The sequence below is a fragment of the Amblyraja radiata genome, chromosome 18 (assembly GCF_010909765.2).
Source record: "Amblyraja radiata isolate CabotCenter1 chromosome 18, sAmbRad1.1.pri, whole genome shotgun sequence".
Taxonomy (NCBI): Eukaryota; Metazoa; Chordata; class Chondrichthyes; order Rajiformes; family Rajidae; genus Amblyraja; species Amblyraja radiata.
The window spans coordinates 6,734,063-6,806,151 of NC_045973.1; the positions used below are offsets into that span (position 1 = coordinate 6,734,063).

General features: G+C 46.0%; 1 long non-coding RNA gene across 1 annotated transcript; it reads left to right on the forward strand.

Annotated features, from left to right (window-relative positions):
• Positions 1-34,691: 34,691 nt before the first annotated feature.
• LOC116983534 lies at positions 34,692-56,959 on the forward strand. The gene is made up of 3 exons (XR_004414725.1): positions 34,692-34,722; positions 39,577-39,587; positions 56,833-56,959. It is a non-coding gene; the product is annotated as an uncharacterized LOC116983534 (long non-coding RNA).
• Positions 56,960-72,089: the final 15,130 nt, after the last annotated feature.

Here is a 72,089-nt window from a genome sequence, read left to right on the forward strand (position 1 = left end):
ACCGCCAATGATGATGAGTATGGTAACTCAAATTTCACTGTACTTTCGGCCTGAAACGTTGCCTATTTCCTTCGCTCCATAGATGCTGCTGCACCCGCTGAGTTTCTCCAGCTTTTTTGTGTACCTTTCACTGTACTTTAGTTGGTTAAGTGACAATACCCGCAAACTTGAACTTGAACATGAACGGGAATATCATGAGAGGAATAAATCCGGCAAACCTACAGACTTTTTTTTTTTGCCCACGGTTAGATCAATCGAGAACCAGAGGACATTATGATAGCACCCGTCTCAACTACCTCCTTTAAATTAGTTACTAGATACAGCGCAGAAACAGAACCGAGTCCGCACCGACCAGCGATCCCACACACTACGGACAATTTACACTTATACCAAGCCAATGAACCTACAAACCTGTACATCTTTGGGGCTTCTCCAGCAGCTCATTCCATATACCCACCACCCTTTGTGTTTAAAATATATATTTTTTTTTAATACAGGAACTTCAGGTTCCTATAAAATCTTCCCCCCTCCCCCCTTCCATCTCCGTGGATTCCTTGAGGCACTGGAGAATGATGGGTGATCTTATAGAGGTAGTTGTACAACCTTCTCTTGCCTTCCATCGCATTTTAAAGGGTCTCTGATTTTTTTAAGTGAATCGCTAATGAAACCATTAATGTTTGCTGTTATTGCATCTTGAAGTCGACAGCAACATCTCAAACATATGTGTAGTTAGGTCTGACCATCCACATTGATTCCCTGTATCTCCACAAGGCACCCTGACCGATTGAAATATACAGCACGGAAACAGGCCCTTCAGCCCACCAAATCCATGCTGACCATCCATCACCCGTTTACACTAAAGATATTAATGGAGAGGGCAAGGATTGGTGGTGTTCGTGACTGTCCAAACTCTGGGCAACTTACAAATATCAGTTTAGTTTATTGTCACGTGTACCGAGGTATAGTGCAAAGCTTTTGTTGCGTGCTAACCAGTCAGCGGAAAGACAATACATGATCACAATCGAGCCATTTAGTGTATAAATACATGATAAGGGAATGACGTTTAGTGCAAGGTAAAGCTAGCAAAGTCCGATCAAGGATAGTCCGAGGGTCACCAATAGCAGTTCAGGGAGATAGTTCAGGATTATAGACATAAAATGCTGGAGTAACTCAGCGGGTCAGGCAGCATCTCTGGAGAGAAGGAATGGGTGACGTTTCAGGTCGAGCCCCTCCCTCCCGTTTACACTATTCCCGTGTTATTCCATTTACACATCCACCCCCAACACATTGGAGGATACAAACCCACATGGCGACAGGGACAACGCAGGCAGCACCCGAGGTCAGGATCGAACCTGGGTCTCAGTTTTTCCACAAATCAATTAATGGCTCCACTTTGTAAGTTTTTTATTTTTTGAAAAAAATGTTGAACATTTTTAATCCAAATATTGAAATATTTATCTGTTTTTCCAACACTTAGACACACAATGGTTGGTTTGTTTAAAATGTGTAAATGATTGCGTCTTAGTTGCAAAAAGCAGGTGAAGAATAAAAGTCATGAAAATGCCTGATGCTAATCGTTTTCTTTCCACATTACAGTCCAGAGTCATTGTGTTGGGTCAGTGTGAAAGGCTGGGGGGTAAGAAATGAAACCACATGTATAGTTAGTCACGTTGCTTTTTGAGTTCTGTGGGGAACAGTAAATTTCAGCGGCAATTACCTCAGTTTCCTCTTCCCTGGCTGCGAGTCACAAACATTCACATACGATCAGGAAGAAAGTCATTCAAACCGTTTGCAGAGAAATATCATGGAACACCGCGCCCTACGCAGAGCTGCCAGATAAGATTGCGCTGTTGATTTCCCATTTATTACACGTCTTGAATAAAATTCCCAAGTGCAATCAAGAAAGGGGCGTGATTGTGATCCAGCAGTCACTGCGTTTAGTTGAGATAAGTTTACAGTCACGAGGTGCGGTGAAAAGCTTTTGTTGCAGGAAGGAGCTGCACCTCACGAAATGCAACCACGCCGTGTCGCAGAGACAAAGCGACAGCACCGTAAGGAGAGAGAGAAGGGGGCTCAATGACTACCAACCACCGCCAGTCTCCACTGCCCACGTCGCACCAAGGTGTGTGGATCACGGATCGGCCTCTACAGACATCTGCAGACCCACAAGTAGACGACCCTATGGAGAGGAGAGGACAGTCATACTGGTTTCGAGTGACCGCTGATGAATGAATGAATGAACGATATAGTGGATCACCACTACTGTCCGCTCTCTAGTGGTGGTAGGATAATTCAGTTGCCTGATAACAGCTGGGAAGAAACTGTCTCCGAATCTGTTGTTGTGAGACAGCAACTCTACCATTGCACCAGAGGTGACACATTTGACCACCTAGCCAGTCATGCTTGTTGAAACATTGCAGAACACCAACTATATGATAGAGGCTTTGGTTTTCAATCATACTTCAAAGGTATTATGGACAGCATGTGAAGTATGGTCCATGGTTCAGCCTGGATTATTGCACTGACTGGCAGGAGGTCTGATCTGCCATGAGTCAAGAGTGCTTTATTGTCATATGTCCCAAAACGGAACATTGAGATCCGTGCTTGCAGCAGCACAACAGATATGTGAAGTACTTTGTAAAACCCATCGTAAACAAAAATAAGTTCAATATATCAAAAATAGACTGTAGGAGTGCAAAGTCAAAAAATAATGTCCGTGTAGTTTGCAGCCTATTTGGAGGTTGTACAAGTTTCACTCCAGTTTAGTTTATTGTCACGTGTACCGAGGTACAGTGAAAAGCTTTTGTTGCGTGCTGACCAGTCAGCAGAAAGACTATTCATGTAGTGTTTAATAGCCAGATGGCTCACGTTCAAGTTCAAATTTATTTGATACATGCAGGGAAGAAGCTGTTTCTGAACCAGGACGTTACAGTTTTCAGGCTCATGTAACCCCCCTCCCCTACCCATGGCAGGAGTGAAGTGAGAGCGTGGCCCGGGATGGTGTGGGTCTCTGATGATGCTGGCTGCCCTTTTGAGGCAGCGACCCCTGTAAACATAGAAAATAGGTGCAGGAGTAGGCCATTCGGCCTTTCGAGCCTGCACCGCCATGGCTGATCATCCAACTCAGTATCCTGTACCTGCCTTCTCCCCACACCCCCTGATCCCTTTAACCACAAGGGGCACATCTAACTCCCTCTTAAATATAACCAATGAACTGGCCTCAACTACCTTCTGTGGCAGAGAATTCCCTTCGCTGATGGGGAGGTCAATACCCGCGATGGACCGGGCAGGGTTCGACATGGGCACATTGCCCAGGATTAGTCTCGTCGCACCCATGTCCTTCAAGGATCATGATACCCAGAGAACATGGCAATTGGGTCTTAAATCAATTCCTGGTCTCGGGCAGCACTACTGATCCAGGCTCTATTCCATCTGTGTCTTTCTATAAAGCCGATGCCTTGTACAGATAAGAGCCAAAGACGGATGGAGACAGAATTTTAATGATAAGGGCTATAGCTTGGATCGCCCATCGTAAATTCTCTGGGCAGCCAAGTCGAAAACCTTTTAAAATTGCTTATAGCTTGGCATGTTCGACATTTGTAATCTTCACTAAATTAGCTTATCACGGAACCAGAGCTGCTTTTAACTAGTGGAAACAAATCTAAAAAGAATAAAATGCTCTTTCCAAACATGTAATAAACTTAGGCAGGACAGACGGAACGGGTCGTAAAGGATCATCTAGAATTCACGAGCCATTCGGCCCATCCAGTCTATACTAGTGATGATGATTAAAAATGGTGGATCAGGTTCAGATGGTGATGCAAACTGGTTTCCAGTTTATTAAAGACCTGCTTAGTCTGGTGTAGGATTTATCATCGGTCACGTGGTTTAACATGGAACAAGACTGAAGAACAGGCCCTTCAGCCCAGAATGTCTGTGCTGAACATGATGCCAAGACAAACTCTGCATGCACATAATCCATATTCCTCCATGTGCTGCATATCTCTATGCCTTTCCAAAAGTCTCTGAAACATCGCTACCTCCATCAGCAGGTTCCAGGCACCCATCACCCTCTGTGTAAATAAACTTGCTTTGTGCATCTCCTTTAGACTTTGGCCCTCTCACCTAAAAGCAGAGGTTCACAGTCTTTTTTCGTCCCATTTACCCCAGGCAATTTTAATAGCACATAACAATGTTATTTCACTTATTTATGAACAACTAATGATGAACAGATACCGGTGGATACCAGAACCAAACACAGTCAGTCAATGAGAAAAAATATGTACAAATCCAGAATCAACAACTTTACTCCCTGGGTAGGCGAAATGTACCCCAGGTTGGGTACCCTTGCCTTAAAGCTATGTCCACTAGTCTTTGCCTTTCCCACCTTTGGGAATAAGGTCCTGGCAGTCTACACTATCCATGCCTCGTATCATTTTATATACCCAATTCTATAATGGGTTTCAGCAATTGCTCTCAGTGTGAAGGGAGTGGAAGCGAAATTGGGAATAATATGGAACTAGTGTGAATGGGTGATCAATGGTTAGTGTGGACTCGGTGGGCCGAAGGGACTGTTTCTGAGCTGTATCTTATGACTAAACTAAAAAGACACTGAAAAGTTATTAATTTTGTGACCAAAACCATGTGATTATGCTGGAAGATCGACACTAAGTGTTGGAGTAAAGGGTCTGTCCCACATGGGTGTAATTTGCACGTCACACAGATGGCACGCAAAGATTTTGTACATCCCAAAATCCTGGGGCACCGCGCGCAACCACGCACGTCACCATGCACCGTGTGCTTGTAATGCGCACCATGCACGCATGATGTGCGCGTCACGACACGTGCGTCTTGCGTTGCATAAATGATGTCGCGTAAATAACGCCTAAATGATGCCCAAGTGGGATAGGCCCTTAACTCAGTGGGACAAGCAGCATCTCTGGAGAAAAAGGATGGGTGAACTTTTGGGTTGGGACCCTTCTTCAGACTTCATAGTATGATTACGCTAGCAGTTTTGACAGGTTGGTTAATATTCCTCGCTATCGTTGTATCTGAATATTTTGAAAAAACTGAAAAACAAAATAAATGCAGGATATTCTTAATTATTTTATCGAGTTTGCCTTTTAAACAAAACACCTTTGTGTAGATTGCATAAGATATTATAGCTTGCGGTGGAGTTACTGCCGCACAGCACAAGAGACGCGGGTTTGATCCAGACTACGGGTGCTGTATGGAGTTTGAACGTTCTCCACTGGATTGCGTGGGTTTTCTCCGGGTGCTCTGGTTTCCTCCCACACTCCAAAGACGGACAGGTTTGTAGGTTAATTGGCTTGATATAAATGTAAATTGCCCCCAATGTGTGCAGGATAGCGCAAGTGTGTTCGGGATTTGCTGGCCTGCGCAGACACTGTGGGCTGAAGGGCCTGTTTCCATGCTGTATCGCTAAAACTGCACTTGTGTCATAAACCAGTGAATGGATCTTTTTGTTGATGCTTCACCTAAAAGAAATGTCACGGCTACAGCATCGTTGGACCACAAATAAATCTGGAATCCATAGATAGCTGGAGTAACTCAGCGGGACAGGCCGCATCCCTGGAGAGGAGGAATGGGTGATGTTTTTCGGGTCGAGACCCTTCTTGAGGCTGTACACCCATGTGCACACATTAGTCCATCAAATGAAAGTAAATTCAAGGCTGTGTGTTTCTATACATTGGTATCTCACTCCAAGTGAGTAATTTAATCACTTGCTGTAAGGTGTCATCAGTTCATAAGCGATAGTAGAAGTAGGCCATTCAGCCCATCAAGTCTACTCCGCCATTCAATCATGGCTGATCTATCTCTCCCTTCTATCCCCATTCTCCTGCCTTCTCCTCATAACCTCTGACAGGTATAGAGGTATAAAAAAAAAATACAGCCTGTGATTAGAGTCGTGTAAAGAAAACCTCTTGGACAAAGCAATTAATTCTTAAAATAGCACCATTCATCTTGAACCAAATGCATGGATGTAAATAGAAGGAAATCCATTATTCCTACATCACAACAAATGAATAATTTTAAAGATCCAATAAAACCAAGATTTCATGTTTTCCCCGTCTCCGCTGGTTTTAATATCGAACCCAAGTTAATTAAAGTTGTAAATCTGAAACTTCTAAACTGCTGCGTCATTCCACATTTTATTTAAAAATAAGTAGAGCGGCGTTGGTTTACTCTTGGCCAATTTCTGCGAGGTTTTTCGCGTTTCAATATCCTGGTTTGGATAAGTCTCAAAATGACCGCCTCCGTTAACGGTAAGATTCCCCGTTATCAAAGCTCGTGCTCAAATTCCCCAAAGCCTTTTAAGCGGCCTCCTGTTACTTTGAAGTGAAGATCCCGATAAGTCCAAGCAATGTAATGGATGTGGTCATCTGGCCCAGAACAAGGAGAACTCAGTCACACTGTGAATACCAAAAACCACACATGTGGGGAAGTGGACACAATCCAAATGCTCTTCACAGAGGCTAAGAATAGTATAAAACGTTATCCTTTGTTTAAGAAGGAACTGCAGAACTGCTGGAAAAAAATCGAAGGCGGACAAAAATGCTGGAGAAACTCAGCGGGTGAGGCAGCGTCTATGGAGCGAAGGAATAGGTGACGTTTCGGGTCGAGACCCTTCTTCAGTCTTGATCCGAAACGTCACATAAAATGTTATCCAGTCGCTTACGGTCGAGGAAAAAGCAAAATGCCCCTGTCCCACTTAAGAAACCTGAACGGAAACCTCTGGAGACTTTGCGCCCCACCCAAGGTTTCCGTGCGGTTCCCGGAGGTTTTTGGTCAGTCTCCCCACCTGCTTCCACTACCTGCAACCTCCGGCAACCACCTGCAACCTCCGGGAACCGCACGGAAACCTTGGGTGGGGCGCAAAGTCTCCAGAGGTTTCCGTTCAGGTTTCCTAAGTGGGACGGGGGGGCATAAGTTTCGTCGGAAAATCGATACTCAAGGAAACTATTGAAAATTCCAACTGGGATCTGTACAAATGCTTACAGCATTGTGGGGGTACAGCACGGAAATGGAAAAATTCCAGAGCCGTAAAGAAAGGCGCCAGGCGCCACGGTGGCGCAGGGGCAGAGTTGCTGCCTTGCAGAAAAGGGGAGATGCAGCGAGACCTGGGTGTCATGATACACCAGTAATTGAAAGTAGGCATGCAGGTGCAGCAGGCAGTGAAGAAAGCGAATGGTATGTTAGCTTTCATAGCAAAAGGATTTGAGTATAGGAGCAGGGAGGTTCTACTGCAGTTGTACAGGGTCTTGGTGAGACCACACCTGGAGTATTGCGTACAGTTTTGGTCTCCAAATCTGAGGAAGGACATTCTTGCCATAGAGGGAGTACAGAGAAGGTTCACCAGACTGATTCCTGGGATGTCAGGACTGTCTTATGAAGAAAGACTGGATAGACTTGGTTTATACTCTCTAGAATTTAGGAGATTGAGAGGGGATCTTATAGAAACTTACAAAATTCTTAAGGGGTTGGACAGGCTAGATGCAGGAAGATTGCTCCCGATGTTGGGGAAGTCCAGGACAAGGGGTCACAGCTTAAGGATAAGGGGGAAATCCTTTAAAACCGAGATGAGAAGAACTTTTTTCACACAGAGAGTGGTGAAACTCTGGAACTCTCTGCCACAGAGGGTAGTCGAGGCCAGTTCATTGGCTATATTTAAGAGGGAGTTAGATGTGGCCCTTGTGGCTAAGGGGATCAGAGGGTATGGAGAGAAGGCAGGTACGGGATACCGAGTTGGATGATCAGCCATGATCATATTGAATGGCGGTGCAGGCTCGAAGGGCCGAATGGCCTACTCCTGCACCTATTTTCTATGTTTCTATGAGACCCCGGTTCGATCCTGGCTACCGTTGCTGTTTGTGTGGAGTTTGTCCGTTCTCTTTGTTACCATGTGGCTTTTCTACAGGTGCTCCAGTTTCCACCCACGTAGGAGGTTAAATGGCTTCCGGAAGTTGTCCCGAGTGTGTAGGGACGCTGTGGGCCGAAGGACCCATTTCCATACTGTATCTCTAAACTATACCAGGAGGAGAAATAATATACATAATGCTGGAGTAATTCAGCGGGTCAGGCAGCATCCGTGGAGAGCACGGATAGGTGATGTTTCGGGACATTACCCTTCTTCAGAACGGAGAGGAGTTCTTTTAAGGGCGGCACAGTGGCACAGCTGCTGCCTCATAGCACAAGAGACTCTGGTTCAGTCCTGACTGTGGGTGCTGTCTGTGTGGAGTTTGCACGTTTTCTCTGTGACCATGTGGGTTTCCTCTGGGTGCTCCAGTTTCCACCCAAATTCCAAACGCATACAGGTTTTTTGGTTAATTGACCTCTGTAAAATTGCCCCTCGTGGATAGGGTGGGCCAGTCTCCAGTTGCAAAACTACACTAAAGCAATGGATTAGAAGAAAATAAAATGTTATACAGTCACTTATGATTAAGCAAGAGTATAATATTAAGACCATATTGTAATAATGGTACAGGTTTCATTGGAAAATACATGTTTGAAGAAAATGCATCGTAATACGAATTGGATGAATCGTTAGCGTCACCAAGTCATTAAGCATGGAAATGGAAATACACATGGACCTGTCCCACTTACGTGACTTTTTCGGTGGCTGCCAGCACCCGTCATAGGTTGTTGCAGGTCGCCGATATTTTTCAACATGTTGAAAATCCAGCGGCGACCAGAACAAGGTACGATTCTTTGGGTGTCGTCTGTATGGTTGTGAGTAGTTTCCTCAGTCGCCCAAAGAGTCGTAGCGTCTTTCTGGTCACCGCTGAATTTTCAGCCCAACTTGCCCACACCTGCCAACATGTCCCAGCTACACTTGTCCCGCCTGCCTGCATTTGGTCCATATCCCTCCAAACCTGTCCTATCCATGTACCTGTCTTAACTGTTTCTTGAACATTGGGATAGTCCCAGCCTCAACTATCTCATCTGGCAGCTTGTTCCATGCACCCACCACCCTTTATGTGAAAACGTATCCCCCCAGATTCCTTTTAAATCTTCTCCCCTTTGGCTGCTGTAAAATTGTAAGGGAGAGCGAGTGCGGGTGTGTGGGGTGATCACCAGTCGGTGCCGACTCGGTGGGCCGACGGGGCCTTTTCCACGTCGTCGCGCCAATGTCTGAAGAAACACAACGTGAAAATAATTCTAGGATAAAATAAAAAATCAACGCCGGCAATATGTTTTGGAAGGTAGAACACAGGAGGAGATGGTATTCAGTAAAACTGAAATTACTTCTTCAAAGAAATCCATGAGGTTTCACGAGAGTTGATGCAGCCCCCCCTCCCCTTTGTAATCTATTTTACTGCTTTCAACTCTCTTCATTTATCGAGACCCATGGTAATTTCACCTTTAATTAACTACTACAAAATTCACTCTTACCAGGAATGTTAAAGCAACCAGGTTGGAATCAGTTGCTCTGCCTCCCCTGTTAAATATGGCCACTGTCCTGACCATGCTAATACACAAGGAACATATTGCTGGTTAATGGGCCTGTCCCACTTTCACGACATTTTTTACTCGTGGACATTTTTCGTCATGCTAGAGAAAACGCCCCGACCTACTTGATGCCACGAGTATCTACCACTAGCATCACGACCTCCTACGACCTACCTACGACCTGGTGACGACCATGCTGCGAGTACGAGTCAAGGGCAAACTCGGCAGAGGTCGTGAATTAGGTCGTGAAAGTGGGACAGGCCCTTAATGGAGCCGTAAAACATCCAGAAGTTCCTTGGTCTCTTCCCTCCTCTCCCCAGGGGACTTTGGAAGACTTCAAAGGAACTAAACGTTAGGAGGGGTAAACAGCAGCTGTTACTAAACTGTTCCTTTAGCATTAGCAATTGAAAATGAAAATGAATTTCCACCGTGATCTTTATAAAACTAAGGGGCCGTGGACTGAATGAAAGGCAAAGTGCATTTCTGCACGTCACCATTTGATCTGAATGCAGAAGATTCTGGAATATAGAATGCTCTCTGGGATGGTTTGAGTAATATTAAGGATGAGAGGATATCTGAAAGACACATATAACATTCTTAAGTGATTGGACAGGGTAGATGCAGGAAACATGTTCCCCGATGTTGGGGGAGTCCAGAACCAGGAGGTCACAGTTTAAGAATCAGGGGTAGGGCATTTAGGAGTGAGATGGCGAAAAACCATTTTCACCCAGAGAGTTGTGAATCTGTGGAATTCTCTGCCACAGAAGGCAGGGGAGGACAATCCACTGGATGTTTTCAAGAGAGAGTTAAAGCCCTGTCCCACGGTACGAGTTCATTCCAAGAGCTCTCCCGAGTTTGCCCTGATTCGAACTCGGAGATTTACGGTAATGGCCGCTCGTCGGTACTCGGGGCTCACGTGGACATTTTTCAACATGTTGAAAAATCTTCACGAGTCTTCCCGTGCTTACCTGCCATTAGCGAGTCTTCCCGAGTACCTGCCGTTAGCGTTACGAGCCGCTAAGAGGCGTCCCCGAGCTCCGACGTACCCGCTACGTTCATTCTCCGTGCTTACCACGAGTTTGATTTTTTTTTTTAAACTTGGGAGAGCTCTTGGAATGAACTCGAACCGTGGGACAGGGCTAGTAGATTAAGCTCTTAGGGCTAAAGGAAACATGGGGTGAGGATCGAACCGGGGTCTCTGGCGCTGTGATGCAGCAGCACCACCAGCTGCGCCACCGTGCCTCCTTAGCCTTGAACCTGTTCTAACACCCCTAGTGAAAAAGCAGAGTAGGATTGGGGAGAAAGCAGGAACCAGGATTAAGAAGGAACTGCAGATGCTGGAAAATCGAAGGTACAAAAAAATGCTGGAGAAACTCAGCGGGTGCAGCAGCATCCAGAAGGGTTTCGGCCCGAAACGTTGCCTATTTCCTTCGCTCCATAGATGCTGCTGCACCCGCTGAGTTTCTCCAGCATTTATGTGTACCTACTGATTTTGGATGATCAGCCAAGATCATATTGAATGGCGGTGCTGACTCGAATGGCCGCATGGCCTACTCCTGGGCCTATTTTCTATGTTTCTATGTATGATGAGCGTTTAAAGGCTCCGGGCTTACTGAAGAATCACTCTTAACCATATTTGCCAAAGAACTGATAATATGATCTTATTTCTCATGAAGGTCACTCATAGTCTTGGGCAGAAAAATGAGCTTGTACGCAAGTACTTTGAGCTGTAACTCATCAGTTTCCAAGGCACTCTTATCTGGCCATTGATTACGAAGCCTCCCGGTATTTATGGGCCCCCCATTTCCTTGCCACCTTGCCGCATTCTCACTGCACTGGAGTTGCATTCCGTTGCCGCCTTGCACCCTGCCCTTATCTTGGGAATGTGGACTCATTGTTGTGTTCTTTTTTTCCAGTTTTAGTTTAGAGATACATCGCGAAAACAGACCCTTCGGCCCGCGCTGACCAGCGACCCCCGCACATTAGCACTCTCCTACAGTGGGGACATAGAAACATAGAAATTAGGTGCAGGAGTAGGCCATTCGGCCCTTCGAGCCTGCACCGCCATTCAATATGATCATGGCTGATCATCCAACTCAGTATCCTGTACCTGCCTTCTCTCCATACCCTCTGATCCCCTTAGCCACAAGGGCCACATCTAACTCCCTCTTAAATATAGCCAATGAACTGGCCTCGACTACCCTCTGTGGCAGGGAGTTCCAGAGATTCACCACTCTCTGTGTGAAAAAAGTTCTTCTCATCTCGGTTTTAAAGGATTTCTTCCTTATCCTTAAGCTGTGATTAAAAAAATTCATACCAGGCCAATTAACCTACAAGCCTGCATGTCTTTTGTCTCAGAACCTACATATTATCTCTGCTTAGTTTAGAGATACGTTGCGGAAACAGGCCCCTCGATTCAAACAGGCCCCTCGATTCAAACAGGCCCCTCGATTCAAACAGGCCCCTCGATTCCGCGCCGACCAGCGATCCCTACACACCAACACTATCCTACCCACACTAGGGAAATTTATAATTTTGCCAAGGGGGGAGGGGGGAGTCGAGGGGGGAGAGAGAGGGGGGGGGGGGGGGGAAGAGGGAGTGGGGGGGGGGGGGGGAAAGAAAGAGGTGGAAAGCAGAGGAGAAGGCTGCAGGACCATGAGATTGTAGAAATGTCGAGCAAGAAAATCCTATATAAAAGGCTATGAAACCAGAAGGGAAATGAAACACTCCATGATTAATAAAACATGGCATGACAAAAAGAGAAAAGGCAACAGGAAAAAGGCGAGCAACAGTCCTGCGACTCAGGGCTGCTCAGAAAAAAAAGACCACCCATTTTGTGACTGCTGAATCTTGTTGGAAGGTTGGAGATGGACGTCAATGCCTTGTCCAAACATAGACAATAGGTGCAGGAGTAGGCCATTCAGCCCTTCAAGCCAGCACCGCCATTCAATATGATCTTGGCTGATCATCCCAAATCAGTACCCCGTTCCTGCTTTTTCCCCAGCTCCAGAGGCACCGGTTTGATCCTGTTCTCGGGTACATTCTGTGTGGAGTTTGCACGTTCACCCCATGACCGCTTCTTCGGTTGTCCATCTTATCTCTCATCTGCTGAACATGGAACAGTGTCCCTCTTTGAAAGATAGCGCGGCGTTAGAGCTGCCACCTTGGGCACCAGAGACCCCGGTTCAATCCTGATCTCGAGTACTGTCTGTGTGGAGTTAGCACGTTCCCCCTATGAGCATATGGGTTTCCCCCACATCCTAAAGAAGTGCAGGTTTGTAGGTTAATTGGCTTCTGCAAATAGCCCCTAGGATAGGATATAACTATCGTTGGTCAGCGTGGAATTGGTGGGCTGAAGGGCCTGTTTCCACTGTATATCTAAACTAAACCAGTGGAAACATCCTCTCCACATCCACTCTATCTGGGCCTTTCACCATTCGGTAAGTTTCAATGAGGTTCCCCCCCCCCCCCCTCATCCTTCTAAACTTCAGCGAGCACAGGCCCAGTGCCGTCAAACGCTCATCATACATTAACCCGCTCATCCCCGGGATCATTCTCGTAAATATCCTCTGGACCTTTGAATGCAGATAAACACATGACAGAATCTTTGCTTCCCCGGACTCAGACACAGTGACTTGCACAACTCATTATGCATGAGTAATTCCAGCTGATTGTGTAAATGTGGATGTAAACAACCACGTGGGCACAGCAACCAAGGGAGAAAGATATCCAAAGTGCCCTTGCAGAGAATTATTGGCCTAAAATAAGACTGGCACGGAGGCGCAGCGGTACAGTTGCTGCTTTACAGTGCCAGAGACCCTGGTTCGATCCCGACTACGGGTCCCGTATGTACGTTCTCCCCCGCGCCCTGCGTGGGTTTTCTCAGAGATTTTCAGCTTCCTCCCACACTCCAAAGACGTGCGAGTTTGTCGGTTAAATGGCTTGGTGTAAATGTATAATTCTGCCTAGCGCGTGTAGGGTAGCATTAGTGTGCGGGGATCGCTGGTCGGTGCGGGCTTGGTGGGCCGAAGGGCCTATTTCCGTGCTGTATCGCTAAACTAAGCTTAACGATAGAAAGAAAAAGGGGGGAGGAAGGATAAAATAGTCGCAGCATTGAAACAGGACAGATAAGAGACGAATAACCTACTGAGCAAAGTGGTTACAAAGCATATATACAAACAAAAAAAAACATGATAATACTGTATAGAATTAGCCAACCACAAAACATTTCTGGTTAGAAAGCTAATTCCCCCATGTATTTAACTGTCTAATTCTACAAAATGATACAGCTGCCTTGGGATTTTGTATTGTCTTATATACGGGTGGTAAATAATATTTATGAAGATTTTAAATTTTGTAGCATATACTGTTTATGGAAGGCAGATGGGAATGATTATACACCATCTAAATGATATCAACACCACACGATATTGAGAGAGGGGTTTGTGGTGAAAATCTTATAGTCTAGTCAAGCAGTACACATTTTGTATGTCATCTTTTGCATTGGACATCTGCTGCGATTAACAAACATTTTGATAACGTGTTTCGATTTTGTAAATGCCGACAGGCATGCCAGATTCAGTTTATTGTCACGTGTACCGAGGTAGAGCGAAAAGCTTTTTGTTGCGTGCTAGCCTGTCAGCAGAACGGCCACGATGCTACAACGAAAGCAGCGCCGGAGACCGGGGTTCGATCCCGACTACGGGCACCGTCCATACGGATTTTGTACGTTCCCCACCGCGATCTGCGTGGGTTTTGTCCGAGATCTTCGGTTTCCTCCCACGCGCCAAAGACGTACAGGTTTTGTAGGTTAATTGGCTTGGTAAAACGTTACAAAAATTGTGGGTGTAGGATAGTGTTAATGTGCGGGGATCGCTGGTCGGCAGGGACCCCGTGGGCCGAAGGGCCTGTTCCCGCACTGTATCTAGAAATTAAACATGATTACAATCGAGCCGTTTACATTGCAATAGAGAGTTTACGCTCAAAGGATAGTGGGTGTAAGGAATGAGTTGCCGGATTAAGTAATTGAGGCAGATACTGCTGCAACATTTAAGAAACATTTAGATAGGCACATGGATAGGACAGGTTTAGAGGGAAGACAGACACAAAAAGCTGGAGTAACTCAGCGGGTCGGGCAGCATCTCTGGAGAACATGGGTCGGTGATGTTTCGGCTCGAGACACGAACCATGTTCTTCAGGGATGCAGCTCAGCTGACCCACTGAGTTGCTCCAGCACTTTGTTTTTTTTTGTTTGTTTTTTAAGTAAACCAGCATAATAATAATAATAATAATAATAATAATATATCTTTTATTGTCATTGCACGTCAGTGCAACGAGATTTAGTGTGCAGCTCCACTGATGTACAAGAAAGGTAAATAAATACAATACATAAATAAACAAGCTGAATTGATTGACGTGACCATCTGAGGGAGACTGTCCAAAGGGGGTGGGTGGGGGGGCACTCATTAGGGCCGGTTCAGAGCCGCTATAGCTCTTGGGATAAAACTGTTCCTGAGTCTAGAGGTTCGGGCGTAGAAGGCCTTGTAACGTCTGCCGGAGGGAAGTAGTTGAAACAGACCGTGGCAGGGGTGTGATGAGTCCTTATGGATGCTGAGGGCCTTCCTGAGGCACCGCGTGTGGTAGATGCCCTCCAAGGCTGGTAGCTCTGTCCCGATGATCCTCTGCGCTCTGTTGACGACGCGCTGAAGAGCTCTCCTCTCCGCCTCCGTGCAGCTGAGATACCACACAGAGATGCCATACGTTAGTATGCTCTCTGTGGTGCAGCGGTAGAACGTTGTCAGCAGCTGTTGGGGCAGACCAGTCTTTTTTAATGTCCTCAGGAAGAACAGTCGTTGCTGTGCCTTCTTGACCAGCGCGGCGGTGTTTGTGGACCATGTGAGGTCTTCTGAAATGTGAGTGCCCAGAAACTTAAAGCTGGACACTCTCTCCACACTTTCCCCATAAATGGAGATTGGGGCGTATTCTCCAGAATGGGACCTCCTGAAGTCAATAATCAGCTCCTTGGTCTTGGAGGTGTTTAGTGCCAAGTTGTTATTGGCGCACCAGTCCGCCAGGTTCTGCACCTCCGCTCTGTATTTTGTTTCATCACCGTTGGTGATCAGCCCAATCACTGTTGTGTCGTCTGCAAACTTCACGATGGTGTTGGTGTCGAATGCAGGGACACAGTCGTGAGTGAAGAGGGAATAGAGCATGGGGCTTAGTACACAACCCTGTGGTGTGCCGGTGCTCAGGGTGATGGTGGAGGACAGGTGCGGGCCCAGTCTCACTGCCTGCGGTCGCTCCGTGAGAAAGTTCAGGATCCAAGCGCATATCGGTGAGCTGAGGCCTAGCTGGTGGAGTTTGGTGGTGAGCTTGGTGGGGATGACCGTATTGAATGCAGAGCTATAGTCAATGAAGAGCATCCTCACATACGTGCCCTGTCTGTCCAGGTGAGTCAGGACAGTGTGAAGGGCCAGAGAGATGGCATCCTCTGTCGATCTATTTGCCCTGTATGCAAATTGATGGGAGTCCAGTGAGGCAGGGATGCTGGATTTAATATGGGAGAGGACCAGCCTTTCGAAGCACTTCATGGGGATTGGAGTCAGGGCAACCGGCCGGTAGTCGTTGAGGTTGGTGATTTTGGACTTTTTCGGCACCGGCACTATGGTGGCTGTTTTCAGGCACTTGGGGACCGTTGCCAGAGATAGAGAGAGATTGAAGATTCTCGTGAATACCTCCGCCAGCTGTCCAGCACAGTCCTTTAATACTCTTCCCTGTACACCATCCGGGCCTGCAGCCTTGCGTGGATTGATCCTACGCAGAGCGCACTGTACCTCCTGAGTGCTCAGTGTTAGGGCCTGTCCCTCCGCTATGGCCGGGGTTATTCCACACCTGGTGGTGTTGCCAGTATCGAACCGGGCAAAGAAGGTGTTTAGTTCGTTGGCCAGTGTGATATCACCGTGGGGGCAGGCGGGGCTGCTCTTGTAGTCAGTGATGTCCCTGACACCCTGCCACATGCTTCTGGTGTCCGCGGTATTGAAGTGGTCTTCTACCCTTTGCCTGTGGATGACTTTGGCCTTTTTTATGCCTCTGTTCAGGTTCGACCTGGCCGCACTGTAAGCAGAAGTGTCCCTGGATTTAAAGGCATTGTTGCGTGCCCTTAGTAGATCCTGAACCTCCTTGTTCATCCAGGGTTTCCGGTTTGGGAACATCTTTATTTGCTTGGTGCATCTGCAGTTCTTTGCATCTACAGGTCATAAGTTGTTGAGTCAAAGTTTCTGAGAATGAGTGCAAGCCCGACTCTGACCTTCAGATGATAAAGCAGCAGTTAACAAAGGCCAAAGGTACACAAAAATGCTGGAGAAACTCAGCGGGTGCAGCAGCATCTATGGAGCAAAGGAAATAGGCAACGTTTCGGGCCAAAACCCTTCTTCAGACAAAGGCTGATGTAGCATACCATGGTGAAGACAGAATCCTGTGGTAACGGTTCTGAGAGGGAAGGCGAGTTTAGAAGAATGAGAAATGATCTCCTTTGAAGTTTACAAAATTGCTTAAAGGCAACAAGAGGGTGGATGCAGAGGTGATGTTCCTCTTGGATGTAAAGTCACAAACCAGGTTCACAAAAAATGGAACTGAGACGAGAATTGCCTCCATTTTGAGGGCGGTGAACCTTCGACACTCTCCATTTTGGTGACCTGTGAAGACACGGTCTCTTAACTGATTTAAAGCCAAGTTAATCATTTTCTAGATTCATAGCTTTAAGGTAAGGGGGGCAAAGTTCAAAACAGGTTAGGTTTTTTCTTTTTTTTTTTTTAAACAGAGAGTGGTGAATGCCTGGAATGAGCTGCCAGGGGTGGTGGTTGTCAGGCAAAATGGTGACATTCACGGTCACGGTGGCTCAGCGCTAGAGTTGCTGCCTTGAAGCGAAAGCAGCGCCGGAGTCCTGGGTCCGATCCCGACTTCGGGTGCTTATCTGTACGGAGTTTGTACGTTCTCCCCGTGACCTGTGTGGGTTACGCCAGGATTCTGTGTCTATCTCCCCCTTCCCCACCCTCGCTCCACCTCCCCATCATCTCCCAGCTCACCTGGTTCCATCCATCACCACCACCAGTCCCTATCCCACCTCCCCCTCTTTACACGGGCCAACTTCCCATCTGCACTCTAGGTTGTACAGATACAGAGTCACAACCCGAATCATCGGCCATCCCTTTACCTCCACAGGTGTTGCTTTACCTGCCGAGCCCCTCCAGCTGATTGGAGACAAAAGGAACTGCAGATTCAGATTCAGAAAACTTTATTGTCTGTCGTAACAGAAAATCTTCTTTGACGTGGCTCCACATACAACCAGGACAATGTACTGATAAGCAGTCATACAACACAGATTTCTGCGAGCACACACAGTGTGTATAGATCTTAAAAGCAAGTATAAAGATTAGAAACTATAAAAATAGACAAGATAAAAGTTGTGGATACGTGTAAAGTGACAGTGCGTCAGGGTTAATTTGTCCCTTGTTCATTTTTTATTTAAGCTGTTTATGGCAATGGGTATGAGTGAGTTTTTGTGGATGTTTTTCTTGGATAGGGGGACTTTATATCGGCGGCCTGATGGCAGAAGTTGGATCCTGGTTAACAACAAAAAAAGACAGAAAGTGTTGGAGTAACTCAGTGGGTCAGGTTCTGGAGGACATCAATAGGTGATGCTTTGGCCCCGGACTCTACCTCAGACTGAATGCCATGCGCTTAAGGGCCTGTCCCACTTGGCGCGTAATTTATGCGCCATCATTTACGCGCCACGACGCGCGCGTTGTGACATGCACATGACGCATGCATGGCGCGCATTACGCGAGCATGGTGCGTGGTGACATAGGCAGTGACGTGCGGCGTCGCAGGATTTTGTGATGTACAAAATCTTCGCGCGCTCTCTGCGTGACGTGCAAGTGACGGCCAAGTGGGACAGGCCCTTTAACCTTTCAATGAGCAATAAGAATAACGGACTTCCTAAACAGAATATATAGATCCTCCAGCAGTTTGTTTTTTGCTTCAGATTAGGCGGCGCAGCTGCAGAGTTGCTGCCTTACAGCGTCAGAGACCCGGGCTCCATCCTGACAACGGGAGCTGTCTGTGCGGAGTCTGCACGTTCATCCCCGAGACCGCATGGGTTTCCTCCCGCACTCCAAAGACGTGCAGGTTAGTAGGTTATTCGGCTCCTGCAACTTGCCCCCAGTGTAGAGGATAGAACTAGTTGGCGGGCGATCGCTGGGCGGCACAGACCCGATGTATCACTTTCCACGCTGTAATCCCCAGACCAAACTAAACCAAAACACCGGCATCTGCAGTCTCTCGTGGCCCCACTCTTATTTAGAAATCCTTCGCGGTCTTGGTGCTATTAATTTTGCTATTCTTAACTTGAAGAGTCATATCTTCCCTCAGGTCTCAGTTACTCAGTCTTCCCTCAAAGCCATGCTGCTCATTCACATTTGTAGCAACTTATGAAATCCTAGACCATATAATGAACACCTGATGACATTAAATGCCTTTGCTAGAACAATCTCTGGTTCATGCATTCCTTCCCATTATTGAAATTCACCCGACAGTATTATCAAAATCATCCAGAATCTTTCTAGACACATTATTTTTTACTCAACAATGATACGAGATATGATGTGCATTGTTTCCCCCAGTGAACTCAGCAGCAGTGTGGCGCAGCGGTAGAGTTGCTGCCTTACAGCTCCAGTCACGTGGGTTCGATCCTGACTACAGGTGATGTCTGTACAGTGTTTGTACCAACTCCCTGTGACCTGTGTGAATTTTCTCCAGGTGCTCCGGTTTCCTCCCACACTTCGAAAACGTATAGGTTTGTAGAGGCTATTTGGCTTCCGAGAGAGAGAGAGCGAGAGAGAGCGAGAGAGAGCGAGCGAGAGCGAGAGAGAGCGAGAGAGAGCGAGCGAGAGCGAGAGAGAGCGAGAGAGAGAGCGAGAGAGAGCGCGAGAGAGAGCGCGAGAGAGAGCGCGAGAGAGAGCGCGAGAGAGAGCGCGAGAGAGAGCGCGAGAGAGAGCGCGAGAGAGAGCGCGAGAGAGAGCGCGAGAGAGAGCGCGAGAGAGAGAGAGAGAGAGAGCGAGAGAGCATGGATCGCTGGTCGGCGCGGACTCGGTGGGCCAAAGGGCCTGTATCTTCACTGCGTCTCTGAACTAAACATCCAGTTAGAACCCGCAACTTAATCCCTTTTGGTCACAAGGTGAAATTTGGGGCTAAAAAAGATATGGATGAGGTTCCACTTTAACTTTTTGAGAGCAGGTTCCATACTAAATTTCAAGAGGAAATTAGATGCCTACTTGAAAATGAAATATCTGCAGTGCTTTAGGGGAAAAAAAGCAGGATTAATGAACTGTGGGGATAGGACGAGGGGGTGGGGAACCTCATTGAAACTTATCGAATAGTGAAAGGTCTGGATCCAGTGGATGTGGAGAGGATGTTTCGTCTAGTGGGAGAGTCTAGGACCAGAGGGCACAGCCACAGAATAAAAGGATGTACCTTATAGGTAAGAAGGAACTGCAGATGCTGGTTAACACTGAAGATAGACACAAAATGCTGGAGTAACTCAGCGGGACAGGCAGCATCTCTGGGTAGAAGGAATGGGTGACTTTTTGGGTCACCCGAAAAGTCACCCATTCCTTCTACCCAGAGATACTGCCTGCCCCGCTGAGTTACTCCAGCATTTTGTGTCTATTTCAGGAATAATAGACTAATTGGAGAGCTATTTAAAGGGCTTGCACAAGCATGATGAGCTAAATGGCCTCCATCTGCATAATATCATAAAATATTACTCAATCACAATGAGAATAAACTCATTCAAGTTGCTATTTAAAAGGGTAATACATGTATATTATATTTCCCATTGAAAATTATTGATAAATTCCAACAAGCGCATTAAAAGCTCAAACTAAAGCAATCTCCATATATTTTGTACGCAGCAGATCATATTTCAGTTCATAACAATGACAGAAATTTTCATTTAAGTCGATTCTTCCTGCAACAAAATGATTGAATTATTCAAATACGTTTTTTCAAAGATGTCTATTATTCACCAGAATTCAATTTTGAAAAGACAACAAGTTACTTATTCAATATGTTCAAGACAGCCGAATTAAATCATGATTTTAACCTCAAAACAGCTGCTAATTGTCCTCCGGCGGTGATATAAACTAATTGCTTCAGATATTATAAGAAATTAAAAACATCACAACTAGTTTAGTTTAGAGATACAGCGTGGAAACAGGATTGGTGGGCTGTTGCACTGCGAGGGCATCATGGCCAATGCCTTGGCTACAGTATGCGAGCAATCCCACGTGTGAATGGATTTACAAGTACAGAACCGAACTGAGCTCGATAAAATGGTGTCACACATGGCAGCTCCGCCATTATTTCGTGCAAAATTAATTTCACTGTGTAATGTTTCATTGCATATGTGAACGTAAATATCCATTGAATCATTCTCATAGAAACATAGAAAATAAGTGCAGGAGTAGGCCATTCGTCCCTTCGAGCCTGCACCGCCATTCAATATGATCGTGGCTGATCATCCAACTCATCCTTCCCTCCATACCCCCTGCTCCCTTTAGCCACAAGGCCCACATCTAACTCCCTCTTAAATATAGCCAATGAACTGGCCTCAACTACCTTCTGTGGCAGAGAATTCCACATTTTCACTGCTATCTGTGTGAAAAATGTTTTTCTCATCTCCGCCCTAGAAAACGTCCCCCTTATCCTTAAACTGTGACCCCTTGTTCTGGACTTCCCCAACATCAGGAACAATTTTCCTGCATCTAGCCTGTCCAACCCCTTAGAATTTTGTAAGTTTCTATAAGATCCCCCCCTCAATCTTCTAAATTCTAGCGAGTACAAGCCGAGTCTATCCAGTCTTTCTTCATATGAAAGTCCTGCCATCCCAGGATGTGTTAGATGTCAGATACACTAGAACAGAACCCAATGATTTTATTTCCCTCATCTCCAAACTGAGCAAGTTCTAAAGGGCGGCACGGATTCTACACAGGAGGGGCTGTTTACAGCGGCAAATCAACCTGTACGTCTTTGGAGTGTGGGAGGTAACTGGAGCACCCGGAGAAAACCCACGCGGCCACGGGGAGAACGTACAATCTCCACACAGACAGCACCCAGAGTCAGGATCGAACCCGGGTCTCTGGCGCTGTGAGGCAGCAACTCTACCGCTGCGCCACCGTGCCACCCCCTCCCCTCATACAACTTATTCAAATTCCCTAAAGCGATGGATGTAGTGGGTATGGACATAATGTACAAGGAACTGCAGAGGCTGGTTTGTACCGAAAATACACAAAATACTGGAGTAACTCAGCGGGACCCAGGGTTACAGTTTAAGAATAAGGAGTAAGCCATTTAGAACGGAGACGAGGAAACACTTTTTCTCACAAAGAATGGCGAATCTGTGGAATTCTCTGCCTCAGAGGGCAGTGGAGGCAGGTTCTATGGATGCTTTCAAGAGAGAGCTAGATAGGGCTCTTAAAAATAGTGGAGTCAGGGGATATGGGAAGAAGGCAGGAACGGGGTACTGATTGGGGATGATCAGCCATGATCACATTGAATGGCGGTGCTGGCTTGAAGGGCCAAATGGCCAAATGGCCCAATTGTCTATTAGGACAGGCAGCATCTCCGGGGAAAAGGAATAGGTGACGTTTCAAGTCGAGACCTTTCTTTAGGCTGAAGAAGGGTCTCGATTTGAAACGTCACCTATTCCTTTTCTCCAGAGATGCTGCCTGACCCGCTGAGTTACTCCAGCATTTTGTGTCTATCTTAGATCAGAGATGATCTTGGCATCATGTTCGGCATGGACATTGCGGGGCCGAAGGGCCTGTTCTGGTGCTGTACTGTCCTACAAGAGAACCTTACAAAGGGGCGCGTGCAACCCCACTTCTGCCATTTGGAGGGGGCGCAGAGCTAGAATGATAGAACTCAAGACAGCTTTGAGTGGAGTTTCAGAAGTAGAATCCACAAGATTCGCAATCCAGGAAAATTAGTGCCCCTGACATCATTCCCTCAGAAACACAAGATGTCGAGCCTTTTGTCCACATTCCAACAGATATGTTTGTTTGAAATAGAATAAACTGCTAAAACACTTTGAAGTTAGATACACAGATGTTGTGGCTGGTGTCTCTCATGGTAAAGTTCTAAATAGGATGCACAGAAATGGCAGGAAGTTCAATAGACTGCAGAAAAACCCTCTGCACCATGGGGATTGCCTAAAGCTACATTGTGGTAAAATAAAACCAAATGACCAGTCTCATTTTAAACTTTTACAGCTGTTGTACAGAATTCTTAAACTATGCAGTCAGGCTATAGAGCTCAGCATAATTTGTGGATGCTTTACATAAGAGTGGATAGTCGTATCAGAGAGATGTAGCGAAGTTTAGAGATACAGCGCGGAAACGTGCCCCTCGGCCCCCCCCCCCCCCCCCCCCCCCCGAGTCCGCGCCGACCAGCGATCCCCCACACACTTGCACCACCCTACAAACACACACTAGGGACAATTTTACATTTTCACACCAAGCCAATTAGCCTACAAACCGGCACGTCTTTGGAGTGTGGGAGGAAACCGGGGAAAACTGACGCAGGTCACGGGGAGGACGTACAAACTCCGTATGGACAGCACCCGTGGTCAGGATTGAACCCGGATCTCTGGCGCTGTGAGCAAGTTGCTCAAACAAAACGCCATCGGGCTGCCTATTGTAAATGCTACGATACAATTTCATCTTCCAGTCAATTCACTGATACATTGTGGCGGGAGATTGCAACCTTCACGTGGTCCGCCCTGTTTCGACGAATGCAATCAACCTGGCGTGCACAAACAGAAGATCAAACACAACAAGTTGTCTTACAACTTTAGGCTGTGCACGCCATATGCATGAAGAAGAAGAGACTGATACATTTGTGTCGACAAATTGTACCACAAAATAACCGTGCCAATATTAGGCATTACAAAATAGATCAGAGGAATTTCTTCCTTTTTTCCCCCAATATTGAGTTGGTCCTTGATGTGTAGAGAAGGTGACAATGTGGCTTAGTGAAAACCCACCCAGGCTAGTCAGAGCATCAGATAAATTTACATTCAACGTGTGAATTCACAATTCACTATTGCCCAGTTGGCCTCGATTATCCGACGTACTGGGCGATAAGGAAGCAAGATTAGGAAATCAGGGAGTTGAGAAATTCTAACCATCAGAAGAGGAGCCGTTATCAAATGTTTTATCTCAGAAGAAACCAGGATTCCCTTGAATAGCGTAACAAATACCCACCAATACCATCAAGAATAGGGCAGCAGGGTGGCACAGCGGTAGAGTTGATGCCTTACAGCGCCAGAGACCCGGGTTCGATCCTGACCGCAGGTGCTGTCTGTATGGACAGTCCCTTGCCGTGTTCCGCTGGTACTTGGTCTGAAGAAGGGTCTCAACCCGAAATGTCACCCATCCTTTTTCTCCAGAGTCGCTGCCTGACCCAATGCGTTACTCCAGCACTTTGTGTCCACCACTGGCACTTAATTGGAACTGCAAAATATCTATTCAACAGGAATGTGACTGTGAAAGGTACATGCTTGCCCCAACATTTAGTTCTTCTAAATTTGAATTTTTAATAATAGACAGAGGGCACAATTGCCTTTCTTACTATTCCTATCGCAAACTAGAGGTTGTGAAGAGTAAAGATTCTGGACACCAGGAGATAGGAGACACAGGAGCAGCACGGTGGCGCAGCGGTAGAATTGCTGCCTTACAGTGTCAGAGACCCGGGTTCGATCCTGTCCTCGGGTGCTGTCTGTACGGACTATACCAACCGCACTCTCACAACTGATTTGAGGAAGGACATCCTTGCTATTGAGGCAGTGCAGTGTAGGTTCACAAGGTTAATCCCCGGGATGGCGGGACTGTCATGCGAGGAAAGATTGGAAAGACTGGGCTTGTATTCACTGGAATTTAGAAGGATGAGAGGAGATCTTATAAAAACGTATAAAATTATAAAAGGACTGGACAAGCTAGATGCAGGAAAAATGTTCCCAATGTTGGGGGAGTCCAGAACCAGGGGCCACAGTCCAAGAATAAAGGGGAGGCCATTTAAAACTGAGTAGAGAAAAAAAACTTTTTCACCCAGAGAGTTGTGAATTTGTGGAATTTTCTGCCACAGAAAGCAGTAGAGGAATTTAAAAGAGAGTTATATAGAACTCTATGGGCTAGCGGAATCAAGGGGTATGGGGAGAAAGCAGGCACGGGTTACTGATTGTGGATGATCAGCCATTAACACAATGGATGGCGGTGCTGGCTCGAAGGGCCAAATGGCCTCCTCCTGCACCTATATTCTATGTTTCTATCTTAACTTTTTTTGCATCTAGATCCCTCATGGAAGGGTCTCGACCTGAAACGTCACCCATTCCTTCTCTCCCAGAGATGCTGCCTGTCCCACAGACTTACTCCAGCTTTTTGTGTTTATCCTCCCTACGGAAGGGATGAGTTCAGGATCAAACTTGTCTGGAGGTCCTTTCTCCACCCCGCCCCTTGATGCTCGGACTCTGAATTTTCGGATTCGGGCCTAGTGGCAAGATACCTGGTCACCAAAATGCTGCAATTGTCCTCAGAACTACGCCCCATTGCTAATTAACCATCCATAGGCACATTAAATAAGTGACAAACACTCTGCTTGCATCAGCAATTTTACCTCCTTCCTGCAAATTAATTACAAGGATAATAAAAACCAGGCTTACAGAAAAGTAAGATTCAACCGTAAGCCACAGAGGATCGAACAAGACTGAGCTCCCCAGCATAGCCCAGGTATTCTTGTGGTTTAACCAGCCCCCATTAGCTCAATCGAGGACATACTTGCTTTTTATTAGATTTTGGAAACCCGAGTTCCTTGAATATCTCATCTGCGGCTGATTCGTGATCCAAGCAAATGTCATAAATTAATAGGCCGGGAACACTCAAGTTGCACAAATATGCGAGTGTAAATGCAATTAAGGAAAATAACAAAATAGCCTGAAGTTGTAGACAATCTGGGTAACAACAGCAAAAGGTTATCTACAGCTTAGGTGCAGAGGCATTAAGCAACTAATGTATACAAATCATGAGAGGAATAGATCGGGTAGATGCACAGAGTCTCTTGCCCAGAGTAGGTGAATCGAGGACCAGAGGACGTTGGTTTAAGGTGAAAGGGATAAAGATTTTTGAGGAATCTGATAGGTCATTGTTTTCCACACTAAGGGCGGTGGGTGTGTGGAACAAGCTGCCAGAGAAGGTAGTTGAGGCTGGGACTATCCCACTTTAAGAAACACTTATGGGGCTGTCCCACTGTACGAGCTAATTCAACAGTTCTCCCGAGTTTCCTCCGATTCGAACTCAGAGAATTACGGTAATAGCCGCTCGTAGGTACTCTGGGCTCTCGTGGACATTTTTCAACTTATTGAAAAATCTTCACGAGTCTTCACGAGCTTACCTCGTTTCCCGAGTACCTGCCGTTAGCGTTACGAGCCGTCCCGGGCTCCGACATAGCCGCTACGTACATTTTACGTGCTTACCACGAGTTTGATTTTTTTTTTTAATACTCGGGAGAGCTCTTGAATTAGCTCGTACAGTGGGACAGCCCCTTTAGACAGGTACATGGATAGGACAGGTTTGGAGGGGTATGGACTGAATGCAGTGAGGTGGGATTAGTGCAACTAGGACATGTTGGCCGGTGTGGGCATGTTGGGCCGGGGGGCCCGTTTCCGTGTTGTATGAATCTCCAAGTCATTGAAGCATTTGTGGCATTTCGGTGACTATATAAGCTGCCAAATGGCCCAAATCCAGAATTAGGAGACCAGTTGGCAGTTCAATTATATGTGATTTTAGAAATAGAACGTACAGCTACACATCCACCTGTGTGGAACATTGTTCTATTGAGCACCAGGGACATAATCCTTGAATGTAACAGAACCTGAATTTCAGACAGAAGACAATGCACTGATATATTGTGCATTTTAGTATCCGGAGTTTGCACGTTCTCCCTGTGTGTTCTGGTTTCCTCCGACACTCGAAAGAAGTGCAGGTTTGTAGGTTGACAAAAATGCTGGAGAAACTCAGCGGGTGAGGCAGCATCTATGGAGCGAAGGAAATAGGCGACGTTTCGGGCTGAAACCCTTCTTCAAACTGATGGGTCCGATTGTAGATTAATTGGCTTCTATAAATTGTCACTAGCTGTAGGATCGAACGGCTGTATGGGCGATCGCTGGTCGGTTAGGCCTCGATGGGCCTGTTTCCACGCTGTATCTCTCAACTAAACTGAAAATGTCTTTCCAAGCAAGTCAATAAATGTTGGGTTTATGTAATGGTGTGTGTTTGAGACGGTGCCAGACTTGAACATGAATCTTCATGGTTAATAAGTCAGGAACCACCTGCTGAAAAACCAACAGATTGATTCCAAGATAAATTATTTGACAATGGTAAATATCAAAATAATGGAACCACACTCCCAATGAGGTCACCCTCAGTGTTTCTTTGAACATAGAACATAGTGAATCTATGCAATTCATTGCCACGGATATTTTCAAGGCATAGATGGATAGATTCTTGATTAGTACGGGTGTCGGAGGCTATGGGGAGAAGGCAGGAGAATGGGGTTTTGAGGGAAAGATAGATCAGCCTTGAATCCCTCCCCATGGATATTTGAGCATTGGGACGGGCTGGTAACAGGAGCTCAAGCTGATCTCCTTGGTCAAGCTTTGCGAATCCAGCTGTGAAACAAGTATTACTGGCTGTGTCGCTTGGCATGCTTCGAAAGCACCGATATAATGTCATTATACGCTGTTCATTTCCAGACACATTAACCTGCCTCCTCCGCACAACATGCCCCATAGCCATGCAGTTATCCTGGTAAAGAACAGCGGGCGCATGTCGCTGGTCGTTCTCCTCCGCTGCGATCAGAGTCTCCGCTTTATATTGGGCAACATCAGCGACATCTCCAACGCTGGGCTGGGTCTCCGACCCTGGGCTGCTGCTTGGAGATGAGGTGATGAGGAGAAATTTCTTTAGTCAGAGGGCGGTGAATCTGTGGAATTCTTTGTCACAGACGGCTGTGGTGGCCAAGTCAGTGGCTATTTTTAACATAGAAAATAGGTGCAGGAGTAGGCCATTCGGCCCTTCGAGCCTGCACCACCATTCAATATGATCATGGCTGATCATCCAACTCAGTATCCCATCCCTGCCTTCTCTCCATATCCCCTGATCCCTTTATCCACAAGGGCCACATCTAACTCACTCTTAAATATAGCCAATTAACTGGCCTTAACTACCTTCTGTGGCAGATAATTCCACAGATTCACCACTCTCTGTTTAAAAAATGATTTTCTCATCTCAGTCCTAAAAGATTTCTTATCCTTAAACTGTGGCCCCTAGTTCTGGACTTCCCCAACATCGGGAATAATCTTCCTGCATCTAACCCTTAAGAATTTTGTAAGTTTCTATAAGATCCCCCCCTCAATCTTCTAAGTCAGAGATAGATAGATTCTTGATTAGCTCGGGTGTCAGAGGTTATGGGGAGAAGGCAGGAGAATGGGGTTAGCAGGGAGAGATAGATCAGCCATTATTGAATGGCGGAGTAGACTTGAGGGGCCGAATGGCCTAATTCCACTTCTATTATTTATGACCTTATGATACCGAAGATAAGACACAAAAGGTTGGAGTAACTCAGCAGCATCTCTGGAGAAAAACAATAGGTGACGTTTCGGGTGTGAAGAAGGGTTCCGACCTGAAAAACATCACCTATTCTTTTGCAGCAGAGGTGCTGCCTCATCCGGGGCTAGGAGGGCGAGATAGATTAGCCATGATTGAATGGCGGAGTAGACTGGATGGGCTGAATGGCCTAATTCTGCTCCTATCACTTAAGAAATGCAAAATAAAAAGCAATTAATCTGATAGAACTGAGAAAAACAGAATGGCCTTGTTCTGTGGCTACAGCTTATAAACGTTGTACATTCACCCTGAACTGAAGCACATGAAAATATATGTGACTGTCTAGTGACACAAGCTAGTGACACAAGGAACTGCAGGTGGTGGAATCTTGCATTGAACACAAAGTGCAGGAGGTACTCAGCTGGTCAGGCAGCATCTCTGGAGGACATGTACAGTTGATGTTTCAGGTCAGGATTAAAGAACGTTCCCGACCCATATTGTCACCCATCCATGTCTTCCAGAGATGCTTGGAGCCCCGAGTTACTCCAGCACTTTCTGTTCTGCATTCATCTGCTTACTATGTGTAGAAGGAACTGCAAATGCTGGTCATGCACCGAAGATGGACACAAAATGCTGGAGTAACTCTGCGGGACAGGCAGCGTCTCTGGATGGAAGGAATGGGTGATGTTTCGGGTCGTGACCCTTCTTCAGACTGAGAGTCAGGGGGGGGAGGGAGACAGAGATATGGAAGGGCAAGGAGTGAAAATGAGAGATCAAAGGGGAGACGGGAAGAAGATCAAGGAAAATGGATCATTGTCGGCTGAGGGGAAGGTGACAACGAGGAATACAATCAGGAAAACCTCATCAGGAGGACAGTGAAACTAGTCGGAGAACTGGGATGGAGAGGGATGGAGAGAGAGAGGGAAAGCAAGATATGAAGACACAGATATGAACTGCAGTGTTTGAACTTTTCTGGAGATCCCATGGACTGAGTCAGCATAAAATGCCCGAGTGGGTTCAGTTCACTCACAACGTGTCTGAATCATGGTTAGCTTTGACCACAGCATGTTTGGGGATCGCCACAAACAGCACATTGAACAGAGTGTGTGCATTCTAGCAGCATACACTGGAGGTTGCATAATGCTAAAGCATCTGGTAGACGTGTCAAGATCCAGATTCCCCCCCCCCCCCCAAAAAAAAACCCCATATGAAAAACACATGCTGCCTTCAAAATGCAAATATGAATTAATTTAGTGTTACATACAGCCAGAGGAAACACAGATATCAGAACAGAGAACAGTACAGCACCCGAACAGGCCATTCGGCCCACAATGTCTGTGCTGAGCATGATGGCAAGTTCAGCTCTTATCTGCTTGCACATAATCCATACCCTTCCACTGCCTGTCCAAAATTCTCTCAAATGCAGTTATCGTACCTGCCTCAAGGGCGGCAGTGTGGTGGAGTTACTGCCTCACAGCGCCAGAGACCCAGGTTCGATCCCGACTACGGGTGCTGTCTGTACAGAGTTTGCACGTTCTCCCAGTGACCTGCATGGGTTTTCGCTGGTTTCCTCCCGCACTCCGAAGACGTACAGGTTTGTAGGTTAATTGGCTTGGTGTAAATGTAAATTGTCTCCAATTTAAAAATTGTGTCAAGCAGTGTATGCAGGATAGTGTCAGTGTGCGGGGAACTCTGGTCTCAGCTGACACAGGGGCCTGTTTCCGCGCTGTAACTCTAAAATAAAACCCACCATGCCTGGCAACGCGTTCATGGCTCTCACCAACCTCTGGTAAAAAAAATAATACTTCTCTCCCACATCGGGCAACCAGCATTGCAAGTGATGCCCCAAGTGCGGCCTAACCGAAGTCCGCTAATGCTGCAGCCTGACATCCTGACCCTTGTACTAAATGCCTCAACCTTTGAAAGCAAACAAACCACATGTCTTCTTTACCATAATATATTTTTCAATGCAGTAAACTTCTTTATCACAGTACAACATCGGGCCACAGTGGTGCAGCAGTTGCTGCCTTACAGCGCTTGCCATTCCATCTCTCCAGAGAATTATTGATGGAAATTCATTTATTTCTATTTCATTTCCATTCTAAGATTAGGATTTTTTTGACTGTTTATCTGACAAGAACCAAAGGTTTAATCAAGAACCAGAGGACATAGGTTTAAGGTGAGGGGGGTGGGGGGGGGGGGGGAAGATTTAATAGGAACCCGAGGGGGATTTTGGCCCGGACAGAGTGAATTTGGAAAGGATGTTTCCGCTAGTGGGAGAGTCTAGGATCGGAGGCCGTAGCCTCAGAATAAGAAGCTGTACCTTTAGTGTGGAGATGAGGAGGAATTTCTTTGGTCAGAGGGTGGTGAATCTGTGGAATTCATTGACACAGATGGCTGTGGAGGCCAAGTCAATGGATATTTTTTTTTTTTTTTTTTTTTAAATGAGGTGGAGATTGACAGAATCTTGATTCGTACGGGTGCCTGGGGTTATGGGGAGAAGGTGGGATTGTGAAGGAAAGATAGATTCAGCCATGATTGTACAGCAGAGTAGACTAGATGGGCCAAATGGCCTAATTCTGTGCTTATAACCTCTGAACTTTGAAAAACAAAAGGGTGGTAAGTATATGGTGGTAGTTGAGGCGGGGACTATCACAATGTTATAAACACATGTGGGAAGGTACATGGATAGGATAGGTTTAGAAAGTTACAGGCCGAACGCAGGCAGGCGTGACGACTGTAGATGGGGCATGTTGATCGGCGTGGGCAAGTTGGGCTGTCTCCACTGTGCACGATTCTTATCCCCGCATCCAGAGAGCATTTTGCAGTGGTACGACACTTTAGGATTAATATATTTACATCTCAACCCAAAGCAGCATCATCAGTGGACACGATAATGCTCACTCATTTGTGACCCATCACTTATTGAAACAAACAACTCCTTGATTCAATATTTTCCTCGAGAGTCTTATAATAGTTGGCAAAGTGCTTCCAAATACTTGATACCCAATCCAAAGAAATGTATTTTTCCCCCCCAAGAGCACAGAGTAAAGTTATTATCCACTAAGACTGCCGCAGACAGGTGTTCACGAGCATAATAGAACAGGTGACGGGGATCTTGACTTGCCTCTTATGCATTTGGCACGAAACGTCTCCTAAAAATAGTGGAAGCGAGATTTTTTTCCCCCCAATGAAATTTCTTCCCAGTACTTGCTAATCAAGAACAGTACAGTGAAGTTATTTATCAACACAATCACCAGAGGTCATAAGATAACATGACAAAGTTCAACCTCCAAAATAGAAAACTTTTTCTAACAGGAGTCTTTTCTTTTGGAAGGAGTCATCGAATACTTTGTTGTCCACTTAGCCAGAGTTCAAGTAGAAAGAATGCAGCGATCAGGAGTCTCTATTTGCAAATGATCTTCTTGTGGATTCTACGCAACTGAATCCAATTCATGGATGGAAAAATACCAGCATTTACTTTTCCTCAATCTGCTTTCTTTTGCCAGAGTGATTTGACCATAATTGTACCAAGCCTCATGCAAAAAGCAAATGCTTACACGGGGACCCGTTTGTCACCACAATTTCAATAAATATAACTTACTAAATATCAATCAATACTGATATTGCGTACAAAAATGGTGAACTTGCATTTCTGCTCACAATTTCCACTGGATAAGATGATCAACCTCTCTGAAGTATTGTTCCATTTTGCTCAGTTCTACCAGATTTGTTGCTTTTTTATTTTGCATTTCTTAAGCGATAGGTGCAGAATGAGGCCATTCGGCCCATCAAGTCTACTCCGCCATTCAATCATGGCTAATCTACCTTTCCCTCCCAAGGAGTGGCGCAGCAGTAGAGTAGCTGCCTTACAGCACTTGAAGCGCCGGAGACCCGGGTTCGATCCCGACTACGGGTGTTGTCTGTACGGAGTTTGTACGTCCTCCCCGTGACCGCGTGGATTTTCTCCGAGATCATCGGTTTCCTCCCACACTCCAAAGACGTGCAGGTTTGCAGGTTAATTGGCTTGGTGTATGTGTAAATTGTCCCTAGTGTGTGTGTGGGATAGTTAATTTGCGGCGATGGCTGGTCGGTGCGAAATTGGTGGGCCGAAGGGCCTGTTTCCGCACTGTATCTCTAAACTAAAAACAAAACTAAACCCCATTCTTCTGCCTTCTCCCCATAGCCCCAGGTACTCAAACTAATCAAGAATCTATCGGTCTCTGCCTAAAAAAATATCCAATAATTATACATTTGTAGTAAAGTTGTTGATTTCTTAATTCTGAATTTATTTCCCACCGAGGGACGCAGCAAGACAGTCAGCATCTGTGGAGGGAAACGGAGACGCAACATTTTGTGGTCGAGGTCCTTCTTCAGACCGACTTCCAATTTCAATTCGTCTGTAGACAGACACAAAATGTTGGTGTAATTCAGCGGGACAGGCGGCATGTCTGGAGAGAAGGAATGGGTGACGGTTTGTGTCGAGACCCTTCTTCAGAATGAATTCCTCAGTAACGGAACAACAGCTCCGGTATTGAACCAGAAAAAGGGTCCCAACCCAAAACGTCAGCTGTCCATTACCTCCACAGATGTTGCCTGACCCACTGAGTTCCTCCAATACTTTGTGCATTGCTCAAACTAATGTGTGGTTTTGAAATGGCCGATCTGACGAAGTGAGCGCAGTTGTCTCAAACTTTGTTTACTGAAGAAGGGTCTCGACCCGAAACATCACCTATTCCTTCGCTCCATAGATGCTGCCTCACCCGTTGAGTTTCTCCAGCATTTTTGTCTCCCTTCAAACTTTGTTTAGTTCAGTTTAGAGATACAGCGCGGAAACAGACCCTTCAGATCAGAGTCCGCACCGACCAGTGATCCCCGTACACTAGCACTATCCTACACACTAGGGATGAGTTACAATCATTACCCAAGTCAATTAACCTACTAACCTGCTCGTCTTTGGAGTGCAGATGGAAACCGGAGCACCCGGGGAAAACCCACATGGTTATGGGGAGAACGTACAAACTCCGTACCCGTAGTGGGGATCGAAGCCGGGTCTCTGGCACTGTAGGGCAGCAGCTCAACCGCTGCGCCACCATGCCGCCATTTTATCCATACACCATTTTATCAGGAGTAAATCCTGCCATTTCTGTTTGAAGCAGCAGGCATGGAGAAGCAAGGTCTGAGCCAAAAGGAACTATTTCCAGTGCCAAGGTGACAACATGCAGTCTTGTCGATACTTCTGCCTGTATAAATAAATGATTTGCCTTTCACCATGCCACCAGATCACCAGGAGCAATAATCCTAACACCATAGAACAGGGGTGGGGAACCTTTTCATGTTGCTAGGCCGCATTAAGTTAGCTGTAATCTAATAAGGCCGTATCCAAGAAACTTCAATTAGATATAAGATTATTTTGTTGAATCTTCTTTTACTCTTTGGTATTTTAAATGCATTCATTTTAAGATTAAAATAAAACTAGTAAAAGGCAAAGAGAAACATATTAATAAAAATAAAAGGATTTGTTCTACAAAATTTGGATTCATTCAAAGGGCCGCATTCAATGGCCTAGAAGGCCGCAGGTTCCCCACCCCTGGCATAGAAGATAGACCCAAAATGCTGGAGTAACTCAGCAGGACAGGCAGAGTGACGATACGGGTCGAGAGCCTCCTGACAGCAATTCCAATGATATGCATATCACATCTATGTTCAGATAACTTCAGCGCCATAATCAAAACCACATCAATATTGTTGTAAATGGAAAAATTAAATAGAAATTACACCGACTTATTTTTCTGTCAACATGCTAAAATTATACTTTCCCCAAAGCACTTCAAGCGATAGTAATGTATACTTTTGACTGGGTGGAGTTTTAATTTCAATTGTAAGCTGCAAAGATTAACACAGTAAAATAAATATTAGGGTAATTGATACGATACAAGGCATTTTGTCAAGCTGGGAACTTGATCCTTTCTGAATGGAGGCTGCCCATGTCATCTTTACCACAAGCTGACATTCCTTATCAAAAGGTGTTGATTGAAATTTCGAGTAAACTTCTCTGCGAGAGTGAAAATATGCAACAATATTTTTTTACATATACATTCAGGTCAGCGTGCGGTAAATGTTCAAAAAATCATCGGTGTAAACCAGCACCTGCAGTTCCTTCCTACCGAGAACCCGGGTCTCTGGTGCCGAAAGTCAGTATCTCTACCGCTGCACCACCGTGCCATCCTAAACTGTCAATTTTGTTTCTCAATTATGCAAATTGCTATATTGCAGTCGATGGGATAAATGTTATGCTTAATTTAATAATAATGCAATCAAATATATTAATTGAAGCTTATTCTTGGGTGGAAGATTGCAACCTTCGACGAATGCAATCAACCCGGCGTGCACAATCAAATAGAACGAGTTGTCCTGCAACTTTAGGCTGTGCACGCCACATGCAGGAAGAAGAAGAAACTTATTCTTGTTCACCATCATCTAATCTTAGTGGGAGAGTCTAGGACTAGAGGTCACAGCCTCAGAATTAAAGGACGTTCTTTTAGGAAGGAGATGAGGAATTTCTTTAGTCGGAGGGTGGTGAATCTGTGGAATTCTTTGCCATAGAAGGGCTGTGGAGGCCAAGTCAGTGGATACTTTGAAGGCAGAGATAGATAGATTCTTGATTAGTACGGGTGTCAGAGGCTATGGGGAGAAGACAGGAGAATGGGGTTAGGAGGGAAGGATAGATCAGCCATGATAGAATGGCGGAGTGGACTTCATGGCCTAATTCTCTACACCTGCCACGTATGACCTTATTAATGGTGACCATCTCCTGCCTTCAACTGTTTCATCTTTGGGTTTCATTCAATCATCGACCTTCTTGCCTTTGTTTCTATCTACAAGTTCCCCAGCATCAACAGTTTGTTTCACAGTTGCAAAATACCGCAGACACTGGAAATCTGAAATAAAAACCAGAAAGTGTTAGAAATACTCAGCAAACCAGGTAGCTTCTATGAAGAAGAGTTACCATTTTCAATTGATAATCCTTTGTCAAAACTGAAACACCAGTATTGCTTTAAATTGCCGCCAAATTATTTTTCCCCTTTGAGCGATAATTTTAAAAGCACAACATTTTATACGCTTAGAGAGTCATGGTGCAGTGGGGGGGGGGGGGGGGGGGGGGGTGGTAAGACGAGGGCGGTAAGACGAGGGCATGTTGGAGATTTAATGGGGGGGGACAACGAAGGAACAGTTACTCAACATCTTTTGGTCATCTCAATAAAAAGGGTGGCAAAACAGCGCAACAGACAAAACCTAGGCGGTCATCGGGAGAACGAGCAAACTCCGTACAGACAGCACCCGTAGTCAGGATCAAACCCAGGTCCCTGGTGCTGTAAGGCAGCAACTCTACCATTGCACCACTGTGCCACCCTACAATTTTTTACTCCAATCATATATCTGTCCTTTCCCCTGCCCTTTCACAAGTCTCCCTTTTGTTTTAAGGTGCGTTGAATGTGCCTTGAAATTCTCCACAAACCAATTTGCCAGACATTTCCTAACATTCTTTTGACCCTTCATATTACCTCCTTGAGTTCTTTCCTACTTTCTTAATATTCCTCACTGGCCCTGAATCTGTTTAATTTTTTGCCACAGAAGGCTGTGGAGGCCAAGTCAAAATGGATATATTTTTTTCCAAGGCATAGATAGATAGTTAGATTCTTGATTAACACAGGTATCAGGAGATATGGGGAGAAGGCAGGAGAATGGGGCTAGGAGGGAGAGATAGATCAGACTTGATTGATGGCAGGACTGTCATATGCTGAGAGAATGGAGCTGCTGGGCTTGTACACTCTGGAGTTTAGAAGGATGAGAGGGTATCTTATTGAAACATATAAGATTATTACGAGTTTGGACACGCTAGAGGCAGGAAACATGTTCCCGAAGTTGGAGGAGTCCAGAACCAGGGGCCACAGTTTCAGAATAAGGGGTAAGCCATTTAGAACGGAGACAAGGAAACACTTTTTCTCACAGAGAGTTGTAAGTCTGTGGAATTCTCTGCCTCAGAGGGCAGTGGAGGCCGGTTCTCTGGATACTTTCAAGAGAGAGCTAGACAGGGCTCTTAAAGATAGCAGAGTCAGGGGATATGGGGAGAAGGCAGGAACGGGGTACTGATTGGGGATGATCAGCCATGATCACATTGAATGGTGGTGCTGGCTCGAAGGTCCAAATGGCCTACTCCTGCACCTATTGTCTATTGAATGGCCTAATTCTGCTCCCATCACTTAAGACTGATTTTCATCTTTCTAAACCTTAAATATGCTTCCTGGATCTTTTTCACCAAATTTACAGCCACTCTCATTATCCAAAGATCCCTTACCTTGCCATCCTTGTTCAATCTAGTCCTGAACACTAATCAGCTGGTATTTAAACAACTCTCACATGTTAAATGTGGACTTGCCCAATAACAGTTGCTCCCTATTTACCCTCGTTAGTATCTGCCTGATATGATTGTAATTAACCCTTCCCCAACTTAGTGCTTCCCACCAAACACCAGACTAATCCTTGTTCTTAACTATCATAAAATGTAAGTAATTATAATCACCAATCGCAAAATCCTCTCCCACTGCAATACCAGTCTCCTGACAAGAAATAGACACAAAATGCTGGAGTAACTTAGCGGGACAGACAGCATCTCTGGAGAAAAGGAATAGGTGACGTTTCGGGTCGAGACCCTTCGTCAGCCTGAGAGTCAGGGGACAGGGAAACGAGAGATATAGACAGGGATGCAGAGAGATGTGGAACAAATGAATGAAAGATATGCGTAGAAGGAACGATGTTGAAGGAAATAGTCCATTGTTGGCTGTGTGCCGGTGAAAACGAGTTATACAGGCTCGTTTGCCAAGACAAGGTCCAGTATGATTCCTTCACTTATTGGACTGTGCAAATACTGCCTGTCCTTCCCCTTGGACGTACTGGTCATAACTTTTTACCTTCCCATCGTTCCTCCCTCTTACTGACCTGCTGCTCTGGTTTATTTTAGTTTGGAGATACAACATGGAAACAGGCCCTTGGGCCCACACTGACCATCGATCACCATGATAGTTATGAACAAGGATCAGTCTGGTGCTTGGTGGAAAGTAATCAGTTGGGGAAGGGATAATTACGGTTCTATTCGGCAAGTAAGTAAAGTAAATTGGGAGCAAGTCCATATCTAACATTTGTGAGACTTGTTTAAACACCAGCTGAGTTCAGGACTAGCTGGGACAAGGATGGCAAGGTAAGGGATCCTTGGATAATGAGAGTGGTTGTAAATTTGGAGAAAAAGATACAGGAAGCATATTTAAGGTTTAGAAAGATGAAAATTAGTCTTAAGTGATGGGAGCAGAATTAGGCCATTCGGCCCATCAAGTCTACTCCGCCATTCAATCATGGCTTATCTTTCTTTCCCTCCTAACCTAATTCTCCTGCCTTCTCCCCATAACCTCTGACACCCATTCATAGAAAATAGGTGCAGGAGGAGGCCATTCGGCCCTTCGAGCCAGCACCGCCATTCATTGTGATCATGGCTGATCGTCCCCTATCAATAACCCGTGCCTGCCTTCTCCCCATATCTCTTGACTCCATTAGCCCCTAGAGCTCTATCTAACTCTCTTAAATCCATCCAGTGATTTGGCCTCCACTGCCCTCTGCGGCAGGGAATTCCATAAATTCACAACCCTCTGGGTGAAAACGTTTTTTCTCACCTCAGTCTTAAATGACCTCCCCTTTATTCTAAGACTGTGGCCCCTGGTTCTGGACTCGCCCAACATTGGGAATGAAGAATCTATCTATCTTTGCTTCCACAGCCTTGTGCGGCAACGAATTCCACAGATTCACTACCCACTGACTAAGGAAATTCCTCCTCATCTCCTTCCTAAAAGAACGTCCTTTAATTCTGAGGCTGTGACCCCTAGTCCTAGACTCTCCCACTGTTGAAAGTATTAACTCATAACCTGTTCTCTTCCTCGATCAGACTTTGGGTTTCATCCCAGCCTTTGAAAAACACCCCAAGCTGAAGGAACATTGTCAAACACAGATAACAAACTGCTCCAGAAAGCCTCTGGTACATCAATGGGCAGTGTTATCAGTCCAATGGAAACATTAAATCCGACAGGAATTCGCAAAAGCTGTGCGGAGAATTCACTGGGGCAAAAGGCTAATTCCTTTTCCCAGAAACCGATTGTAAGGTAAGCTCTTCAGAAAAAAAAAAAAAGTGAAATGGATAACTAGCTTTGAATGTTTTGACGACATGTCTGCAGAGTAGGTCAAACTCATTTGCAGAAATCCTTGTGTTATCCGCACAGTAAAATAAGAGTGGTTGCTATCTGTAGTCATTGAGGATCTTAAGTCAATTGTACTGTTACCCATTACATCTCCTCCTGTCTGAGCAGAACATCGCGAGGTAGCAGACTGAAGCCATTTTAATGCAACATGGTGCACCTCTTAAATCAAAGAGAGATCGTAGAAGATTTACAGCAACAGAGAAAAATAGGTACACAAAAATGCTGGAGAAACTCAGCGGGTGCAGCAGCATCTATGGAGCGAAGGAGATAGGCAACATTTCTGGGCCGAAACCCTTCTTCAGAGAAAAATAGGTACAGGAGTAGGCCATTTGGTCCTTTGAGCCAGCACCGCCATTCAATCTGATCATCCAAAATCAGTATTCCGTTCCAGTTTTCTCCCCCAATATCCCTTGATTCCTTTAGCCCTAAGTGCTAAATCTGACTCTCTCTTGAAAACATCCAGTGTTGTCCAGACTGCCTCCACTGCCTTCTGTGGCAGAGAATTCCACAGACTCACAACTCTCTGGGTGAAAAGGTATTTCCTCATCTCAGTCCTCATTTAGTCTAAGAATAATGGCAACAGTTGTCTCCATGTAATATATAAAGTGAAAAACATGACCCTTAATATAAAATATTGACTCTCTGTCTCTAATATAAAATGGAAATTGAACAAAATTGTGCCGTCGTTTTGTATACATGATAAGGTTTACCTTGAAAAGAAAAATGAACATACATTTAACTTTGAAGGACATTCTCATGGTTACTTTGGTATATTTTTGCTACGTTAAATTGAATTTTCTGTAATTCGCAAAATTTGCAATGAAAATGATCGCAGATATTGACCAGGTTTCTCCCTACGAGAATCTGTGTTTAAAATAAAAAAACCTGGCTGTGTAATTGAATCTCCAGGCATGTTTTAACAATTGTGAACCTGTTAATATAATTTTGCAACAACCCTCCCAAGCCTGGCTGGCTGGCTTGCAGTTTCCAATATGGGCAGCATTACGTTGAACTGATTGTTAAAGAAAATAACTTTCTAGCTTCCACTAGTCTGCGAGTGAGCGGTAAACTTTATAAGTACAGAGAGAATGTTAAGGTATAAAATAATAATTACATTGGTAGAGTGAAATTGTGGGGATATATGAGGAAAGCACATTGCGATTCCTATGGGAAATGTGTGGAAAACATTGCGGTGGTTACACTTGTACCTGGCGTGCCGGGGCGATGGCTGGGATTACCAGACTACATGAGCTGGTGTAGCTGCATTGCATCCGTCCTTTTAGAAAGGCCAGTTGGCTTTTAGCAATACATATGCTGTACGACACAGTGGGGCGCAGCTGGTAGAACTGCTGCCTCACAGAGCCAGTGACCCAGGTTGGATGCTGACCTCGGCAACTTCTCCCTGCAATGACCAGGTGGGGTTTCCTCCAGGTGGTCCACATTCCTCCTTACGTCCTAAAGACGTGCGGGTTTTGTATGTTAATTGGCCCTCTGTAAATTGGCCCCCGAGTGTCGATAGAGGAAATGAGTGAGAAGGTGGGATAACGTAGAACTGGTGTGAAGGGGTGACCGATGGTCGGTGTGGACTCAGTGGGCCGAAGGGCCTGTTTCTCTGTTGTGTCGCTAACCTAAAAGAAACTGCTGGAGGGACTGAGCGGGTCAGGCAGCATCTGTGGAGGGAATGTGCTGATACAGTTTAGGTTTAGGATGAATGTTGTCACGTGTACTGAGGTACAATGGAAAGCTTTGTTTTGCTATCAGATCAGATTGCTAACCAGGGCCGGCGTGGTGGCGCAGCAGTAGAGTTGCTACCTCACAGACCCTGACTATGGGTGCTGTCTGTACGGAGTTTGCACGTTCTGCCCATGACTGTGTGGGCTTTCTCCGGGTGCTCCGGTTTCCTCCCACATTCCGAAGACGTAGGTGTCTGTAGGTTAATTGGTTTTGGTAAATTGTCCCTAGTGTGCGTAGGATAGTGCCAGTGTATGGAGATCGCTGGTTGGTGTGGCCTCGGTGGGCCAAAGGGCCTGTTTCTGTGCTGTATCTCTAAACTAAACTAAGAATCTGCAGTTCCGTATGTCTCCATATCATGTCTGTGTTGATATGCTTTATAAAAAGACAGTTGTGAAAACATCAGGAGTAATAAAAACATTGCTTTTCACATGTGCCTTATAAGCATCTAGGATGTCAGCAGCGATTGAAATCCTTGTTCATATTGTGCTATTTTGTTGACTTTCCGACTATTAACACAAAGAAAACAGATTCTTGCGGGATCATTGCATGGTTCGCCAGTACTAGTATTTTGATACATCTTTGTTTGCCTTTTGAGCATTTAACCTACTGGGGAAACACAAAAGAACATTTGTCACAGCTGTTCATTGTTAATAAGAAGCAAATGAAATGCTGAACATATGTCTGCAATTAATTTTGTTGCTGGTATCAAACTGTTTTGGTTAGCAGGTGGGGCAACTGAAAATAATGCAAAATGCGCAGTAATATTTGACAACAGCGTGGACATGAGTTTAACGGCACACCAACTGGGGAAGTTCTACGCAGGGTCTACTGTGCAGGAAGGAACTGCAGATGCTGGTCTACAGGTTTGTAGGTTAATTGGCTTGTTAAAATTGTAAACTGTCCCTGGTGTGTATTGGATAGAGTTAGTGTGCGGGGATCGCCGGTCGGGGCAGACTCGGTGGGATGAAGGGCCTGTTTCTCTAAACTGAACGGAAATATCAATAAAACCAAGGTGGCCAAAAAATGCTGGAGAAACTCAGCAGGTGAGGCAGCATCTATGGAGCAAAGCAATAGATGACAATAGGCAATAGGTGCAGGAGTAGACCATTTGGCCCTTCGAGCCAGCACCGCCATTCAATGTGATCATGGCTGATCATCCCCTATCAGTACCCCATTCCTGCCTTCTCCCCATATCCACCGACCGCTATTTTTAAGAGCCCTATCTAGCTCTCTCTTGAAAGCATCCAGAGAACCTGCCTCCACCGCCCTCTGAGGCCGTTTCGGGTAAACCTGTTCCTTCACTCCATAGATGCTGCCTCACCCGCTGAGTTTCTCCAGCATTTTTGTCTACCTTCGATTTTTCCATCATCTGCAGTTCTTTCTTAAATAAAACAAGGAACTTCTTATTGAGTCCACACACAAGATTAGACGTTGTTCAGCCGGAGTTGAACATCCTTCTCGGCATCTGCACACAATGGTGTCTGTCTTGTCGCTTCTTGTGCGTAGTGATGGAAAGATCGGTGGAAACAGGGCCGCAACGTGAACGCTCTTTCCTTGATCTGATTGTTGGCTTTGGAAGAGGAGGGTCGAGGATCCACAGACCTGTCTTCATCAACAGGATGGTGTTGGAGAGAGTCAAAAACTTCAAATTCCTGGCTGTGCGTAACTCCGAAGATGTATCGTAGACCATAGATGCACTCGTAAAGAAAGACCATCAATGTTTCTACTTCCTTAGAAGATTGCGGAGATTCGGTGGGTCAACGTTTGTTGGAATTCTAGCAAGAATTTCATTGTTCCGTTTCGGAATAAGGCACACTGGTCCCTTGACTCTTTTAGGTAACTCCTCCCCCTCCCATCATTATCTCCCTCACGATCCTGTTCTCCATCCTGGTGCACCCATCTCCCAAACTATTCCACCCCCCTTTTCCCTCTCCTCCCACCTCTAACCTCCCCCTTCCACCTATATCCCATTTCATGTTTGTGCAATATTACATATGTGCTGCGCAATAAAGGGCCTGTCCCACTTTCCCGAACTGCTCACGAATTCTCCCGAGTTTTCCCCTTGATTCAAACTCGGAGAATGTTCGTAACGGGTCCGTAGGAGTCCGCTGATATATCGTAGCGGCTCGTTATGTCAGCTGTAGGTACTCGGGGCATTAAATGTTGCAATTTTTCTCCTATCGACTATCTTTTTACTCGTGGACATTTATTTGTCATGCTGGAAAAAACGTCCCGACTTACCTGATGCCCCGAGTACCTACGGCTGTTTCTCCAGTTGTGCTTCTCAGCCAAACTCTAGGGATCGTCCATTGTGGAAGATCGTTGCTATCACTGTGGTCTCGTACCAAGATGGATATTATCATTGAAAAAGCAAAAACTCCAGACGCTGGAAATCTAAGATAAAAACACAAAATGGTGGTGATACATTGCAGGTCGGGCAGCATCCGCAAAGAGTTCATTCTTTCAGGTTGATGAGTTTTCATCAAAGTCATGCAAAGTTCTGATATGTTTCATCAACCTGAAATGTTAACTCTGTTTCTCGTTATAAGTTCATAAGTTCTGGGAGCAGAATAAGGCCGTTGGGCCCATCAGGTCTATTCCACCATCCAATCATGGCTGATCTATCTTTCCCTCTCAGCCCCCTTCTCCCGCTTTCTCCCCACGACCCCTGACACCCGTACCAATCAAGAATCTGTCTAGTCTCTGCCAAGAAAATATCCACTGACTTGGCCTCCACAGCCCTCTGTGGCAACAGATTCACCACCCTCTGACTAAACAAATTCCTCCTCATCTCCACAGCCATCTTCCATGGACTGCCTAATCTGCAGCGTAGCTCCACCATTTCCTGATGGTATCATATAGCTCACTTTTTAATAAATGAAACCAAATTCTTCTCTCAAGTAATTGTTTTGTTTTAACTCCGCCATCTCCTCACGTTTTTTATTTGTGGTGGATTTCATGTAGTTTTAGGTTACTTGCCATTGTATTCTGAACTGAAAAAAATAAATGGTTCCTGAAATATAGACTATAATGATCACAGAATGTGGACTTAATTACCTGAGGTCCATTGCCAAATAAGTCTAAGTTCACTTTACAATTCTCTTTGTGACTGAGTGTTACATATATTGTATTTTAAATGCGCAGTTGAAATTATATATAAATAGCTACTTCAGTCTTTTAGTTTAGTTTAGAGATACAGCATGAAAACAGGCCCTTCGGCCCACCGAGTCCACACCGACCAGCGATCATTGCTTGCCAACATACACGCCATCTTACACACACTCGGGACAATTTACAATTTTTACTGAAGCCAATTAACCTCCAAGCCTGCACGTCTTTGGAGTGTAGGAGGAAGCCGGAACCCCCAAAGAAAACCCACGCAGGTCGCGGGGAGAAGGTACAAATCCCGAATAGTCAGGATGGAACCCAGGTCTTGGGAGCTGTAAGGCTTATTGGGCCAAAGGGCCTGTCTCCATGCTGTATCTATAAACTAAACTACACTTAGAAATGTTGTTCGGAAAGATGACGTTCGAATCGTCACGGCATAAAAGTTAGAGATTGACAGCGGTGCTGTGTGCTTAGATCGGCATAGCTCCATAAATCCCTTGGCATAAGTAACAGAAAGCTCACAGATGTGTCTTTGGCGGCATGGGCGGCATGGTGCCACAGCGGTAGAGTTGCTGCCTCACAGCGCCAGAGACCCAGGTTCAATCCTGACTACGAGTGCTGTCTGTACGGAGTTTGTACATTCTCCCCGTGACCTGCGTGGGTTTTCTCCGGGTGCTCCGGTCTCCTCCCACACTCCAAAGAAGTACAGTACAGGTTTGTAGGTTAATTTGCCTTTGGTTTAAAAATTGTAAATTGTCCCCTAGTGTATGTAGGATAATGTTAATGAACGGGATAATCGCTGGTTGGCACGGATTCGGTGGGCCGAAGGGCCTGTTCCCGCTCTGTATCTCACGTTTGCCTGCTACTCCTTGACGTCCAAAAGCCCGGCCTGAAACAGAAGAGCAATCGTGGCTTAATCAGCTTTTTGCTGATGTGGAAACGTTTTTTAAAAACATGTTCAAAACGACAGCACAAAACCTTGTGTAAGTCCACCAAGCACTTAGTGCCACCTCACTGTGAAGCTGCAGCAACATGAGTCTTTGTGTTCCCCAGCCTACTTGCCAAAACGTGTTGCGCTTCAGGTTCAGTGCCTTTGCTCCATGGTATCACAAAAGTTTTTTTGTGTGTTTGTGTAACATGAAAACTTCATTGTACGACTCTTCCAGCAACTACGAGACAGGAGGCTGTAAGTAAAACCCTTGAATCGCCCGATTAAAAAGCAGTGCTATCACTCCATTTATCACACAATGAAATTCAGGCAAATTCAGATGAAAAGGACCGTTCATTAAAATCTGGAACAAAATCTGAAATGACGTGCAGCGCCGATGTACGCGGAGGGGAACAGGGAACAAACACCACAGTATTGCGGAGAACTGTTCCATTCAAAAGAACGCCTAGATAGGAGTGGACATAGCAGGGAGAAAGCCACGGTATTCTGGAAAAAGGCCAAATGTGCTGCAAGGGGTTTTCGATGGCAAGTCCACTTTCCAGGAATTCTTCTGGATGAGGTCGACCAAAAATATGTTCTCGTTACTTTTCGCTTGTGAAGTTGTTCCACCTCCGTAATTTCAGTGTCGGCTCCTTCTCTCGACGTTTGCTCCAATCTTCTGCTGAAGGATTTTGTGTGCCCCACTGGGAACGCCAGTCCCATTCCCTCTGCCAGGAATCAATAAATATCCATTTTCTCTTCATAACCTGTACGGAAAACACATCTGGTCAAACTTGAAGAAGGCTCCTGACCGGAAACGTCACCTGCCCATGTTCTCCAGAGATGATATGCCTGACCTGCTGAGTTACTCCAGCACTTTGTGTTAGTTTTGGTAAACCAAGATCTGTGCGGCACAGTGGTGTAACGGTAAAGCTACTGCCTTACAGCGCCAGAGAGCCGGGTTTGATCCTGATTACATATGCTTTATCAAGTTAAAGTTCGCGGTTATTGTCACTTAACCAACTAAGGTACAGTGAAATTTGAGTTACCATACAATACCATTTAACACAATGTAACATAGACATCCACCACAGTGGAATCTACATTCCTCACTGTGATGGAAGGGCAATAACCTTCAGTCATCTTCCTCCTCTGTACGGAGTTTGTACGTTCTCCCCGTGACCTGCGTGCGTTTTCTCCGTGATCTTCGGTTTCCTCCCACACTCCAGAGGTTAATTGGCTTGGTATGAATGTAAATTGTCCTGTCTGTCTGTGTGTGTGTGGGATAGTGCAAGTGTGCGGCGATCGCTGGTCTGCGTGGACCCGGTGGGCCGAAGGGCCTGTTTCCCCACTGTATCTCTAAGCTAAACTAAAATCTGCAGTTTCATTTTCAACTGCCTGTTTTCACAATGTGATACTCTATGACTCTATGAGTTCCATGTCCTTCACCATGATAAATGCAGCCAAGAGCTATTCATTGAAGACATAGAAACATAGAAACATAGAAAATAGGTGCAGGAGTAGGCCATTCGGCCCTTTGAGCCTGCACCGCCATTCAATATGATCATGGCTGATCATCCAACTCAGTATCCCGTTCCTGCCTTCTCTCCATACCCCCTGATCCCTTGGATAATGGACAATAGACCTTGCCTATTTCCTGTGGTTCCACATGAAGATCACTACACTGATCTTTAAGGGCCTGTCCCACTTAGGCGACTCTTTAGGCGACTGCCAGGGACTAGTTTTAATGGAATTCACCTACAACACCTGGCGACAACCTACGACAGCAAAAATTGTCGCCACTGTCGCCGAAAATATTTCAACATGATGGAAAATTTTGCGGCTGTCGCCTGTAGTAGCCCAAAAATTTGCCTAAGTGTGACAGGCCCATTAAGGGGACCTATTCGCTCCCTTTCCCTCCTATAATTTATTATACATTTTTTAATGTTTAGTGTATAATGTTTTGTTTATCTTATTTGTGTGCTGCCCTGGCAACTCATATTTCCCTGCACCACTTGGTGTATGTGACAATAAATGTCCTTTGTCCTTTAATACTTGATCGTACTATCGCAATGTTTAAGAAACATTTAGATAGGCACATGGATAGGACAGGTTAGGGATATATAGGCCAATGGGGACAGGTGGGACATGTAGCTGGGACATGTTGGTCGGTGTGGGCAATTTGGGCCAAAGGGCCTGTTTCCACAATGTATCACTCTATGACTCTCTCCTGTAAGAAGGGGATGACTTGCACACATGCACTGTATTAGGTCTTGGCCCTAGGCCCCGCAGGGACAAAGCCATCTGCAGTAAAATTCTTCTTGAAAAATTAGTATGAGGTACGCAGGCATTTAAAAAACATTTGGCAGCGTGTGTGTTTAAAGATTAACATAAGAACGGGCACAACACCAAGACTTCATGAACTAATTCTGAGATGGTGCAAGAGTGGAGAGGAGACCTCTGCTTGACACTCAGTTAGTTCCAAGTATTCTCCTTTGGTCTAGTTTAGAGATACAGCGTGGAAACAGGCCCTTCGGCCCAACGAGTCCATGCCGACCAGCGATCGCCCGATCACACTAGTTCTGTGTTATCCTGCTTTCTCATCCACTCCCTGCACGATCAGGGCAATTTTACAGAGGGCCGATTAAACTACAAACCCGCACGTCTTTGGGGCGTGGGTGGAAACCGGAGCACCAGGAGGAAACACACGCGGTCACAGGGAGAACGTGCAAACTCCACTTGGACAGCGCCCGAGGTCAGGATCGAACCTGGGTCTCTGACGCTGTGCCACCACCGTGCTGCCCACTTAGTATTACTGAATAAGTGGACACATATATTTCCCCGAGAAACATCAAACTGCATCTAACATTGCCCCAAGTCTTTCACTACAGAAAGAACAGAAGCCTGGGACTTCAAACGTTTAGACAAAGACAGAGTAAATAGAGTCTTTTCTCCAGGGTAGGGAGAGCACGGATCCAGGGATATAGGTTTAAGATGAGAGGGGAAAGATTGAATACAAACGTAAGGGGTAGCTTTTTCACTGAGAGTGGTGGGTATATGGAACGAGCTGTTGGAGGTGGTAGTTGAGGCGGGTTCTATGGTAGCATTTAAAAGGCATTTGGGCAGGTACAAAGGTTTACTGGACATGGGCCAAGCGTGGGCAAGTGGGTCATGTGGATGGGGCATCTTGGTTGCCACGGGCAACTTTGGCTGAAGAGCCAGTTTCCTTCTGTGTGACTTTGAGGCCCACAATGTCAGGGCTCAACATGATAATAAAACCAGCTGTTACCTCCCAGCACATAATCCACATTCGTTCAATCCCTGCATATCCCTGACTGTCCAAAAGTCTCGTGAATGCCACTGTGGCATCTGCCTCAACCCCCTCCCCAGAGAAAACAATCGAAGTCCATCCAATCTCAACCCTGTATCGAATACCCCTTGATCCAGGCATAGCAATACAGTATGGAAACAGGCCCTTTGGCCCAACTTGCCCACACCGCCCAACACGTCCCAGCTGCACAAGTCCCACCTGCCTGCATTTGGTCCATATCCCTCCAAACCTGTCCTATCCATGTACCTGTCTGACTGTTTCATCAATGATGGGATAGTCCCTGCCTCAACTACCTCCTCTGGCAGCTGGTTCCATAACCTCGCCACCCTCTGTGTGAAAAAGTTACCCCTCAGATTCCTATTAAATCTTTTCCCCTTCACCTTAAAGTGATGTCCTCTGGTCCTCGATTCCCTTACACTGGGAAAGAGACTCCGTGCGTCTACCCGATCTATTCCTCTTATGATTTTATTATACACCTCTAAAAGATAATTCTGGTAAATATCTGGATGCAATTCTGTAACAATGAAAATATCATCTCTGTGCCAGGAATATATCATCACACATAGCAATTACTCACAGCGGAAAAGTGGAAGAACCATTTGCATAAAATATGCGGACACTTGTGATGTTAGCGTTCAAAATTTCCATTAGCTATCTCCTCCGGGTTCAATACATGGACATCGGATTTTGTGTGAATTGTTTATTTAAAAAAAGAACATGTTTAACTTGTTTACATGAGGTTAGAAATATGCTGCGCATTATCATAAAATATCCATCTGTTTTCAGGATTTACTTGGACCTGACTTTGGGAAGAGTAGACACGGGAACAGACATGGGAACAGTATGCTTTCTCCGCCCTGCTCCATTGCTCAATAAGATCAGGGCTGGTCTTCCTTCTCAACCCTACTTTCCTCATTTACCACGATTATCGATGGTCATAGAATCACCGAGTGATACTGCGTTGAAACAGGCCCTTCGGCCCAACTTGCCAACATGTCCTGTCTACACTAATCTCACCTACCCACATTTGGCTCATATCCCTCGCAACTGTCCTCTCCATGCACCTGTCTAAATGTTTCTTCAATGTTGCCTCAATTACCTCCTCCGACAGCTCGTTCCATACACCCACCACCATCTGTGTGTAAAGGTTACACCTCAGGTTCTTATTAAATCTTCCCCCCCCCACCACCTTAAACTTATATCCACTGGTTTTTCATTCACCTACTTGGACAAGAGACTCTATGCATTTACCTGATTTATTCCTCTCATGATTTTGTACATCTCTATAAGACACAAACCATGTGGGGGAGACGGGATCCACACAATGGCACAGATGGAGAAGAGGGGAGGGTTTCTCCGCAAAATATCGTCCACCAAAACAAACCCTGAAAGAGAAGGTGGTTTTAATGTACGATGAAATCTTCAAGGTTTGTGTGTCTTACAGATCTGTGCTCGATGTTCAACATCGCAATTCACTGATCTTCTTATCGAGTCCACATCACAAGATTAGAAGTGTTTAAGAAGGAACTGCAGATGCTGGAAAGTCGAAGGTAGAATAAAATGCTGGAGAAACTCAGCGGGTGCAGCAGCATCTATGGAGCGAAGGAAATAGGCAACGTTTCAGGCCGAAACGAAGGAAACAGAAGGGTTTTGGCCCGAAATGTTGCCTATTTCCTTCGCTCCATAGATGCTGGTCGGCGCGGACTCGTTGGACGGAGGGGTGCCTGTTTCCGCGCTGCATCTCTAAGGTTTTCTTTGCATCGCCTATCGAAGGCATGTTCGTTGTTCAATATTCTGTGACGATCTCGTGTTATTTTGGCAGCTTGTGCTTTATAAACAAAACGCAGAGTCAGATGTTAATACTTACACGAGCCTTTGAGAATAGTTTGCAGATTCAAAACAAAGTTCGGAAATAAGTATTACAATTCGATTGTAGTTTGAGCACGTCATCTAATAATCAAAACCTTGTGATGTTGATTGGGTGACAAAGCAAAGAGCAAAGATGACAGCGAGATTTCAAAAGATAAGCAAAAAAGATCAAGAACTTATTCAGACTCTAGTTCAAATGATTTTATTAGATACATATGCATTTGTGTCTGAATGGTGGTCTTACAGTGTGGGAAAGCCCAAGATGATTCCAGTTTAATACCTTCTCTGCAGACTAAATCAATCTTACGCAGATTGAGATCTCTATATACATCGAGCTGTCTTAAGTAATCTTATATGACTTTTCAATCTTCTGCATTCTCATTTCTAATCACTGATACCGTTGTGAGACAGCGTAAACCAATAAGTGGAAACAATTATAGTCTATTATTCTACTGGCACATTGGCATATCTTTTTTTTAGTTTAGTTTAGAGATACAGCGTGGAAACAGGCCCTTCGGCCCACCGGGTCCGCGCCGACCAGCGATCCCTGCACACTAACACAATCCTACACGCTCTAGGGACAATTTACATTTAGACCAAGCTAATTAACCTACAAACCTGCACATGTTCGGAGTGTTGGAGGGAACAGAAGGTCTTGTAGAAAACCCACGCAGGTCACGGGGAGGATGTCCAAACTCCTCACAGACAGCGCCTGGAGTCGGGATGGAACCCGGGTCTCCGGCGCTGAAAACGCCGTAAGGCAGCAACTCTACCGCTGTGCCACCGTGCCAGCCCTTATATTTGTGATCAGTGTATTTACAAACACAATGTCCATTCTAAACAACATCATTTTATTTTAGTTTTATTAGATTTTAGTTTTTGATATACAGTGTGGATCCAGTCCCTCCAGCCCACCGAGTCCATGCCGACCATCGATCACTCCTTCACAGACACAAAATGCTGGAGTAACTCAGCGGGTCAGGCAGCATCTCTGGAAAACATGGATAGGTGACGTTTTGGGTCGATGACCCTTCTTCGAATTGGGAGTTAGGGTAAAAGGAAATAAGAGATATGGACGGTGATATATGGAGGGATAAAGAACAAATGAATTAAATATATGAAAACAGTAATGATGATCAAGGCAAGATGGAGCCCACAATGGTCCATTGTTGCCTGTGGGCTAGGTGCTAACGGGTTATACAGACAGTGAAACTTAACCGTACGACAGTGAAACTAGTACGACGACTCGGGTGGGCGAGAAACGGGGGGGGATGCAAGGGTTATTTGACGTTAGAGAAATCAATATTCATACCATTGGGTTGTAAGCTGCCCAAGCAAAATACGAGGTGCTTTTCCTCCAATTTACGTTGGGCTTCACTCTGTAGCTGGAACTGACACAGTTAAAATCTACACCAAGTGTTGACTTTGGTACGTGAATGAAAACTACAGTCAGTCTCGACTGAGAATCCAAGTATAAAATGTGGATTCTTGATTTCTCATGTTACATCACCTCACTCTTCCTCATAATACTTGTGAGTTAAGGAATTCATTGTTCTAATCAAGTTAAGTAGGTGACATTTTTAGGTCATTGAGTTACCGGCAGTTCAGATCGCACCCACCAGTCCCGGATATCTTCTGACAAATTCCACCCTCGACACAGTTCTATTCTCCATGCATTCATTCATCACTCGGGTATTACGTACTCCTGCTAAACACATTATTTGTCACTCAGGAACTAGAATAATGTTCTACTCTTGTTCCATGCACACGGTAGATTGGCATTTGATCTCGAGTCTGTCTCAATGCACAGCACTTCCCTTCCAAATCACATTTCCAGATTACATTCACATTGTCACATCCGACCTTTATTCATTGTTGGCTCACACCCCCGAGCCTTGATTCAGCTAGATTTCGCAATGGCTAACCATATATGTGGCAAAATTAAACTGAATGACTTGTGGTAGATACAAAATGGCAGAGTAACTCAGCGGGACGGGCAGCATCTCTGGATAGAAGGAATGGGTGAAGTTTTGGGTTGAGACCCTTCTTCATAGAAACATAGAAACATAGAGAATAGATGCAGCAGGAGGCCATTCGGTCCTTCGAGCCAGCACCGCCATTCATTGTGATCATGGCTGATCGTCCCCAATCAATAACCCGTGCCTGCCTTCTCCCCATATCCCTTGATTCCACTAGCCCCTAGATCTCTATCTAACTCTCTCTTAAATCCGTCCAGTGATTTGGCCTCCACTGCCCTCTGCGGCAGGGAATTCCACAAATTCACAACTCTCTGGGTGAAGAAGTTTTTTCTCACCCCGGTCTTAAATGGCCTCCCCTTCATTCACCCAAAATGAGCAAAACTGGAACTTTGAGTTCAAAGTCAAAGGCAATTTTAATCGTCACATGCACCCGAAGGTGCAGTGAAATGAATTTGCCAGCAGCGATACACTTAAAAAGAACACACAATACACAATAAAATTTAACACAAACATCCACAACAGCACCTACGTCAGGAGGAGTCAAGCTACGTTCGTTGCGGCAAACCCACTGTTGCCATGTCGCCATGTTGAAAATTTAGCGGTGACCAGAGAGACGCTACGACTTCTTGCGCGACTGAGGAGATGACTCCCGGCGAACATGTGGCGACAAACTAGTCGCCTGTAGTTGCCTAAAAAATCACCTAAGTGAGACAGGCCCTTAAGTGTTTGACATCTGTGGGCCTGTACTCACTGGTGTGTAGAAGGATGAGGGGGGGGTGGGGGGGGGAACACCTCATTGAAAATTACCGAATAGTGAAAGACCTGGATAGAGTGGATGTGGAGAGGACATTCCCACTAGTGGGAGAGTCTAGAACTAGAGGGCACAGCCTCAGAATAAGAGCATGTACATTTCAGGTAAGAAGGAACTGCAAATGCTGGTTTACACTGAAGACAGACACCAAATGCTGGAGTAACTCAGCGGGTCAGGCAGCATTTCTGGAGAAAAGGAATGGGTGCCGTTTTGGGTCGAGACCCTTCATCAGACATCAGATTCTGACTCAAGAGTTTGATGAAGGTCTGGACCCAAAACGTCAACTATTCCTTTTCTCCAGCAGTTTTATAGATATCTTTTATCCTATTTTATTTTAACATTTACCTAATTGTACAATCATTTCCACTCAATTTTTCATTATGCTGTTACACACAATACATTTACTGGAAGGTTGGAAGTCGTGTAATCAGTGGGGAAATCACAGCCAAACTTGAGGCAAGTATTGTTCGAACAGGAAACACTTGTATAAATGAACTTGTGGTCCTCAACATGCCTATTGGCAACGTCAGGAATACAGGAGAACGACCCAATTATCGTCAGCAGACTTCTGAATCACCATCCTGGATCCAATCTTTATTTGTTACATTTCAAAAATAAACTTTGCACAGAATGGAAAAATACATACAGAAGCGAGGGGAGAGATTGAACAGGAACCTGAGGGGCAACCGTTTCACACAGAGGGTGGTGGGTATATGGAATGAGTGAACAGAAGAGGAGGTTATATGTTGAGAGAATGGAGCGGCTTGGCTTGGACACTCTGGAGTTTAGAAGGTTAGAAGGATGAGAGGGAATCTTATTGAAACATATAAGATTATTAAGGGTTTTGGACACGCTAGAGGCAGGAAACATGTTCCCGATGTTGGGGGAGTCCAGCACCCGGGGGCACAGTGTAAGAATAAGGGGTAAGCCATTTAGAACGGAGATGAGGAAACACTTTTTCTCACAGAGAGTTGTGAGTCTGTGGAATTCTCTGCCTCAGAGGGCGGTGGAGGCCGGTTCTCTGGATACTTTCAAGAGAGAGCTAGATAGGGCTCTTAAAGATAGCGGAGTCAGGGGATATGGAGAGAAGGCAGGAACGGGGTACTGATTGGGGATGATCAGCCATGATCACATTGAATGGTGGTGCTGGCTCGAAGGGCCGAATGGCCTACTCCTGCACCTATTGTCTATTGAAGTTCAGACAGCACGAGAACAACATTTAAAAGACATTTGGACAGGGACATGGATGGGAAAGATTTAGAGAGATATGGGCAATACATGATTACAATTGAGCCATTTCGAGTGTATACTTACATGATAAGTTTTACTTAGTTCAAAGATACAGGTTGGCAACGGGCCCTCATCGATAACCCATTCACACTCATTCTATGTTATCCCACTTCCTCATCTACACATTGGGCACAATTTGTAGAGGCCGATTTACGCACAAACACACGCGTCTTTGCGGCGCAGGAGGAAGCCGGAGCACCCGGAGGAACCCACACGGTCACACGAAGAACATGCAAACTCCGCACAGACAGCACTCTTGGTTTATCGTTTTCAACATTACTATGCTTCACCGAACTAAATTGCAATCAGAACCTCACGCTGCCGCCCCTTCCAGCAGTGGAAGCCAGGGTGGTCTACACAGAACCAGACAAGTGATTTATTGGATTCTAATGAGTGAACATGCAGTGACGTTTGTGTGAAGGTATGTCTTGTGCCAGTAAACTGAACCCTATTGGAATTGGACCACATACGAGACAAAAGCCCTGGGAGAAAAGAGGGTGTGATTTGTTTGAAGTTGGTGGAAGACAATCTCTTGTGTTTCACATTACTCCAATTAAGGAAAAGAAAGGAATCAAGATGAAAGCCCCTTTTCGCAAGTCTTTGAATTCCAAACGAGGATTTGTCAGGCAAGAGAACACCATTTAACCCAAAGCACTTCCAGTCTTTCATGAAACAATGAGTTCAGACATGTCATCAGCTGGAACGGCCGCCATAATCAAACGGCAGAGCAAAGAACATGATTCAAATTCCGAGAAAACCTCAGGTTTAGTTTCAAGGTGGATAAAAATGCTGGAGAAACTCAGCGGGTGAGGCAGCATCCTGAAGCAGCATTCTGAAGAAGGGTCTCGACCCGAAACGTCGCCTTTTCCTTCGCTCCATAGATGCTGCCTCACCCGCTGAGTTTCTCCAGCATTTTTATCTAATTCGATTTTTCTAGCATCTGCAGTTCCTTCTTAAACATCAGGTTTAGTTTCATTTAGGGATACAATACAGCGCAGAAACAGGCCCTTCGGCCCACCGAGTCGGTGCCGACCACCGATCCCCGCACATCAACGCTATCCTACACACACTGGGAACAATTTACATTCATACCAAGCCAATTAACCTACAAACCTGTATGTCTTTGGAGTGTGGGAGGAAACCGAAGATCTCGGAGAAAACCCATGTGGTCACAGGGGGGACGGGCAAACTCCGTACAGACTGCACCCGTAGTCGGGATCGAACCCGCGTCGCTGGCGCCGAAAGCGCTGAAAGGCAGCAACTCCACCGATTTGCGCCACCGCGCGACATGTCTCGGAGATTGAGAGGGGATCTTATAGAAACTTACAAAATTCTTAAGGGGTTGGACAGGCTAGATGCAGGAAGATTGCTCCTGATGTTGGGGAAGTCCAGGACAAGGGGTCACAGCTTAAGGATAAGGGGGAAATCCTTTAAAACCGAGATGAGAATAACTTTTTTCACACAGAGAGTGGTGAATCTCTGGAACTCTCTGCCACAGAGGGTAGTCGAGGCCAGTTCATTGGCTATATTTAAGAGGGAGTTAGATGTGGCCCTTGTGGCTAAGGGGATCAGAGGGTATGGAGAGAAGGCAGGTACGGGATACTGAGTTGGATGATCAGCCATGATCATATTAAATGGCGGTGCAGGCTCGAAGGGCCGAATGGCCTACTCCTGCACCTAATTTCTATGTCTATGTTTCCATGTCTCTTGCCTCCACTCTCTCTCAGGGACAACCACACTGTAGGTGACAATTATAGGGAAACGCAGTGGAACAGTTGCGGAGCCCTTATAGCGCCTGAGACCCGGGTTCGATCCTGACCTCGGATGCTGTCTGTATGGAGTTTGCACGTTCTCCCTGTGACCTGTGTGGGACTTTCCGGGTTTCCTCCCACACTCCAAAGACTGGTTTATACGTTAAAATTGATATAAAAAGCTGGAGTAACTCAACGTGCCAGGCAGCATCTCTGGAGAAAAGGAATAGGTGATGTTTCGTGTCGAGACCCTTCTTCCGACCTGAAACGTCACTTATCCATTTTCTTCTGAGATGCTGCCTGACCCGCTGAGTTACTCCAGCTTTTTATGACTATCTCCGGTTTAAACCAGCACTGGCATCTGAATTCCACAGATTTGGCACCCTCTGACTAAAGAAATTCCTCCTCATCTCATTTCTAAAGGTACGTCCTTTAATTCTGAGGCTATGCCCTCTGGTCCTAGACTTTCCCACCAGTGGAAACATCCTGTCCACATCCACTCTATCCAGGCCTTTCACTATTCGGTACATTTCAATGAAGTCTCCCCCTCATCCTTCCAAACTCCAGCGAGTACAGTGCCAGTACCGTCAAACGCTCATCATATGTTAAACCAATCGTTCCTGGGATCTTGTAAACGTCATCTGGACCCTCTCCAACACCAGCACATCCTTCCTCAGATATGGGGCCCAAAACTGCCTATAATGCTCCAAATGCGATTAGACCAGCTCACCAATACATCCCTCCAGCATTGCATATATATACTTGTCTTCTTTGCATTCAGTTTCACCTCTAAAGAAGCCTTTGCTGCTATTGCATTAAATGCCTCTGTCCATCCAAATGCAAATATACCTTATCCCACAAAATCCTTGCCAATAACCTCCCCACCACAGATGTTAGGCTCACTGGTCTATAGTTCCCAGTCATTTCCTGGCAGCTCTTCTTAAGTAGAGGCACAGCATAAGCCTCCCTCCAATCACCCAGCACCTCACCCATGTCTAATGATGGTTCATGCATGTAGACACAAAATGCTGGAGTACTTGTGGAATTCATTGCCACAGAAGGCTGTGGAGGCCAAGTCAATGGATATCTTTAAGGCAGAGATAGATAGATTCTTGATTAGTACGGGGGTCATGGGGTTATGGGGAGGAGGCAGGAGAATGGGGTTGGGAGGGAGAGATAGATCAACCATGATTGAATAGGGGAATAGACTAGATGGGACGAATGGCCTAGTTCTTCTCCTATCTCTTATGAACATGAATTTATAACTCGGCGGGACAGGCAGCATCTCTGGAGAGAAGGAGATGGGTGACGTTTCAGGTCAAAACCCTTCTTCATGTCTCTCAGCCAGTGCTGGGGGTGGAAGATTGCAACCTTCACGTGGTCCGCCCTGTTTCGACGAATGCAATCGACCCGGCGTGCACAATCAAATAAGATCAAATAGAACAAGTTGTCCTGCAACTTTAGGCTGTGCACGCCATACGCAGGAAGAGGAAGAAGCCAGTGCTCCAACAATCTCGTCACTAGCTTCCCATAATACGAGGGGTAATACGAGGGAGAACTTCTTTCCTCAGAGAGTGGTAGCTGTGTGGAATGAGCTTCCAGTGGAAGTGGTGGATGCAGGTTCGATTTTATCATTTAAAAATAAATTGGATAGGTATATGGATGGGAAAGGAATGGAGGGTTATGGTCTGAGTGCGGGTAGATGGGACTAGGGGAAAATAAGTGTTCGGCACGAACTTGAAGGGCCGAGATGGCCTGTTTCCGTGTTGTAATTGTTATATGGTTATTTGGTTATAATTTCCTCAGATATGTCCGATCACCCTTCACCATGTGACTGACACCAGTAACAAAGGTCAAGTCTGTGGATCAAGGTCAACTCTCGACAACCCTTTAGCCTAGTTTTGGTTCATTTCGGGCTGAGATTGGATGGATAGATTTTGTTACATGCTCATACCACACATAATCCACCGCATTATACGAATGGATAAGATGTTGTTGTTATTAAATTAGTTTACAATGGGAATTAAGTGTAATTTGGGGGTAGATAAGGAGTCATTCCTTGGATAAGGAAGAGCTGCTGCAGACTACAAAGAAGTCTTTAGTTTAGTGAGACTCAGCTAACCAGCACAGTCTAGTTTAATTGTCATCACCTCCACATTCCGTCTGCCTCCACTATCTATTCCGCCACTGTTGCCGTGGCAACAATCGGTCTTACCAACATCAAGAAAACCACAGCGCTCGAATGGGTAAACCGCTCATCTTGTTGAATGCAGCATTCCCTGCTTGGTTTTTTTAATATAAAAGGTTGGAAAAAGTGTTGCTTTTGGGTAGTAATTTGGAAGAATTGTGCTTCCCCACGAATCAGAACTTCACTGGAGGCACAGTTTGTAGATTGAACACATCCATGCATGGGCGTGGACTCATAAAGATGTGGGCGGCACGGTGGCGCAGCGGTAGAGACAGTGCTGGAGACCCCGACTACGGGAGCTTCCTGTACGGAGTTTGTACGTTCTCCCCGTGACCTGCGTGGGGTTTTAGAAACATAGAAACATAGAAAATAGGTGCAGGAGGAGGCCATTCGGCACTTCGAGCCAGCACCACCATTCATTGTGATCATGGCTGATCGTCCCCTATCAATAACCCGTGCCTGCCTTCCCCCCATATCCCTTGATTCCACTAGCTCCTAGAGCTCTATCTAACTCTCTCTTAAATCCATCCAGTGATTTGGCCTCCACTGCCCTCTGTGGCAGGGAATTCCACAAATTCACAACTCTTTGGGTGAAAACGTTTTTTCTCACCTTAGTCTTAAATGGCCTCCCCTTTATTCTAAGACTGTGGCCCCTGGTTCTGGACTGGCCCAACATTGGGAACATTTTTCCTGCATCTAGCCTGTCCAGTCCTTTTTATAATTTTATATGTTTCTATAAGATACCCCCTCATCCTTCTAAACTCCAGTGAATACAAGCCCAGTCTTTTCAATCTTTCCTCATATGACAGTCCCACCATCCCAGGGATCAATCTCGTGAACCTACGATGCACTGCCTCAATCACAAGGACGTCCTCCCTCAAATTAGGAGACCAAAACTGTACTCAATACTCCAGATGTGGTCTTACCAGAGCCCTATACAACTGCAGAAGAACCTCTCTACTCCTATACTGAAATCCTCTTGTTATGAAGGCCAACATTCCATTAGCTTTCTTCACTGCCTGCTGTACCTGCACGCCAACTTTCAGTGACAGGTGTACAAGGACACCCAGGTCTCGCTGTACCTCCCCCTTACCTAACCTAACCCCATTGAGATAATAATCTGCCCCCTTGCTTTTGCCACCAAAGTGGAAAACCTAAGGCTTAATTAACCTGAATATGCTGAACCTTATGACTTGCACATTGATTATTAATTGAAAAATTTAGCTTTGCTTTCTACTGTATTTACATAAATCAAGACAATTATTCTTCAGGATTAACATAAATTAAGATTTAGATTTTAGAGAAAAAAATGCGGAAACAGGCCCTTCTGCCCACCAAGTCCGTGCCGACCAGCGATCGCCCCGTACACTAACACTATCCCACACAAGCAATGGACATTTTACAACTTACCTATGCGGATTACCCTACAAACCTGCACGTGTTTGGAGTGTGGGAGGAAACTGGAGCACCCGGAGAAAACCCACGCGATCACGGGCAGAACGTACAAACTCTGTACAGACAGCATCGGTAGTCAGGATCAAACCCGGGTCTCTGGCACTGTAAGGCAGCAACTCTACCGCTGCGCCACCGTGCCACCCAATATATATTAATGCATGTAGACAAAAACGCTGGAGAAACTCAGCGGGTGAGGCAGCATCTATGGAGCAATGGAAATAGGCAACATTTCCGGGCTGAAACCCTTCGTCAGACATTAACGCATTCCTTTTTACGATTAACACATATTAACATATATTGAGATATAGAATGTCTGATTCATATTTTGTGGTCACTTCAGATTATTGTCCTGCTCTGTGAATGGATCACAAATTGATCCTGGTGACATTGCAGAGAAAATTTGCAGCAGAAGCAACAGGAAATAAAAAGCAGATTATTGTCCAGGTTGCGGAGGTTATTGTGACAAGTTTAAATTTGAAATCTCTTAAATCTCCTGCGATGGTCATGGTCTGCTCGATGAAGGACGATTTTCATAGAAAGTTATTGAACATAAATCAGGGATAAAACTGGCCCCAGGGACTGCGTGGAAGTGCTGTTGCCATCCCCGAATCAGCACTCAGGCATATAGACATCTCCAGGCTTGTTGCTTATTAGCAGTGCAGGAAGGAACTGCGGATGCTGGTTTACACCGAAGATAGACACACAATGCTGGAGTAACTCAGTGGGACAGGCGGCATCTCTGGATCGAAGGAATGGGTGACGTTTCGGGTCGAGACCCCTCCTCACTTCGGGTGTCATGGGAGAGGGAGACACAGAGATAAGGAAGGGTAAGGTGTGAAAATGGGACACCCAAGGTTCAGTTCAGCTCAGTTTAGTTTATTGTACCGAGGTACCGGCCTTTGTTGCTGAATCTGAAGGTGGAGAGAGTTGGCTTAAATTCCTGTGACTTTGTGAAGTTATTGGAGGTGAAAGCAGCAAAGGTTAAAGGAGATGTGCGGGACAAGTTTATTTTACACAGAGAGTGACGAGTGCCTGGAACGCGGTGCCAGGGGTGATGGTGGAAGCAGATACAATAGTGGCTTTTAAGAGACTGTTAGGAAAGGCACATGAATATGTTCATGTTCACAAGTGATGGGAGCAGCATCAGGCCATTCGGCCCATCAAGTCTACGCCATTCAATCATGGCTGATCTATCTTTCCCTCCTAACCCCATTCTCCTGCCTTCTCTCCATAACCTCTGACACCCGTAATAATCAAGAATCTATCTATCTCTGCCTTAAAAAATATCCATTGACTTGGCTTCCACAGCCTTCTGTGGCAAAAAATTCCACAGATTCACCACCTTCTGACTAAAGAAATTCCTCCTCATGAGGGCCAAAAGGAAGGCCCTTTTATTCTGAGGCTGTGACCTCTGGTCCTAGACTCTTCCACTGGTGGAAACATCCTCTCTATCGAGGCCTCGAAGTGCCTAGAATGGAAGGATATGGATGACGTAGATGGCGACAGCGAAGATGAGTTTAACTTGGCAATAATGTTCGGCACGGACATAGACAATAGACAATAGGTGCAGGAGTCGGCCATTCGGCCCTTCGAGCCAGCACCACCATTCAATGTGATCATGGCTGATCATCCCTAATCAGTACCCCTTTCCTGCCTTCTCCCCATATCACCTGACTCCGCTATCTTTAAGAGCCCTATCTAGCTCTCTCTTGAAAGTATCTAGAGAACCAGCCTCCACTGCCCTCTGAGGCAGAGAATTCCACAGACTCACCACTCTCTGTGAGAAAAAGTGGTTCCTCGCCTCCGTTCTAAATGGCTTACTCCTTATTCTTAAACTGTGGCCTCTGGTTCTGGACTCCCCCAATATCGGGAACATGTTTCCTGCCTCTAGTGTGTCCAAACCCTTAACAATCTTATATGTTTCAGTAGGATTCCCTCTCATCCTTCTAAACTCCAGAGGGTACAAGCCCAGCCGCTCCATTCTCTCAGCATATGACAGTCCCGCCATCCCGGGAATTAACCTTATCAACCTACGCTGCCCTCCCTCAATAGCAAGAATGTCCTTGTGGGCCGAAGGGCCTGTTCTAGAGCTGCACGGTTCTAAGTGCTATGAAGTAGGCGGACAACTTGAAGTGGTGCGGCCCGCATTTATCAACAAGAGCAGAGGGAAAAAGGTGATTGTAAAAACAGGCCCAGGATGTGGAAATGTTTCCGTTACACATCTACCTGAGGGAACGGAATTGACAGACTTGATTAAATGTTACCCCTCTTGGAAAATGTAAAGATGAAACTACGTCAACCCAACACTTAGATTGAGTCTAAACATTAGGCCCGACCAACAGGTGTTTGGGATGGTGAAGCCATCCAAAAATCTCATCTTAAAATATGCTTACTATAATCCTGATACTTAATAAAACAACATCTTTCAGTGGAGGCTTTTCACACCTTCAAGGTGTTTTAACAGGTGGAAAGGTGATTTGGCAACATGTGGGGTTTTTTTCTCCTTCCTCAATTTCCGAACATTTCTGCAGGAAATCAGTTTCAAGTCTTAAAGTCAAGTCCAATAAACCTAACGGAACAACACTTTAATTATGACATCAACGTAAGGAAAGAGTAGGTTTAAGTTTGAGAAGGGAAGATATATCAACCATGGTAGATGGGCGGCTATGCAGGCGCAGCGGTAGAGTTGCTGCCTTAAAGCGCTCACCGCGCCGGAGACCCGGGTTCGATCCCGACTACGGGCGCTGTCTGTACAGAATCGTACGTTCTCTCAGTGGCATGCGTGGGTTTTCTCCAAGAACTTTGGTTTCCTCCCGCACTCCAAAGACATACAGGTTGGCTTGGTGTATGTGTAAAATTGTCCCTAGTGTGGGTAGGATAGTGTTAAAGTGCGGGGATCTCTGGTCGGCGTGGACTCGGTGGGCCGAAGGGCCTGTTTCCGTGCTGTATCTCGACACAAATGTTTTTGAGAGTTCGTTCTTTACTCATTTGTTCCGACAGACGCAAGTTTACTTGGGAACGCTCCTAACCAAAGATCCCGTAGCGAGCAAGATAGATCACTCGACGAAAAAGACGTAGTACGGTCATGGGCAGATTCTTGGCTAATTTTCGGCCCCATTTCCGTAACCGGCTTCCGTCTCTGCACCAAAAATCCCATAAGATACTAGTGCGGAGACGGAAGCCGGTTACGGAAACGTCCTCATAAAAATAAAAGTTATTTGGTAAAAATCTTCTCATTTTCAGAATTATAATTTATGAACACAAACTGTTCCCCAGCAACGTTGATTACACTGCGAGTCGGGTCGGGTCGGGTTACGGAAATGGATGAAAAAAAGGCCCACGTTCCGCTCCGTTGCGTACTACACGTCAGCCCATTGCATTTAGCAGGAGTGGTCCATCTTGCTCCGCTATAGGATCTTTGCTCCTAACTGCTTATGGGCGGCCTGTAAGAGAAGCGTGGATTAGAAGATTTGAGGACCATGTGATCACATTAGGAAGATGATGAAGCTTGTTTACGGCTTGTCGCCACAATTGAGGAGAGGGCAGGCTATGCTTCCACAAACACAAAAGGAACAGTTTTAATTCCCAGTAGGAATGGGAATGCAATTTGTGCAGGGGTCTGAGTGGGAGGCCTGCTGCATTTTGGCCATTAAGATTTCATTTGACTGGTGTTAGGCAGCTGCCTCTCTATTTATGCAGAGTACAGACAACAGCAAGTGACTGGTGGGTGGGTGGGAAGCGGGATGGGTGGGCAACATAGCACAGAAGGTCGGCATGCCACCCACCCGGTTACAGTGTGTGGGAAGGAACTGCAGATGCTGGTTTAAATCGAAGATAGACACAAAATGCTGGAGTAACTCAGTGGGACAGGCAGCATCTCTGGAGAGAAGGAATGGGTGACGTTTCGGGTCGAGACCCTTCTTCAGGCCCGGTTACAGTGGCAGCTCTACCGAGCGTCACCAGCAGAAGCTTGCTCGATGGTCAGATCCTCCACGACTGAAGAAGGGTCTCGACCCGAAACGTTGCCTATTTCCTTCGCTCCATAGATGCTGCCGCACCCGCTGAGTTTCTCCAGAATTTTTTTCTGTCATCCTCCAACTTAGAGGTTAGAGACACAGCACGGAAACAGGCCCTTCAGCCCAGCGTGGCCTTGCCGACCAGCGATCACCCCGTACACGAGCACTACCCTACACACCAGCAGTAGCTCCCGGGGAAAACCCACGCAGGTCACGGGGAGATCGTACAAACTCCGTGCCGACATCACCCTTAGTCAGGATCGAACCCGGGATCTCTGGCGTGGTGAGGCCGCAACTCTACTGCTGTGCCACCGTGCCGCCTCTTTAAAACAAGGGATCACTCGAAGCCAGAAGGTTGTGTGCGCACCCTAAATGGAACAATGTCTTGATAAGACCACACCTGGAGTATTGCGTACAGTTTTGGTCTCCTAATCTGAGAAAAGACATTCTTGCCATAGAGGGAGTGCAGAGAAGGTTCGCCAGACTGATTCCTAGGATGGCAGGACTTTCATATGAAGAAAGACTGGATAGACTCGGCTTGTACTCGCTAGAATTTAGAAGATTGAGGGGGGATCATATAGAAACTTACAAAATTCTTAAGGGGTTGGACAGGCTAGATGCAGGAAGATTGTTCCCGATGTTGGGGAAGTCCAGAACAAGGGGTCACAGTTTAAGGATAAGGGGGAAATCTTTTAGGACCGAGATGAAAAAAACATTTTTCACACAGGGAGTGGTGAATCTGTGGAATTCTCTGCCACAGAAGGTAGTTGAGGCCAGTTAATTGGCTATATTTAAGAGGGAGTTAGATGTGGCCCTTGGGGCTAAAGGGATCAGGGGGTATGGAGAGAAGGCAGGTACAGGATACTGAGTTGGATGATCAGCCATGATCCTATTGAATGGCGGTGCAGGCTAGAAGGGCCGAATGGCCTACTCCTGCACCTAATTTCTATGTTTCTATGTTTCAGACGCGTTCAAATCAAGCACTGTTTGTTCCACACAGGGCACTTCCAACTGTGCAAAACTGAAAGCAGTGCGGTGAGAAGACATATACAAATCTGCTCTTTATCAGGAGTCACGGAGAAGTCATGAAACAATTCATTAAGTTCACGTTTTGGGAGCCAAAAGACACAGAATTCTTTGTAAAACCTCTGTTGCTACAACAAAGCAACTTTCATTACCGAGGGCTAATGGACTCAAGTTAATGCGCTCCCTGACAACGTTCCAAATACCTTTCTAACTTTGTAACGTTTCTTGAAAAGGAATACCGAGAAAACATTTACTTGGGACATCTTATTATTATGGTTCAGAACTGGCATGGGACCAATTAACGCCTACAAGACAGAAACCTATTGCATCTGAAATATAGACACGGTGCTGGAGTAACTCAGCGGGTCAGGCAGCATCTCGAGAGACGTTTCATGTCAGGACCCTTCTACATAAGTTCATGAGGTCAGAAGTGATAGGAGCAGAATTAGGCCATTCGGCCCATCAAGTCTACTCCACCATTCAAGCATGGCTGATCTATCTTTCACTCCCAACCCCATTCTCTTGCCTTCTCCCCATAACCCCGTACTGATCAACAATCTGTCAATCGCAGCCTTATAAATATCCATTGACTTGGCCTCCACAGCTAGTGTTGTCAACTTTCTCACTCCCAAATAAGGGACAAAAGGTCAAAATAAGGGACAAATTCCCAACGGCAATTCGTTGACCGACTGGGTGAATGATGAGTTGTCCCGAGTGCTGGACTGCACACAAAGTCCAGCCGGTGGGACCAGCTGAGGTGTTTTAGCCAGGGCCGCGCGACGTTGCGCGCAAAATCCGGCGCCCCATCCAACTCATGAACCGATGATCGGCCATGAGATGGAGGGGTGGTGGTGTCGGCGGTAAGCGGAGGTCTGAAGGTCGGACAGCTGACCGGGCTGCCGACCGATGGGGCCACGGGCGAGGCGCTGCTGCTGCTGCTGCTGCACTCCATGGGCTGCACTACGTCGGGACGGGTGAGGCGGGGCCGGACGCGGCGCTCCGACCCGATAGTCCCATCGACCAGAGTAGTAGCAGTCAAATACGGGACAAGGCAAGGGAAGGCAAGGCAACTTTATTTATATAGCACATTTCATACACGAGGCAGACTCAAAGTGCTTCACATAAAAACATGTCATACAATAAATGAAATAATAAAATGAAATAAAATAGAAGAACTAAAAGAAAAGAAAAGCAAAATTAAAAATGCATTATAAAAAGTGCAAAAGTTAAAAGTGCAATGTAGTTAAGATTTAGCTGAAAGCTAAAGTAAACATAAAAGTTTTCAGTCTTGTTTTAAAAGTGGTCAAAGTTGAGGCAAGTCTTAAATCTTCAGGAAGTTTATTCCAGCTATTTGTTGCATAGTAACTAAATCCTGTACGGGACAAACCAATTTAGCCCAAAATACCGGATGCCCCGGCTAATACGGGACAGTTGGCAACCCTATCCACAGCCTTCTGTGGCAATGAATTCCACAGATTCACCACCGACTATAGAAATTCCTCCTCATCTCCTTCCTAAAGCTATGTCTCTGTAATTCTGAGGAGATGCCCTCTGGTCCTAGGCTCTCCCATTAGTGGAAATGTTCTCTCCACATCCACTCTATCCAGGCCTTTTACTATTCGGTACGTTTCAATGAGGTCCCCCCCCCCCCTCATTCTTCTAAACTCCAGTGAGTACAGGCCCAGTGCCGTCAAACGCTCAACGAATGTTAAACCAATCATTCCTGGGATCATTCTCGTAAACCTCTTCTGGACTCTCTGCAGAGCCAGCACATCCTTCCTCAGATATGGGGCCCAGTAAACTGCTCACATCTGTTAACCCACTCACTCCTGGGATCATCTGCGTCTCAAATATAGATCTGTGCCACTGCAAACAGCAACCTTCAAGATCGATGTCCTCATGTCTGGATCCACAATGGCGGTACAATGCATCCACATGCTGGAACTACCACATAAACCTCAGGGTCTAACGCTGCCACATTTGACTGCATCTGTGCAAGCCACCTCTGACGTGATGTCATCCTTACAATATTTAATTGAGGTGCCTCCACAAGCTCTGCATTGACAATCAGATTTTCCCCACACACACACACACATGGGTTTGCAAGCATCCCAAAATGGCTGATCGATCTCTCCCAGCCCCATTCTCCTGCCTTCTCCTCATAATATGGCCCTGTCCCACGGTACGAGTTCATTCCAAGAGCTCTCCCGAGTTTAAAAAAAAAATCAAACTCGTGGTAAGCACGGAGAATGAACGTAGCGGGTACGTCGGAGCTCGGGGCCGTCTCTTAGCGGCTCGTAACGCTAACGGCAGGTACTCGGGAAGACTCGCCTACGGCAGGTAAGCAAGGGAAGACGCGTGAAGATTTTTCAACATGTTGAAAAAATGTCCACGAGAGCCCCGAGTACCGACGAGTGGCCATTACCGTAAATCTCCGAGTTTGAATCAGGGCAAACTCGGGGAGAACTCTTTGAATGAACTCGTACCGTGGGACAGGGGTTTAACTCTTGACCCCCGTACCAATCAAGAATCCATCAATCTTCACCTTAAAAAAAATATCCATTGGCATCATGATTGTAATGGACATCTTGGATTGCTGGGCCTTTTCATGTGTAGGAAGGAATTGCAGATTGTGGTCTGAGGAAGGGTCTTGACCCGAAACGGCTCCAATTCCTTCTCTCCAGAGATGCCGCCTGTCTCATCGGTTCTTTTCCTGTGCTGTGCTGCTCCATGTTCTAGGACATGTTAATGCTTTATGGGGCATCCCATGGTGCTAGATTGGTAAGAAATGAACCCATGCTGAAAGCTTCCGTGGTTCCCCTAGAACCTGCCATGTTTTACTATTATGGTTTTGAAATGACTGGAAAAAAAATACTTAATTGAATTCTTTTTTTTTAAATTGGCTGTGAATGGTGGAAAATGTGCTATTTGCAGAGGATACTGAGAAATCCACCAGTGCGCAGTAGGGATTCACACTAAATTAGTTCGCAGAGAGCGAGGGTTTAGACAACAAAGCTAACAGCAGGCTGCAAGTATTACACACAATGGCTTGCTTTTGTAACCCAGATGTGGGAGCAGAGGAGCTGGCACAGATGGATACCTAGTTTGTTTCGAGTCCCACCTCACTTTGGCTTCAAGAAATAAAATTGCTTGCAGGGTTTGCAAAATATAACGCCACACTTTGGAAAGCGACGGGGTCATTTGGAGAAGTCTGGAGGAACTCTGGAGGAACTCTGGAGTCCAGAGGAGGGTCTCATAGAGTCACAGAGTCATAGTGTGGAAACAGGCCCTTCGGCCCAACTCGCCAACAAGGTCCCAGCTACCCTAGTCCGCTTGATCCATATCCTTCCAAACCTATCCTATCCATGTACTTGTTTCTTAAACAATGGGCTAGTCCGAGCCTCATCTACCTCCTCTGGCAGCTTGTTCCACACACCCACCAACCTTTGTGTGAAAAAGTTGCCCCTCTTCCTCTCATGATTTTGTACCTCTCTATAAGATCTCCCATCATCCTCCTCCGCTCCATGGAATAGAGACCCAGCCTACTCAACCTCTCACTATAGCTCCAACCCTCTAGTCCTGACAACATCCTCGTAAATCTTTTCTGAACCCTTTCAAGCTTGACAATATCTTTCCGATAACATGGTGCCCAGAACTGAAGACATTCACACTAGTTTTTTTTTAAATTTCAAAATAGACTTTATTCGAGAAATAAATATATACTATCCAAATAGTGTTTTATTTTGAGACTTTGTTGTACTCCTGCTTTTAGAGAAATGTGTAGATGCACGTTTGCGCAGCGGTAGAGTTGCTGCCATACAGAGACAGAGACCTGGGTTCGATCCTGACTGCGGGTGCCGTCTGTACGGAGATTGTAAATTCCCCCCGTGACCTGCGTGGGTTTTCTCCGGGTGCTCCGGTTTCCTCCCACACTCCAAAGAGGTACAGGTTTGCAGGTCAATTGGCTTCTGTAAATGTAAATTGTCTCTATTCAATTCAATTCAATTCAATTTAATTTATTGTCATTTGGACCCCTTGAGGTCCAAACGAAATGTCGTTTGTGCAGCCATACATTACAACAAATAGACCCAAGACACAACATAATTTACATAAACATCCATCACATTGCTGTGATGGAAGGCCAAAAAAAACTTATCTCTCCACTGCACTCTCCCCCCCGATGTCAGAGTCAAAGTCAAAGTCAAAGCCCCCGGCGGGCGATGGCGAATTGTCCCGCGGCCATTAAAGCCACGCCGGGTGATGCAAGGCCGCACACCGGGTTCTTGGTGTTAGAGCCCCCGGCGCGCGCTCGCAGAGTCCCGCAGCCATTCCAAGCCGCGCGGGGCGGTGATGTAGGCCCCGCTCCAGGAGCTCTTCAACCCCGCAACTCGGGCGGGAGAAGTCGCCGTTGCGGGAGCCCTGAAAAGCGGTCTCCCTCCAGGGACCCGCGGGCTCCCGGTGCCGCCGTCCGCCAGACCCGCAGTTGCAGCCACCGAATCACCGGGGGTCGGGCCGCAGCAGTGCTCCACCACAGCTCCACCCGCTCCGGACTCGGCCAGCTCCGCGACGGTGAGGTGAGTAGTCGGCACCACAGCCCCCGGTCTTCCTGTTGGAGGCCGCTCCTCGTTGCAGCCCCAACGACAACGGAGACCCGACAAAGAAAAGGTCGGGTCTCCCGTGGAGGGAGAGATTTAAAAGTTACCCCCTCCCCCCCACACCACCCCCACCCCCCCCACACACATACCCCCACAAAAAATAACAAAAACTACATAAAAACATAGACATAAAAGAATAAAAACGCAGACTGCTCTAGTGTGCAGGATAGTGCTAGTGTACGGGGTGATCGCCGGCCAGCATGGACCCGGTGGGCAGAAGGGCCTGTTTCTGTGTCGCTGAAGTCTAAAGTCTAAATCACGGGTTTTCTGAGAAAAATATGATGGAACAGCAAACGGCAGGAATGTTGTACCTACACTCTGGTTTCTCACCCAACCTTTCTGTTCTCTTCTGTCTGAAGAAGGGTCTCAACCCGAAACGTCACCCATTCCTTCTCTCCAGAGATGCTGCCTGTACCACTGTGTTAAGGGCCTGTCCCACCTTCACGACCTAATTCACGACCTCTGCCGAGTTTGCCCTTGACTCGTACTCACAGCATGGTGGTCACGAGGTCGTAGGAGGTCATAGGTAGGTCGTAGTAGGTTGTGATGCTAGTCGTAGGTACTCGTGGCATAGAGTAGGTCGGGGCGTTTTTTCTAGCATGATGAAAAATGTCCACGAGTAAAAAAAGGTCGTGAATTAGGTCGTGAAAGTGGGACAGGCCTTTTCCTCCAGCTTTTTGTGTCTATTTTCTATTCTCTTCCTGCGTTCGGATAAGTGCTTCTCCTGCACACTGAAGCGGAATTTCAAGTTGGAGAAATCTCCACATTATCCTCATGCTCGGAATTCCCCGGACATGACCATTAACAATGGAAAAAATGGGAGTTAATCCATTACATGTCCTCACCCACATCTGTCCATCAATCACGCCTGTTCCAGAGTCTAGGGATCGTAAAGCTGACACAACTAATCGAATGCTTCCTGCAATCAGGCCAATATGTATTCTTGCGCATTCAGACAGCTTCCCCATGGTACTGCCTGTCATAATTCACAGAGATTCTTACGTTCATTTGGCAAACATCACTTCTCCTCCACGCTAACACTGCCTTCCTGAAACCTTGTTAGCATTCTCCTTTCCCTTCACCTTTAGACAAGTAAAGCTGGATGGAAGAATCATATTGGGTTTTTTTTTAAATGCCACAATAAGAATGATGTAATTAACTTCCTGGACTATTATCCAGAGCAGGAGTACAACAAAGTCTCAAAATGAAACGCTATTTTCAGAAGCATTGCTAGAAGACACTGGGTCAATTTTGGAATTATCATTTGGGAATAATTCTGACGTTTAACCTCGTTTTGCCAAATTCTTTAAATTGGATAGATTTCCCCATTGCCCAGTGTCACGTCTGTTGCTGAGCAGGTCTAACAATCCAGAAAGACAAGATCGAACCTGGTCAGGACGGCCAGGGAAAATGTGCGGCACGGTGGCGCAGCGGTAGAGTTGCTGCCTTACAGCGCCGGAGACCCGGGTTCGATCCCGACTGTGGGCGCTGCCTGCACGGAATTTGTACGTTCTCCCCGAGACTGCGTGGGTTTTCTCCAAGATCTTCGGTTTCCTCCCACACTCCAAAGACGTGCAGGGTTGTAGGTTAAGTGGCTTAACCTAATTGAACATGACTCATTGTGCTAAGGAAATTTGTTGATTTGATATGATTTTTTTACTTTTCCCATTTGATGGCTGTTGTAGTGGACTGTCATGGAATCTCCTCATAGTCATAGAGTGATACAGTGTGGAAGCCGGCCCTTCAGCCCATCTTACAGGGGCCCCACCTGACCGCGTTTGGCCCATATCCCTCCAAACCAGTCCTATCCATGTACCTGTCTAACTGTTCCTTCAATGTTGGGATAGTCCCAGCCTCAACTACCTCCTCTGGCAGCTCGTTCCGTACACCCACCACCCTTTGTGTGAAAAAGTTACCCCTCAGAGTCCTATTAAATCTTTGCCCCTTCACCTTCAACCTATGTCCTCACTATTAATAAAAGTCTATAAGCTTCATGTGGATTTGCTCACATGTAGCATTATAGGAATCCTCCCTCTTCCCAAAGAATTTGTTTTGTAAAACTGCAAGGATTAAAGATTTTCAACTTGTTTTTCAGTTTAGTTTATTGTCACGTGTACCGAAGTACAGTGAAAAGCTTTTGTTGCCTGCTATCCTGCCAGGGGAAAGCCAATACATGATTACAATCGAGCCATTTACAGTGTACAGATACATGATGAGGGAATAATGTTTAGTGCAAGGTAAAGCCAACAAAGTCCGATCAAGGATAGTCCGAGGGTCACCAATGAGGAGGATTGTAGTTCAGGACTGCTCTCTGGTTGTGGTAGGATGGTTCAGTTGCCTGATAACAGCTGGGAAGAAACTGTCCCTGAATCTGGAGGTGTGCGTTTTCACACTTCTGTACCTTTTGCCTGATGGGAGAGGGGGTGGCCATGGTGCGACTTGTCCTTGATAATGCTGCTGGCCTTGCCGAGGCAGCGTGAGGTATAAATGGAGTCACTGGAAGGGAGGTTGGTTTGTGTGATGCTCTGGGCTGAGTCAACCCTTTGAGTCACGTCGGGAATTGTGTTTGCCCAGTAGCATTGGGTTTCTCTCTGTTCTATATATTGCCCCACAACGTGCCACTCTAATGACAGCCACACAGTCAGAATATGTCGTAATTACTGAGTTAAACTGATAGCCACTTCCGTCATCTCCACAGGCACATTTAAACAAGAAGGTCCAAGAACTGTTCCCGTTTAAACATTACTTCTCCATGTGAATAAGCTGTTGCAGCCTTCAAAGATGCCATCAGCATCAGTATCAAAAAAATCGGAGGTAAATTTTAATTTTGTTAATGAAAAATATGTGGAAAATACCAAGCCATATTACATGTTAAAGAAGGAACTGCAAATGCTGGAAAAATCGAAGGTAGACAAAAATGCTGGAGAAACTCAGCGGGTGAGGCAGCATCTATGGAGCGAAGGAATAGGTGACGTTTCGGGAAACGGCCTGCCTGCCCGCAGCCGCATTGAGGCCGTAAGCACCGCCTCGACGGGCGTACGCACTGTCTCGACGCCGTACGCAGCATCTTGATGGCGTATGCCTAGCGCAAACTTCCGGCGGACTTCGCTCGAACTTCACGTCAACTCTAAGGGATCATTCGACCTCCGCGTGGCCCCCGCTTCCGGTTTGGTCGCGCTTGCGCATGCAGTCGCATGCTCGTGGGACAGACCCTTTACTGCCTCCATCGCCACCCTTGGCAGGGTGGGAGATTGCAACTTTCACGCGGTCCACCCTGTTTCGACTAATGCAACCAACCCGACCTGCACAAACAAAATCAAATAGAACAAGTTGACCGACAACTTTGGGCTGCGCACGCCATACACAAGAAGAAGACCCTTGGCAATGGCTGCCAAGCATCCACCAATCTCTTAAAAACTTGTCCCACACATCTCCCTGCAATTCTGCCCCTCTCACT